Consider the following 72089-nt stretch of genomic DNA (forward strand, 5'->3'; position numbering starts at 1 on the left):
AGTTCTCATTGCTCAGTAGGATGCCACCAAATGACCTGGCAAAGGTGACTAATGAAGGACTATTTGCTGCTTCTCATAACAGAGTGCATTCAGTGAAATAATAAGTCCTCATGTTTAAAGCAACAGAAGGAAGAGCTTTTTCACATTGCACATAACTAAATCTGAGGAACTCCTTGCCAGAGGATGTTTTGGTGGTATAAAAGTGTCAAAACAAATTAATGGAAGAAAGGTGCATCAAATGCTATTAGGCATAGCTGTATGGATGCAATTTCCAGCTCATGAAGTTCCTAACCACCAATGACCCTTTTCTGGGAGTTCCTTTCTGAACTTGGCTGTTAGACTAAGCAAGTGCTGTTGGCCACTCTCAAAGGCAAGCTGTTAGGCTAGAAAGAACTTTGGTCTGATGTCTATGGCTGCTGATATGATACATTCTTATGTCATTATCTCCATTTGATATTTTTATTAAGACACCGTCTCACAAATTCAGTATACAAGCACACAATATGTAAAGATCCTTGCCCAGATATAACGCTTTATAGGCTTTATCTGAAACATAAATCAGTTCAGATGCCAATGTTACAGTGCTCGTATAAAACCAGAAAATAACAATGCTATTGCATTAAAGAAGATGATGTGTAATATTTTATGTAAATAAAATGTAAACCAGAAGTATTACATTATGGAAAACACTGAAATACATACTTCAGGCTCAAGCCTGGGCATTGGTTTTTCCCCCAAGAAAATAAATAAAAAATCTGACATCTTAAAATATTTTTTGTGCGTCGTGTGGAAATTTGTGATCATTTCACAAAAGCTAGTTGTTGAAATGGAAAGAACAGGGGTCACTACTTAGGAACTCAGTATTTTCTATCAGTGAGAGTATTGAAATACCATGGTTCTCCATCTTCAAAGGAAAAACAAAATAACCTTAATTTTACTCAGTGATTTCCATGTTTAATTACTAATTTTTAATAAAGCACTGTATTAGAGAGACGGTTTTGACTTTACTTGTTACTGTTGCCAATGGCGGTATTTTAATGACGATTGCTGAACCATATGACTTCCACTTTCTCATTGCCTCAACATTCAGATGCAGGCTACACTACAAAGATCTGCTCCGAAAAAAAGACATGGGTATCCACGCACCAAAATAATTTGGAGGAGCAGGGCAGCACGTGAAGTCGTTATCAATGTAGTGATGACTAAGACAACAAAAACATACAAGCAAACGACTACTTCTTCAGGGGCCCCGTTCATACTTGAAGGCAGCTGGATTCAGAATGTCCTTGTGCTATTAGTCATGCTATTCACACAGCAGTCATTGCCTGAGCAGTCAGATTAGACAAGAAACTGCATGCTTTGCTTGTGGCTCACATACCTGCTCTATACAGTCAGTTGAAAAGAAGCGATCACACTCCCAGTAGTGTCACAACAGCTGGTTTGCTCGTGCTGTGGACGTGTAAATGCACCCTCAGCCTCAGCAAAGGCAGCAGATGAAGACTTTGACTGCTGACCATGCCCTGCAGCAGTGTATACAAACATCTGGTCATTGTTACCTAAAGCCTGTGTTAGGATTTCTGTAATCACCTTCAAGCATGCTCCATTAATTAGAGTACAGGCTCTAAGGGCTAGAAGGAACAGTACCGGTTTCCTTTCTCTCATCCATCCTTCCTTTCTTCCCTGGAAGAAAGGGGCAGTTAAGGAATTAGCTCTCCTCCCACCACCTGTGAAGGCATTGCCAGCGGCATCCACCCAGCAAAACTCCTGCTACCTCTCCTCTAGCTCCACTGCAGTGAGAGCTGGAAGGAGAGCAGGTCTGTCTGCCTCTCACATGACTTTCAGGTGGAAACAGACAGCCAGAGGAAGAGATATTCTCAAATGATGCTAGAAATAGAGGTGGGACAGGGCACCATACCAGATAGCCAAATCTGGTAGTTCGTTGCTAATTAAAACCAGAAATAAGTGAGTGACTATGTGTGTAAATGCTAACATTGACAAGCAGTGTGTTCTGAGATACGTCTGATGCTAGCCAACGGAGATTTGGATGGCAAAAGCTCATTAAAATGCCCAGCGTTTTCAAACCCACGTGTGAAAAACCTTAAGATGCCTCCTCTAAGCTGCTATCCAGAGTTAGGCAAAGCATGCCAGTGCCATTGCAGGTGCCCGGCTCCAATGCCACTCTCAACACACAGCCGTCCTCAGGCCCATCACCTTCACCGGTTCTTGCCTTCAGCACCGTCTCGTCTGCCCATCCTGCTCAGCTGCTTTCAGGGGGAAGGATCCAGGTGCAGAACTTGTGCAGGCTGTCTGAGATAACACAGTTATCCAGACAACCAGGACATTGCCTGAGCCAAGATGGGAATGTGACTTTCAATGGCATTCTCTTGGCAAGAGTGGAAAAAAACGGAAAGTAAAACTAGGATGAGAGCACTATGCTTCGGGGGTTTACTTGCCTTTGGGTACTGAAAGCAGTAAGACTGGATAACAATACAACATTGCTCAGGGTTTTGACTTTATGGATGTTTTAGTACAATATATTTAAATAGAGATGGTGAGGTTGCTTGACATATATTCCTGGCTCATTTGGGGCTGGTCATGGACTTGAAATATATATATAAAAATATATATAGATGAGAATATTTATCTAAAAAATCCAAATTATCCTATCATGAATGTTGAGCTTTTCAAGCTTATACACATATCTTATCCTTGCTGTTTACTTCTCCAGTTCTTAAGTGGTATGTGTCCTTGCATGCCATCCACCTGTGAAGACAGAACTTCTGCAGCATGCATGAAGTAGCACCACCATTGAGAAAACAGATTATTTGGAGGCAAGATGGGAAATTTTAGCTGCAACTGATATCCAAAGGCCAAATACACATACCTTTGTGTCTTACTAACATTATAGAAATGTGAAATGTCAGTATAGATTTTTCTCTTTAGTTGAGAGAACAAACTGCACAATTGAACTAAATACCCCACATTTTAACAACACTGAAAGTCAGTGAAATTGTTCCTAAAGCCCAGAAAAAAATCTCCTTACCGTGTGCAAACGGCTAGCAAGTCAGCTGAGGGAGGCACACTGGAAGGGTGAAGAAGGGCTCCAGACACAGTTTTATAACTTTGTCCTTTATGCCCAGACATGCTTCTGCTCCCCAACTTGCTTATCTAAAGTCAAACCTGTTGAAAGTGATACCTAACTTTGCACCGTCTAAAGCAAATTCACCTTTAAATCATGTAAGGGTAGGGATTCATGCTTTAGATCGCCAAGCCAAGATTTTCTGGTTAGCTTTTACTTTTTCTTTTAGTGGCTGCTGAAGTTAGATTCTTAACATCATCTTCTTTTGAAGTGATGCTGTGATGCAGTTACCCAACTTGGTTTTCTAATTAGCAGGCCTGATTTTAGCAGCATTAATGTGGTGATGCTTCACATGTTTGAAAGTCATGCCACTTAGATGCTTGGATGTGACTTTACAAGCCTGTTACTTCGTAAGAGCTTCTAAAAATGTCACTTGAAGTTGAGCCTCCACTTGTCACAGAATTGGTCCTGGGTAGCTTCAGATTGCTCCTGTGGCTCCTATAGCTTCTTTCTAGTCTTGCTGCTTTGGCTTTTTTCTCTGTTAAATCTAGGATAATAATTGTTCTTTGTCCCAACGCAGAGGTTCTCTTCTTTACCTGTAAGTAGGATAGCTCATGAGATTTCTAACGTATTTTCAGTTAAACAAAATATATGGTAAAAACAATTTTTCCAAATGAATATTAAGGTTTTACTCTTTAGCCACTGAAAAGCCTGATCTAAACAGTAAAATATAGAACACAAATCAAACATTAGGACTGGGTTTTATTTATCCACATTGGTTTAGTCTCCCTACTATTCCCAAAACCTAGATTTAACTTCCCTTGCATGCACTTCCCTCTTTTTTTGGCCTCTGTGGATATAAGCTTTTGGCATTATTTAAATTCCAGAAATGTAACCAGATACCACTAATTAGCCTTCACATAACACTGCTGATTCAAAAAACTGAAATAAATAATTGAAGAGATAATAATGTTAAAATATTTGCAATTTTAAAATAAATAGTAGATTTTTGTGTTGTTTAATAAGCCATAATGGCTGCAAGATGTTTAGAACCAAGCGTGTATAGATAATTTAACTTAGAGATAAGACAAAAGCCTTTGGAAAGTACTACACACTTTCTGAGGGAAGTAGGGGGATGATGTTCCTGAGATGCCGTTCTTTCTCTTCTCTGCTTCTTTGTACACACCACGTACGTACCCATATACGTACATAGATACAGGGGACATAATATCACCTGAATAATTATAGGCTTGGTTTACAGCATCTGTGTAGTGGATATATCATTTGTTCAGAAACTGTGGTATTATACTGATGTATAAAAATAATTTAAATTGCATCCTCAATTCAGAGTACAAAAAGGAAAGCAGGATTACAAGTGGAGAAGCGCAGTTCTGACTGGTTTAAAGTATCAACTTGAGATTGAAAACTCTTTTTTAAAAATGCGTATCCCTTTTCTGCACTCCGAGCTCCTCAGAAGGGAGACCATGTCAGTATGAGCTATTTAGCAACAAACACAACAGGGCCAGATGCCGAGGGCAGCCTCTGGGCAGTCTCCATGAGCTACTGCAACACACAGGTTCAATCATATGAGCTATGATGTGACTTCAGTTTGATTTTGATGCTCAATCTAATACCAAAAACAGCATTGTCCTTTTATAAAACATACATTTCGTGGCTTCTGATGGATGTTTTGACCAACATTACAGTCTCCTTTATTCTGATAATCTTTCATCGTTTATCTAGCTGCCTATATGTATGTCATAGCTACTGCGAAGACCAACTTTCCAATATCTTTTCATGAGGTAAGATGTTTTCTGAAATCACTCCAGAGGAATACTGGTTTTTCTTCACATATTTTCTTTTAACAAATCTGATTTTTACTTTTTCGTACATTATAAGGCGAGAGATTGATTGGTCTCCAGTGCTTCTGAAGTCAAACAAATAACAGTGTCCTCTTTATTCCTGAATCCATATTGTGAATTTGGTTCTTTGTCTCCAACCCTACATCAGACTATAAACTCGCAGTGGATTATGCCCAGAATCTCCAAAATGCTGACACGACATTGGCACAGCACAGGGAAGTACACCAACTTCATCCATGCCCAAAGCTAGTCAAGCAAGTTAGCAGCTGAGATAGATTTATAAATTAACCGGTCTTCAAATAAAATGGTTAAGCCAATGTATTAGATTAACAAGAAGGAAGTTAATTATACATTGCAAATTATGTTTCACCATCGTGAATATTAAAAAAAAAACCCAGTAATATAAACCATTTATTTTGCACTCATATAATCTTTGTTTACTGTCCAAATGAAACAAGTTTTCTTTTTCCTATTCTATAAGAATGTTTTATATTTTCTTTATTTAGTAAACTAAGGGAAACCAGGCCACCTTACAGGCAGCTTTGTTCTTTCCATGCAGCAACCCAGGTACTAGTAACCTGCAGTGAAGCAGCACACAGATCCTGCCGATGACCTGTCTAACCTTCTCGTACTAAGACCATTTCCTCCCTCGGCCCCACAACAGGTACATCTCTCCTCTGGTTTCAGTTCCCTGCTCCAAGGCTGCTTGTCTTCATACCTAAACATGTCCAAAACAGCAGCTCCAAAATCACCGTCACAGGCTGAAGCTAGTGAAGATATGGATTCATAATGATTTTGTTAATCCCACCAGGAATACTAGATGTTCATCTTTCATTAATGTGAACCATAAGACTCTAGTATTATTATTTTCTGTGATGCATGAGTAAAAACTGTGCAAAAGTTACTCAGTGTCACCTTCCTTTTGTTTGCCTTTGACTTTGAAATGCAAGTTAGGCTAAGCTTTGTCCATGATGGATGCATTTAGAATTTCTCTCTGTGCCAGGAGGCCATTGCTTTCACCTTCCTCCAGCACTCCTGCCTCCTGCTCAGAGGTATGATCCTGGGCCTCTGTTACCCTCTGTGGTGAAAGTGAGATAGGAGCAAGGCACAGTCCCTTCCCTATAAATAGATACTCTTTCACCAGCAACAAAAGCAAATTCTAGTCTGAACAAATACCAGAAGTCTTTTATACACAACTGCAGCTACTGCTTTGGAAGCCCATATGCTACAAGGCCAAGGCCAAGCACCCTTGGATCTTGCGGGAAGGAGTGGGAGACACACTGCATCTGGCGTGTTTTTGAAAACCAGAAAGGCATCACTCAACAGTAAAAGGCAGAAGAGGAAATTAAAGTGGTCATCATCCCCACCTTTAAAGGAATAACTTTTGAGACTGGCCACTGCATACGAACCTTGCCACCTGAGCAAAGATCTCTTTGATCTTTACTGCTCCTGGCTTGCTCCTGCTTTTTTGAGCCTATTTGAGTCTATTATCCTGCCTGCAGTTCTTTCTAGACACTGAAGATAGTCTCAGTAAACTCAATGAGAGAAAAAATAATCTGCTTGTCCTCTTTACCTCTAAGAGGTACCGTGGCAGAAAGTAAGGAAGCTTGGGATGGTTCAGTCATAAGTGAACCTAAACACATACCCACAGACACGTTAGCTCTTCACAGGTCTTCCACCTGTGCCCGTATTGACTGACCATTTTCTCTTGAGGCTCTGAGGGAAAGATTAATTGAGCCTTCTGAATTAACTCTTCCTTCAGGAGATAATAACGGATAAGAGAGGATAACTTTGGGGTTTGAGAGAGACGGGGAGGGCTATGCTCTAAGACTCTCTTGACTTCCCACCACAATACTTGAAGACCTCTGAAGAACTTCACTGTTCAGCACCTGATGTGTTTTCTGATATCACCTCCCAGCTGCTGCCACCATGGGGCTGTGCCAGTGATTTTTCTATTTTATACCAGAAGTCTGTGTTTGTGGCTGCAGACCTGCCTTACACAGAAAACTCAAAGGAGCAGCATGGTTTGCGCATGGGTCTTGGAGAGTTCCTGGGCCATGCAGAGCTAGGAAGTTCTCCTATGCTTGTCATAGAAGAGTGGTGGCAAGAGCAATAATACTGACTTTTGACTGGACAACTCCCTTGTTGTCCAGAGGGAGTCATGACAGTAACTCATGCAGGCAACACTAACTTGCACATAAGCCTAGACCCTACTGCAAACCCTAGTCTCAATGAATTTGGCTTCACCAGGAGATAAAACTCACTAGGCTCTTCATTATAAATGAAAGGAAAATTGTACCTCAGATTGGGAGAATAAGAAGGCAGCCAAGAGATGCTAACTGCTTGAAAAAGTAGCAGGTGACTGTTACCCAGGGCACTTATCAATCTCTTGCTGTTAATTCTAAAGGTTTGACAGAGAAGTCAGGCATCAGTCTCAGAGTGAACAATCTCATGATTGCATTGCTCTAATCATTCTCATTTCCACACACTTTTTTTTTTCTTCCTGACCTTCTACTCCTTGCATCATGTTCAATTTTTCTAGTTTTGCTGCAAGGCTGTCTTTCTGATTATGTTCCTAGGCATGCCCCGCACATCTTCAGCAACTCAGAAAATGTTATCATCACGATTATTATTGTCGTTACTCACAATAACAGTAAACTGAAATTAATAGGCTGCAAAAATCAACTGTTCTGAGGAAACTGAAAGATTGCCTTTAACATTCAATTTCATATCCAGAGAGACGCGTTCATAATACGCTGCATAGTGTGGTTAATCAGGCTGATAACAAGAGATACTACCCATCCTAGCAATTCCTTTTGTTACTCTTTTGGACTGCAATGGATGCTTAGCAGTCTGAAATAATCTTGACAGGAGAAGCCTGTACTCCGTAACAGTTTTATCAGCAACAACAGTGATCCTGCTGGTATCTAAGCGAGATTCCCAAAATATCAAAACATAAAGTATATGACAAAACATAGACCTGTATGTCATAAGCATCGCAAAGTGTGTCTGGGTGCCTCACCTGTCAAGTAATTCCCAGGAGCTCCAGCTCCAGAAATGTGAAATAAGATATATCAGAGGCAAGCGCGTTGCCATATGCCACTTGTAAGATATCTTAAAGCGCAGCAGGTGAGACAGAGTCCTGTCCCTGCTTTGCTGAGGTGTTTCAGACAAGTCACTCCATCTTGCTGTGCCTTGGGCTCCTCATATTAAAATCAGGCAAACGGTGCCGACTTCGTCACTGCTCTGATAGACTTAATGGCATTTCCCATTTGCCTTCTTTCACTGCTACAGAAATTCTCTTTTTCAGCCTTCCATGTAGGTCTGAACACAGCATTTAAATCTACATTCCTGGGTGCTTGCCAGAAAACAGATAGTTTCGTAAAGTCTTAGGCTGGTTTCCTCTTTCAGAACAGAGGTCTGTATTAACTTAGGAATGACAGATCCTCCAGGTAATTGCTGGGGAAACATGCTTCCTTTAATCAAGAAGGTAAGGCTAGAGGAGAAAAGTTTAATTATTTACGTTGTTGGGGTTTTTCGCTTCCCACACAGGAGACTTTCACTCAAGGCTAAGTCTGAGACTGCGGTATTAGGAGGTGTGTTCATGGTTACCTCATGTAGATCCAAGCCCAACTTGGGTGTCCTACCCATCCTCTGCCCCTGGCCTGGCACCCTCAGCTCTTCTTCCCTGCCATCATCTGCTCTGGATGTTTTAAAATAATGCAGGGTTTAAGCCATTTAGGAAATCTGAAAATTATATTCAGCCTCTCACACAATTGAGTGTTCTTTTCTGTTGTGGGTAATATAAAATTGTATAAATATGTATACTTACTTAGGAAGGAAAAACTGTGAAAATATTTAACATAAACTTATAGGAAAAAAAAAAACAAACAAACAAAAAATCCACAAAATATCAGAATGAAACTCCCCCTAAAAATACCAGACTGAAGCAAATCAGCAAAGCAAAGCAAAAAAAAAAAATTAAACTGAAAGATAAAAGTTACTAAAAAAGAAAACTTCACAAGATGTGATCAACTTTATGAAACTGAAGAACTAAAGGGAATACATTAAAAGTGATAAATCTTTTAATTTAAAAATTCTGTTAAGACATCCACATTAGCCTGTTCTGTAACAGTCTAATACAATCATGATGACTTTATGAATAAGTCAGTTCTGGGTTTATCATCCCAGACCATAACATGCTTACTTTTAAAGGCACATTTAGTTTCTTTCATGTGTTTTCCCTGTACAATACAACTCTCGAGTTAAGGTTGTGAGCTTTAGCCTACAGAAACATTAATGTTAGCCGCGTATGAAAATACCCACAACATGCATCTGATTGAGATACCCAGTCTGACTCCCCATTTCCCTGAGTCCTTTAGCATTCCCAATTGGTAACCTCATCATTCATCCCAAAGGGAAGGGGCCTTGGGAGCTGGCTTAGCTCTCAAGGATTATGCTCTCCTTGAGCAAAGCTTTTCAACACTGAAGCGAGTGCTGGAGATGGATTTATGTCAGTAGGAATTTCTTATCCACAACTCAGTTATCTCTCCATCTTCAGTGACCGCCTCCTCCTTCACCTGTGACACAAACAAACCAAAGAAATCACGTAGCTTTTCCTTTTGTAGTCATATCACACCGCAGGATGATACTGATTCTTCAACCCATCTGTAGCAAGAACAAGCTTATGGGTAACTCCAGAATGTGTTAGTTTCATTTTCATGCATTTTGCAAATGACAGATAATGTGTTGGTCAGTTCTGTTCAATGAAGAACAATAATATAGACATGTAATTAACGATCACAGAGCAGTGCTGAAATTTTATCAAGTGAAAAATTTTATCATGTTTTGCCATCTAGATGAGATACAAAAGTTGTATTTAGCCATCTAAACATTAAGATAGTTCCTGTTGAAATTAAATGTACAGCGCAGCACTGTATTATCGTTATTACCGCTTTTACATGTATCTTACACCACTAACTTTTCTGCATGTCTCCCTCTCACTGGACATCTTACAGATTCTGAGAAAAAATCAACTTTTGTGTCTATGAGATCTGGCCACTTTATAGACGAGCTACCCTAGCACATTACCTAAATTGTTCTCAGAATATCAAAATATGGACAGTACCAATTTTTTATTAGAATACACAAATATCCCTAGCTTCTCTGTAATTAAGGTATTTATTATTACTTCATTGTGTCATTCTTTGTTATTTCCTAGTCTTTTTTTTCTAAGTCCTGTGAAGCTTTTTTCTTTGCTCCTGGATATTGCGCACCAGGGGAAATATTAAAAAAGAATGTCTCTCCCGTGTCCTTGAGTATGAAAACAATATAGGCAGGAGGCAAAGAGGCCTTTCTGAGTGTGGAGCACTTTATTTTTAAATTCAGAAAGGCACAGAGTGGGCATTCACCCAGTGAGGACAGCAACTGACCCTCTGCTGAGGGACTTGCTTGTTGCTGAGAGGGCAAAAGCCCTCTCTCCAAGCCCCCACGACAGGAACAGGCATAAATCTTTCTGAGGACTGTGCCAGGAGGGGTTGGGCTGATGATGCAGTCTTGGAGGCTTAAAAGCCTATGCCCCATTCGAAAAAACAACGCAAGAACAATGTTTTAAAACTAATGAGACCACTGCAATAGGAAAAGGGTGCTTTCTGAAGCACTCAAACGTGTTAGTTACCTCACGCAAATGGAATTCATTGGGAATTGTACTGGTAGCTGGCTCTGCAATATCAGCAGGTGACTGACTGAATTTTTAGACACCAAAATATGTTTGAAAAATCTTTCCATGAACACAAAAGCGAAATTTTAATTAACTGCATTATATGCCAATTATATTTTGAATTATACAGCTCTGTTTAATGATCCAAGGCCCTTTCTGCTGCTGTTCCATGAAGCACTTACAGGGGTAAGAGAAAAAACACAAAAATCTTCATACAAAATGTAAATGCAAGAAAAGCTCCAAAAGCACAAAATGACTGTTAGGTGGATGCCGCCAATTCTGTCTTATTACCTCCGGTATTCCCAAAGGGTAATGATCAGTGGTTTAAGATTTCTCCTTCAAGGTAGATCAAACTTTTTCCATCGTTTTTGTTTAGACTAAACTTTTTCTTCTTTTTAAATTATTAATGTGCAAATTAAATTTTTGAAAGTCTAAACATTTGTTTTGAAAACCCATTTGAAATTATGTGACAAGTTTTTGCATTGAATGATTGTTCGTATTTACCTTTTCTGATGAGTCCATATGCACCCTTCTTCATAATGGGGTAGAGGACAGAGAGATACAGTGTAACAGCTGAGGCTTTTGTCTTCATTTTTGCTAGGACTATTATTGTTGTTTGAGGTATTTTATCGTCTTTTGTAGATCAAATTATCTTCTGTTATCATAAAAAATTTGACACAACAAAATGGAGATATTTTGGTCTGTAAAAGAACATGCATGTTTACATTTGCAAGAAATAACTTCTTTCTATCCAGTGGTCCAAATGGAAATTCAGAACTGCTAGGAGCACTTTTGAGTGATACACACTTTCAACCTTTCTTGGTTTCTTATCAACGCTCCTATATAGCTTTCACGTGCAATGATTTCTTGATAATCTAAATATAATTTATCAATCTTCTTTCAAGGATACTCCAAAAATAGTCTACTGACCCAAGCCTCTGAATGTCTGTAGAGAAGTTTGAGAACTACTCATTCTGAGGCTGTGTTTGCCCTTATTCTATCTATTTCCCCTACATAGAAGGTATAGATCTAACTCTGAAACGCCAAAATACTGGCTCACTTCAACCACTGACTATTGCATTAGTAATATGGATACTTTATGTGTTACTGCAATGATGATGACATCAGTATGGTATGGAACGTTAAAAAAAATACAAAAATAGCATTACAAATTCTGAAAAATAAGAAAAAAATAAACCCTCCAAACCAAACATTTGAAAAATGTAGAAGGAAAAACGTTTTAAAATTGGCATCTTTTGGAATATTTGACTAAGCAAAAGTTCTGAAATAAGACACTTTGGTGTCATAAAAGAATATGCATCTTTTATATGCGCAACAAATAACTTTTTATTTTCACTTGATCCAAAAAGCAAATTTCAGATTGTTGAAAATTTCCCAGAAAAGGGAAAATCTACATGTGATCCACTTAACGTTGTGTGTCCCGGTTTGCCTCTGTGACTCGCTGCTGGGCATGTTGAGCTCATACCAAAAGCTGAGTGACAGCAGGGACATGCACCACTGGCTTTGGCAGCCCCAGCCAGCTGCAAGGCAGCAAAGCACCCATGCTAAGCGGCGTGCGGGCATGGCATGCTGCGAAGCTGCTTACCCAGCAGCAGCATGGGGTCTCGTCCCGGGAGGTGCTGAGTAACCTCAGAGGTGCTGAGCCTTCTTTTCCCAGATTGAGTTCAGTCCTGGGAGATGCCCATCACTGTGGTGGGCTCGGCAGGCTCAGGAGCACACCAGTCATATTGCACTTTCAGGGATGAAGCGTGCACCCGCCTCCCAGGTTCAGTGGCAGAGCAGAAGTTCACTCTATCTTTTTCTTTCCCATCACGGGGTGATTCAGGTGTCCCAAGGATGCAAGGAGGGACTTACAACTCCTCTGCTGCAGAACCGAGGGACCTATTGCTGAGCAAAGTGGGGAATCCTCTTTCATTTCTCCGTCCCTTGCATATTTGTTCCTTTGCCATCCAAAATGAGGCCAGAAGTGAGCTGTGCAGCACATCCTCCCTCTCCTGTCCTTTTGAGCAGATCTCCAGTTTCGCTGGCACGGAGCATGGGCGCATCTCCCTCTCCACCGTGTCAGCGAGAGCACAACCCATAGGAAAGGAAAGGTATGGCACAAGGAGGCTTTGCAGCTGGTGAAAGCAGAGACTCATTCCTCTGCTTCAGATATCCTTGTGGTCTAATGAATAAAGCACTACTTTTTTCCTCAAATTAATATGTTACCTCTTTAATGACAAGCCATTCTGCTCTGAGTGCTGCACTTCTGTGAACAATGTGGAAGGAACTGACTTCTTCGCGCCTGGAAGTAAACAAATGGACTTATATTTTAGTTCAAGCTAATCATTTCCCAAAGTCCATATTCTTTACAGTAATATTCATTAAGCTCTTCTATTATACTTAGTGCAAGGAGAAAACTGGTTAATTGCATTCAAAGCAACGATAAGTTACCATTTTAATGATTCCTTATGTTGTGAGTAATTTATAAATCACTCGGTATCTTCTCAGCAAAGCTTGCCTTCTGTTTTTTAAAACGTACCCTTTCGTATCCAACAAAGGGTTTCAGTGCAATAAGAATTAAGGTGTGTCTCTCAGCTTTTACCTGCAAGCAATAATGATGTTGTCAAGCGTTTCAGGTGAGACCAGCCCAGGATTTTGGGGTGGGGAAAGACACTCTGTTATACAGCATCTTCAGTGCTTCCCTCAGAGGGAGGCAGAGACACCGTGAAGGGCTGAGTATAAGGACATCTACCGAGTGTCTTTTTAAATAGACACCAGAGTTGGGGGGGGAGGGGAAAAGGAACAGGCTTGTAACCATAACTCAGTTGGACTTGTATCCGAGAAGTCAGATGCCATGGATTGGCTCCCTCACCGAACGGCTGCTTTTCTGTTCCTTTTATTGGTAAGTCAGATTTTGAAATTATATTTGTAAACTCTGTGATTAGGCCAGTTGAGTCTTCCTCAGAAGACCATTACATTTTACAGTGTCAAGTAGCCCCCCCCCCCAAAAAAAAAAGATCTTGTGAAATTTAGTTTAAAGAATAAATCTGTGCTTATTTTAAACTGCACTTATGAAGGTTCTATACAAATAATTTAGTTTTTCATTAAATGCTGACAAATGTTTCTTTTAATTATGACTTTCTGCAGTCTGTTGATGTTCAATATGTGACTTCCTATGTTTAATGCATGACTTTTCAGGTGAATGTTGTCTGTGGCTACCATTTAAGTAGTCACTGCCATTAATAAAAAAGTTATCATTATAAAAATCCTAATAACTTGATTGGATATTATTTGGTTCTATGTCTTTATTTTTTTTATGAATTGAGGAAATATGAAGAGCAAATCTCTTTTTCTGAATAGGAGAGCAAGTGCTCTTCAGAGCTGGTCAATTCCTATGGCTATATTTAAGAGAAAAACGTGAAATTTATTGCAGACCTTAGCTGAGTAAAAATCAAGACTTGGCCTATTATTTTACATTACAAAGAATTCCTGTCTTGCAGTGCATTAGCGTCTGAGCCGCCATGTGCCGAGCAAGTGAATGCATGATGAAAGTGTTGCGCTTTGGGTTTGTTTTTCTCACTGTAAAAGGAAAGTTGTTGCTATGGTCAAGTGGCATAGTTGTACGATGTGTTCATCAAGGCACGGAAATTATCCAGAAAGGACTTAAAAAAGTTATGGAGGCCCTTCTACTCCTGCAATCTGATTTTTGTGCGGATTATTTTTACTCATCTGTGCTGCTTTTCTAAAATTAGGTAGAGGTTTAAAGCCCTGAATATTGGAAAGAATAGGATTTCTATTACAGTTATGGGCTGCTGTGACTTTCGTTTTACACAATGTATTAGTAAGTGTAAATGTTTGTGAACTTCTTGTTACTAATCCCCCTAGAAATGTTACAGTCAGGGAAAAAGTGCTTGTTGTTATAGGATATGAAATCCTAAAACTTAATTTGAAAAGATGATCCATTAATTTGAGGTGACAGGTCTGCAGTCAGTAAAGTAGAACTAACCAACGCAGGGCAGCTGCCAAGCAAACAACGACAAAACTTGGCAAAAGCAAGTTACGGTTCGGATGAGTTTCTGCTTGTTTAACGCAGCGCAGAGGTCTCCGAGATTGGCACGTTGCACATCACACTCACCCTTCTGGATGTTCGTGTAGCATTAGCGACTATTCATTTTACTCAGTTACCTGGTGATGTGTACTCCTGATCTGTCGAAGTTCAAAAAAAAAAAGTCAACTGTACTGTATCTAATATCTGTCCATTCAAAAGAGATTTTATTGCTTTACTTCTCTCGGCAACTCTGGAGCCGTTTTCATTCTTTCGGTATATTATCATTACAGCTGTGACTGATGGAAGGAAATGCGCTGGGTCAGGAAAATGGAGCAATTGTGAAAACTTGCATTATGTTTTGATGGCTATCAAATATTTGAACTTTTCCTACCCAGAGGAAACAATTGTTGTTCTTGCTGTGCGTTCTTCTGCACAGCAGTGTTCATGGTGGCCTGTACGGTTTAATAGCATCTTTCAGCGCTTTATAGAAAGCTGACAGACAAACTGTACAGATTAAATAAATTATAAATTGTGTGGCCAATTTTAGCGTATTCTGAGAAACAGCCTTGGTTTTCAGCTTGAGTAACCTTTCATGAAAATCATCTGTGTGCTTAGTATATTGTTAATAAGTTGTATCAAATAAAATTGCCGTGGAGTTGTACATATTTTAGTACACTACTACGCTTTCAAAAAAAGAAAACTTACCAACCCTGAAACTAATAATTTTCTATATGCATTTCACCATTGGTGTGACTGATTCTGCAACCCTTGCTCACGTGACTTCAAAGGCGTTATTCTCATGAGTAAGGGAGTTCTGTTTGTGATACTTGCACAGACACGTTTTATGGAAATAACCTGTTTGATCAGGTATGACTCTTCTCCTGCCAGCTATCATGTGACAGCTAATAATTTTAAATTCACCACATCTCATATATGCACTTTTGTCTGGCTACATTTTCCCATGTGTTATCTACGCTTCTTTTTTTTTTCCAGTTGTTGGGCTATGGCTAGACCTCCTACCCATAACTTGGTTGCACATAAAAATATTAAGGGGCCAAATCCTCTCCTTGCATACGCATCCAAAACATCTGCCAGCATATAGCCAGGAACCTGCAGGCTCTTCTGCCAAAGGATTTTGTTGTTGAAATAGAAACTAAAGCAATTCCGCATCCAGGAATTATCACCTAAAATTAGGTTCTTAAATTTGCAGTTTTACATTTTTAAGTAAAAATGGCCCCTAAGCAAATGTGCATTTGCAGCTAGAGTACTCTAAGCCATATTAGAATTGAGGTTTTATTGAGGAGATTTGTTGAGGAGACTTAGCATGACTAATTTGAAAAACCCTAATTTGAATGATAATGACAAACACCCTCTTTGAAATTGCTTTTCTGTTCATTTTTCTAATGGTTAAGCTCAGTTACTGTATGGAAATTCATTATATCTGTATGACTCAGCAGAATAGAAACAATCTCAGTGGAAACTTTCCCAAAGTGGTCAGTTCTTTGAATAAACATATTTTTAAATAAATAAAACTTTGGAATACATTCTTCTGACTGACATGAGCATTGTCACACTTCTGCTGAAATAGCAATGGATTCTTCCATCCTTGGTGCAACACAAAATATTGACATCAGTTGCTAACTCAGGAAGCGATAGAAACACCTGACTTCCCCAGAATTAGAAAACAAAGTGCCAGAAAAATCATCCTGAAAAACTTCCCCTTTAAACTGGAAGAAGTGCATTCATTAGTGACCTAAGAAAATGAAAAGTATAGACAAAAACACATTAATGTTTTGATTTAAAAGTGATTAAATGGCTTCTTTTTAAAATATGAGGGTTTGTCTTATGTTTCAACTCTGCTTATTCCATACGCACTGATTTATATTTTTTTAAAGAGATGCAGAATGAATAAAGAGAAGGGTTCGTTATTTCCACCCTTTACTAGTAAGAGCTTTGGCTGAGTAAGAAAGACGTAAAAGTCCCAAAACGCTGACACAACCAGAGCTACCATGGCACCCTGATGACTCATATAATACGTGTGAGTTCTCAGCACTCCTCCCATCCAGGCCAATAACAATACCGCTGTTGACTTCAAAGAAAGAGAAGCAGATCCAGTATGAATAATGCTGGGAAGATGTTAAAGGCGTGTTCCGTCATTTAGATTTGAGTAGGTGGAGGAGGGAGGATTCCATAATTGCGTATAATATTGCTTGGCAGTCAATTAATGATTAGTTAATTCTTGTTTGTAAATTGCTTTGAAGGTGCAAAGAACCGTACACATCCTATGGGCCTAATTCTGTTGCCAGTTACATCAGAATAAATCCAGAATTACTCCAGTGTATCTCTAAGGCGTCATTTTGGACACAAGGCTCAGTCTCTATATCATTACAATAAAAGACAAGCTTTCAGACATTCCACTGTGCAAATGACAGTCACCATAAACATGTTTCCTGCCTGCACCTCTCCCATCCCAAACCAGAAAGAGCTTGTGCAATGAGCATCTAGCTTCTCTGCAGAGTTTCCATTTTTTCACAGCCTCTTAGAGACCCAAGGTCCTCAGGATGCATCCCACACATTCCAGTGGCTCCAATTGCTTTAATTATTGTTTATCACTTAATCTATGGAAAGTACTGCACTGGGATACTAGTTTAGAAGGGAAATTTGTTCGTTACCTGGAAGTGTGCTGGAGTTAGCTACTAGGAGACAGTACCTCTCTGCTTGAAATAGCACTAGAGAAAAGGTTTGCATCAGAGAGATATTAGGGATAGCCAGCTGGGGTGGGGGGAGTCTTCTAACTGCTGGTGAGAGTGGAGAACTGGAAAACAAACATTAGCTAGGGAGGCAGAGGAGCCTCCACCCCTGGATCAAGTTGGATAGATGTCATTGCAGAATTGTTGAGGTTTAGCTGGTGAAGTAGACAACTTTGGTGTCTGCCTGCCCTCCATTCCTATAACACAGCAGCAACTGAGAGAGACATACCAAATGCAGACATCAAGTTAATCAGATCGATCTTTTCAAATAATACCACAAGCTGTACTAAGGACTCTGGATTCAGAACCATCAAGACTTCTTTCAAGATTTTCCATTAGCAACATGTGGCAGAATGCGTTTTTCCTTAGTTAGCATGGGACAAGTGTGGAAATACAGGGCCTAAATTTACTATCCCCAGCATTACTGAACAAATTCCTGACATTCCCATTATTGCTTCTCAAGAACAAAGGGTGAAACTCCAGTGTAAAATGTATGCTTTTCACTACTTGAAAATAGAACTCCCTATAGGCTGAAATCAAGTGGTTTAGGAATATTCATGTCCTTAAAGAACAGCATTCTTTACAGGCACGATTCCTATTTCAGGGACACTCAACACATTTTTTCAGTTAGGCGTGCTGAGCAGGAGAGTGATGTGGCTGGATATGAGATATTGGTTTCACTGTCAAATAACAGCACAGGCCACAGGATGCGGACAGCAGACAAGATCCTCTAACGTTGCACTGGGAGGTGTACACCCATACTGTTCTGGGTCAAGGCAATTGCTTGCATGCCAGAAGGGATTTCAGCCTAAGGGTGGAGAGGATTTCACTGTACTCACCAAAGGAGTCTCTGCTCTGCTGGTGGGATCAACTGATAAGAAACATTGAATCAGTGCTATTTCTGGTGGACTTCGTCACTCAGAGTCTGTGGTGAGGGTGGAATCTGCCCCTTGTACTCTCCCGTGTTTCTCCAAGCTCCAAGAGGGATTACAAAAGGACAGGCCTCAGCTCCCACTGGATTGAAAAAAACCCGCAGTTTAAATGGAGTCTGATATTGTCCCTTCTCTGAGATGAATAATGGCTGCTCGTGAATTTGAACACCATTCTGCAGCTGAAGATATAAATAGTCACCAAGACATAAAATAGATTAAAGATGCATTGATGCTTCTAGCACAACAAGAAAATACTGTAAAGAATTTCCTGCAAGAGTACCTTTCTTAATCATTTATGTCAATAGCTTGCTCAAAGAAGCAAGAAAAGAAAAGGTTTACTCCATGAATAGTCTGATAAATGTCAAGGCATATGCACAGCAAATGGGCAAATCCACAGTCTAACTTCCCTCATTCAGAAGCAGATTAGGGCAGACATTATGTGTTGAGGTCTCAGGGAATATTCTGGGCAAAATCAGATCATTGCAGACATTGCTTTGTAAACGACAGATGGTGGACCTCTTATGGCATACAGGTAAATAGGGAAAAGGGGGAAGAGAGAGGAAGGAGGGTGAAGCTGCCGTTCATTAATCTGTTGCATGTAAGAGATTGTTTGAACTTGAAGAAAGCCGAAAGAAGTCTGTGCCCTTCTTCCAGCCTTGACAGAACAATGCAATAAATTTGAAGTGAGGAAAGTCCCATGAGGTAAAGCTACCATAGAGAGAAAGTTTATCACAGATTTTATGCAAGTATAACTGACATAAAACCCACCAGATAAAACACGTCAGACAAAAAAAAAAGCCATTGAAGTGGGAAATTATAAGGAAAGTGGAAAATTAATAACTACAGCTGTTAATCACATTTGGTGAGAAAAGAGGAACTCTGCAACACTTTTTGAGTCACCTGGATATTTTATTTCTGCCAATGATGAACGAAGCAACCATCCCTTCCTGTAAATCCCATATTCTTCACCCTTAATCATCTGAAGAGAGCAAAGGCAGGGCCTAAATCCAAAAGAGATGCTCTGAAGAGGTACATTCACCAAGTGAGCTTCATTTTTACACCTTACGTAGGAACAAGGTTAATTAAACTGTGCCTGCTTTTAAGTTGTGTTAATCAAGAAATTAAGGATTCTCTTTTATTTTAATTTTAATTTTAAAGTAATTGCGTATTGCATCTGATCCTGCCACCTTTATTTACTCAAGACTTTGGTTGCACAGCTACACCTCAAATCAAAGCCCACTGCACTCCAGGGAAATCTGCCTCATGACTGCAGTTGGCTTCCCATCTTACATTGAATCTCTTCAACCTCAGTGGGAAGTTTCAAGAAAGCATTTTTGTTCTTTTTGTTTAAACTACATAGTTAAGTATGCCAGATCTACTGTGGATTTTCTAAATCAGAAAAAATAAAGAATAAAGAAAAAATTCTTTAGAATAAATAAATACTCCTTTCCTAGTTTCCTAGACACACTTTTTAATAACAACTCTTGCAACAACTTCTCGCTTCAGCTAAGGTGCTGCAACCTAAAAATCTTTGTGAAAGCTCTATTTTGATGTAGGTATAACTTTGTTAAGGCACATCCGTTCAAACACAAAGTTCTACCTTGAAAGACAGAATTAATTTTTAAGGCGTTAGCTGTCAAGGAATTCAAGTGATGGATATAGAAAAAAAATGAATTGCACAAAGTCATTTATGAAAATCCTGTAGCTACTGCCTAGACAGGCTATTGCAATAGTCTTCAAAAAAAGTGCTGCTCCAGTCCTGCAGTATAGCAATGCATGGCAGTTGGATTTTGCTTACTGCATTTTGTCCTGCATTTTATATGCCAATCTTCTTCTTGTTCTTGCAGGTACTCTTGGATTTCAGCACAGGATTTCATGTAGAGGTAATATACATTTCTTTAGGAGCTGATTTTCTGATCAAATGAAATGCAACCAATGCAAAAATGAAATGGAAAATAATGAACTAAGACATTTCTGAACTTGAAGATTGAAAACATATTTAAATATTTAAAAGTTGCAGGTAATAACCTGCTCACCCTCTCAAAAGAACTTCTCTTGAACCTAAATGAGTGTCTCATACACAGGAATAATTTAAAAGTAAACATGTACAGGCTTAGAGCTTGGGACGCACAGACATATAAAAAAAATATGATCTATAAAAATCCCTTTTCTCCTTATTGTTGGAAATTCTAAATGTGTTAATTTAAAATGGTTGGAGGTTAATGGTCAAATGATACTGGAACTCTATGTCAAAGGTAAAAGAATGGGATGAAAATGGAATGGCAAGATGGAAAACCTTCAGGAGACAAAAACGTGAATGGATCAAATTTGCTGCAGCCTGTAGAGAAGGAGAAGATAATTCTAAGAGGAATCCAATTGCCAAAGTAAGTAGAAAGAAAAAAAAAAAGGTCTTCACTGACAAGTTTTTCTAAAGACAGGCTGATAAAAACAGCCAGATTTAAAAGTGTATTTGTTTAGAGTAGTCAAAGCAAGGAATGTAGAATAAAAGAAAGATAATGCAATATTTTCAGCTCTGCTGAGACAGTCTCATAAGGTGAACCCACGTGGCAGCTGAGAAGTGACCAAAGGCTTCCTAGAACTTTGCCATCAGTCTACTTCCTGGACAACTCCAACCGTAGCCTCTTTGTGTGCAGCATCTGTGTACTAGATTGCCATATTTTTCTTTTCTCTCTCACCCTGAGAAATCCCTGAGCAGAAGTTCAAGGATAGTGCATGACTTCTGTGGGCAACAGAGCAAAGAAGATGTCTTCCTATCCTCTCACCATGACTGTTACCCTTACTGATCTCCAGCCACAGTGTGATAGTCTTGGAAGTTTCTCTCTCTGCTTCCCTGCCAGAAGATTTAAGAGAAATAGAAAACCTGGCCAGCACTTAAGGAGAGATGGATCTCTAGGCTGACTGGTTTGTAGAAGAGCCTTCCATTGGTTCTGTCAGTTGAACCTTGTGATATGTGGTTGAGAAACTGAAATTACATAGAATGTTTTTACAGGAAAAGACATGCAGGTGTCCTCAGTAAACTGGCATAAATTATTGTTATCTATTATTATAGATCCGATCAGATTGTGAAGAAAACCATCCGATCACATACAGCATCTCTGGAGTTGGAATTGATCGTGCCCCCTTTGGAATATTTGTTGTTAACCCGAGAACAGGAGAAATTAATATAACATCAATAGTGGATAGGGAAGTAACCCCAGTATTTGTTGTAAGTACTCCCCTATTTTCCTGACCTTTGTAATGATGGATCCCGGGTGGGGCAGGGAGAGCAGAAGGAGACAAATTCATTTGTTTCAGATTGTTACTTTGCTTACTTCACTTTTGGTTTTAAAACATGTAAATCTCTTTATCCAGATACGTTGCTTTGCTAAACACTCAGTGACGGGTGTAGATTTGGAACCACCTCTTGAACTTCGAGTCAGAGTTCTGGATATAAATGATAACCCTCCTATATTTGCACAAACTGTATTTACAGGATCTATTGAAGAAAGCAGTATGGACAGTAAGTAACTATGTTATGCCTATAACAGTATAGCAAATGAAGCTCACAGAATACAGTTAATAATAAACCTGGGATGCTCATTCTACTTTTTCTTTGGCAGTGACACATATTGGCCAGGGTTACTGCAGAGGAAGGAGCAGCAGATGCTTCTCCAATTGCTATTCCAGCCGGGGCCCAAACTCATTGCCTAAAATTAAGCAGCGATTCTTCCTTCCCCCTTTCCTCCCACTCATGAACACTGAGTGTTCCAGTTTCTAACCATACCATCATGCAAATTTTTTCAGATCTGAAAATTTAAAATAAATCAGTTAATTCCTTCTTATTAAAAAAATTAACATTACACGTACACTTATTTCCTTTAAGGGTATATAAAATATAGTTTTTCCCATTTTTTCTATTTCAAATATTTGCATTTGTAGCCTGAGTATTGCAGTTGCGGTAGAATATTACTAAATAGACCCTTACTTAAAGCACAAAAATGTGGGGTTTTTTTTACCAAAAGTACAGCAATCAACGTTAGACATGCAAATAGCACCGATGCAATGGTGCCTAACACTCATTTTCTACTTTCTAGAAATTCTCATTTAAAGCTGTGGAGATTTCTTACATGAATATCTACAAGCCCAGTACTTACTGCTTTTACATAACCCCTATGGTGACTTAAAGAAGTTCAGTGAAAATCTGCATTACTCCATCTTGCTTTAATTTTAAATGTATTTTCAAATCATTAACCTTCAGTCAGAATCAGTACTACGAAATCAAAATTTTTTATAAATGTCAATGCATAGATAGCATTCTATCATTTTTATACACCAAAATTTAGCATTGTCTTGATGAGTTGTTTGCAGAAACAAAACAGATTTTCTGATTCTTTTTTTTTTTCATTATTATTTTTTATTTTTAGACACACTGGTGATGAAAATAATTGCAACAGATGCAGATGAACCTAATCATTTGAATTCTAAAATTGCCTTCAAGATAGAGAGTCAAGAACCTTCAGGTCCACCCATGTTTATTATGAATAAATATACTGGAGAACTCCATCTTGCAAATTATCTTGACAGAGAGGTAACATTTTCCTTTACAAAGTTAAATAATGCAATGTTGTGGTGTATATGTGTTATGAGAGTGGGTGAAAAAAAAAAGAGAGAAGTAGTGGTTTTTACAAAAACTAAGGGAGAAATGCATTTTTTCTGTGTTACAATCAAATGTCTAAGGCAAATCCCTGCATTAGGAAATAGTAGCGAGATGTGAGTATTTATAATGTTTAACATGTACAAGTGGCCCTTCTAACACACTTATTTCTCTTTCTGTGACAGCAACATAGTAGCTACACTCTTGTTGTGAAGGCCTCAGACCGGGATGGAGCTGCAGATGGAATATCATCCCTTTGTAGCTGTAACGTTAAAGTTATTGATGTCAATGACAACTTCCCAACTCTTGCTCAAAGCTCTGTAAGTTTTTAATACCAAAAGCAACATCACTGTTTTAGAACCCTGTTCAAAATCCCTTACTAGCCTGTAGAGTGTTTTCAGGTTTGAATGCTCCACTGGATTAACGGGGTTGTTTCCTTGAAGTGTGCTCAAAATCCAATCTGCTGCTTGCGTAACGCTTCTGATAAAAGGCACCTGGATTATTTTCGTATTCAGAGAATCCAATCCAGCACTGAATTCTCTGTATTCAGATAAATCCAGTCATTCAGGTGTCCAGACCCGTGCAATACGAAATCACAGAATTGTAGGGGTTGGAAGGGGCCTTTGGAGATCATCTAGTCACAGCCCCCTGCGAAAGCAGGTTCACCTACAGCAGACCGGACAGGAATGCATCCAGGCGGGTTTTGAATCTCTCCAGAGAAGGAGACTCCACAACCTCTCCAGGAAGCCTTTTCCAGTGCTCTGACACCCTCAAAGTAAAGTTGTTTTTCCTCATGTTGAGATGGAACTGCCTGTGTTCCAGCTTGTGTCTGTTGCCCCTTGTCATGTCCCCAGTCACCACTAAGAAAAGCCTGACCCCATCCTCTTGACACCCGCCTTTTAGATATTTATAAGCATTGATGAGATCTCCTCTCAGCCTTCTCTTCTCCAGGCTAAATAAAGCCAGGTCTCTCAGCCTTTCCACATAAGAGAGGTGCTCCAGTCCCTTGATCACCTTTGTAGCCCCCTGCTGGACTCTATCCAGTAGTTCCCTGTCTCTCTTGAACTGGGGAGCCCAGAACTGGACACAGTACTTCAGGTGCAGCCTCACCAGGGCAGAGTAGAGGGGAAGGATGACCTCCCTTGGCCTGCTGACCACACTCTTTTTAATGTACCCCAGGAGACCATTGGCCTTCTTGGCCATAAGGGCACTCTGCTGCCTCATGGTCAACTTGGCTACCAGGATTCCCAGGTCTCTCTCTACAGAGCTGCTTTCCAGCAGGTCAGCCCCTAACCTATACTGGTGCATGGGGTTATTCCTTCCTAGGTGCAGGACCCTACACTCGCCTTTGTTGAATTTCTTTAGGTTCCTCACCACCCAACTTTCAAGCCTGTCTAGGTCTCACTGAACGGCAGCACAGCCTTCTGGTGTGTCAGTCACTCCTCCCAGTTTTGTATCATCAGCAAACTTGCTGAGGGTACATTCTGTCCCCTCATCCAGGTCATTGATGAATATACTGAACAAGACTGGACCCAGTACTGACCCCTGGGGAGCATCGCTAGTCACAGGCCTCCAACTGGACTCTGCACCGCTGATCACAACCCTCTGAGCTCTGCCATTCAGCCAGTTCTCAATCTACCTCACTAACCCACACTTCCTAAGCTTACCTATATGGCCAGATTGCGTACAACCCAGTTGTTGTACGATCTTTTCTTACAGAAAGCACAAATCCATTTCCTCTAAACTGCCTCTGCAAACACTTGAGGTGACACAGGTCTTCAGATCTGGAACTGGAATCTGAGGGCGGTGAGACTCTGGAACAGGTTGCCCAGGGAAGTTGTGGATGCCCCATCCCTGGAAGTGTTCAAAGCCAGGTTGGATGGGGTTTTGAGTAACCTGTTCTAGCGGGAGGTGTCCCTGGCCATGGCAGGGCGATTGGAACTAGATGATCTTTAAGGTCTGTTCCAGCTCTGGCCATGCTATGATTCTATGATAATCACAATTTTCCCAGAACACATGATTTTTATTAAATTGGCATGGATTGGGCAGAACATCCTTCAAAAGAATCCCTACAGTCAGCTGTGTTTTCCTCATGTTATATATTTTAGTGTTTGCTAATAGGTATTTATCTGTCATTCCAGTTTTCAGCAAGTATTTCAGAAAATTCACTCAGTTCAGAACTGCTACGAATACAAGCTCTGGATGCGGATGAAGAGTTTACAGACAATTGGTTAGCAGAGTTTTTCTTTATATCCGGTAATGAAGATAACTGGTTTGAAATTGTTACAGATCGAGCTACAAATCAAGGAATCCTTAGAGTGATTAAGGTATGGATAAATATCATGATTCAACTGTTGAAATAACCATCTTAAAATAGTTTTAATTAATTGTTAACAAAATTAAGCAAGCAGTAAAAACACTGTCACTCAGCGATTTAAAATAGAAAATATGTAAATAAAATTAAATGAACTTTTATTTATTATCTGGTTCTCTGTGCTTTGTCTTTTAGGAATTGAATTACGAATATCTCCAAACTCACTCACTGATTATTGGTGTCAGGAACGTAGCTGCCTTCCACCACTCCGTTGCACATGAGTACCGAATTTCTGGAACACCCCTCACAATAGAAGTAAAAAATGTGATTGAACCACCCAGATTTCAACCATCTTCAGTTGTGTTTTCTGTATCACAAAACACAAGAGTGAATTATGTTGTGGGAACATACACAGCCATCGATGAGGACACTGGAGCTATTGCATCAAATGTTGTGTAAGCTCTCCTCTGCTTAACTCCCTGGATTGAATAATTCTTTGAATTGAGATTTCAATGGGATAAGGAATAGGTATTTTAAAGGGTGCTTTAAAAAACAACTTTGAAAATATTAAGAGATTAGCAATAGAATAATAGCAAGAGAATAGTATATTCTTCAGCCCATTTTTATGATACAATCGCATATATATGCATATATGACCTTCTTTCTTTAGCTTTGTGCAAAGACAAAGAAAATATCATTTTTTTAATAGGCTGTAACTTAAATAAATAAGAACAGACTTTTTTTTCTAACCCAACCTAAGAATATTTTTTCTTGAAATGTTTGCTACAAATAGCATATTTGTTAGCACCTCTAAAAAAAAAAGGAGAAACCCCCAATAATGGGCATTATTATACAATCAGAAGAGGCCACTACCAGCTCATTCAGAAGTAAAAAATATAATTAAAAAAAATTATATTTATTTCTGCTGAAATTAATGATGATTCATGGGACAGTAATTTGCTTTTTAATGTATGTAAAATAAATACATCAATTTTACAAATGTTTGAAAAGTTTTCGTAAAACAGAGAAATATGTTAGCAAATACAACTGTAGGATGTTAGAGGAAGAGCTGTGGATTTAACTACTGATACCAACAAGAGTTCTAGTAAAGGTTTGGAGGGTCCAGAAAGACTTTACTTTTAGACTATGATACCACTTTCAAAATATAATGAACGTCTACAGATTTACTTTATTCCTAATTATTTTTCTGGTCTACGTCTTTTGAAGTCTAAAGGAATTTTCCTTGAACAGGGTGAAACGCAATAGGACCTAGCACAGCCTAAAGAAAAACATTCCGAATTGACAAATATTATTTGCAAAATTAATATTTAATACATATATTCATAACATAATGCTGAGTATTTTTACTTCACCAAATACAGATATAGTATAGGACGTGATCCAGCTGCCTGGTTCAGAATCAATCAAAACACTGGTCAAATCACACTGAACAAAGTTATTAACCGGGAATCAATCTATGTAATCAATGGGCAGTACAAAGCAGAGGTTCTGGCTATCACCAGAGGTAAGAAGAGAGATTAAGTTTTCTGAAACAAAACTCTGCTTTTTCCAGATTTCTCTCAATGTTTTTTTCCTGTTTCTAGTTTTCCCACCTGAACTGCATTATTTATAGTACCAATATTCCCTCCTGACCACAAATACCTTCTTTTTACAGGGGTTCCTCGATATACTGCTACTGGCACCATTGTGCTTTCAATACAAGACACCAACTACAATTGCCCAACTATTAATACTGAATTAAGGAAAGTATGTATGCATTCTCCATCAGTGATTATCACAGCCAAGGGTCTGGATGGTGATTCGTATGGTTTCCCCTTTACGTTCAGCATACATGGTGAACCTCAAACTACATGGATTATCAGATCAATAAATGGTAAATTCATCTACATATTGTAACAGAATAAACCATAGTAATAAGTTTTCAGCTAAGATAACAGATTAGGATAACCTTTTAATAACAAACAAAACAGTTATTAGAATCTATTCTAATCTCACTTAAATTTGATTTTATGCTCATGTGAATCCAAGAAGCTGATCTGGACTTACGTGTGTGTATGTATATATAAATATATATATAAAAATATATACATATATTTAAACATAGGAGAACTAGAATCAGAATTGTTACATGTGTTTTATCAAAAAAATAGAGCAACACAACTGTACTTTACTTGCGTGTAGCTATGATAATCACTTCTATTGATCTAAACCTAATGACGTAAACCAAATGGAGTAATTTGATGCTTTTTTATTTCTATATTATCTAAAAAATTCTAAGCATATGACAAAAATCTCAAATTTATTTATTAGAGTATAAATATTATTTGGCAGTCTTTTATGAGACTCATATGAAAATGGCAAATAAAGATTACAGCTTTTGCAATTTATTGTACAAATTGTACTTCTATTTCTAAGAAAAACATTTCAGTCAGTGCCCAGTGGAGCTTTTCCAGTTTCCTTCACTAGGACATAACAAACTAATGAATTAATCAAATCTCATACATTACTAAATGACAGAATTTCCATAACTTATTGTACACATAGAAGACTATATTAAATTGTAAATATCACAATTACAGCTATTCTTTTCTCCCCTATTTTTCCTAAACAGATGCAAATGTGTAACTTTAAACATTTTAAAACTACTGAAAAACTTTTGAAAAATACATGTAAATTCCTTGTGAGGGAATAAAAATACTGACAAAACTTGCAATTTTTATGTTCACCATTACGCAAATAAAAATCAGGAAAAGCAGCAGTAGATATTAAAAAGTGCATTTGCTCTTTTTATATTTCTCAGGTTAAAAAGTGATGACTAGACTGTTCTGTCTCAGGTTTTCCAAAAGAAAGAAGCAGCATAGATGAATATCATAAATTTCAGTTTTGAATAAGTACTGCAGACACATAAGTAACTGAAGATCTTAGAATGGGAAAACTTAGTTTTCATTCTGTTCTATTAACATTACTCACACAAACTATAGATTTGCACAGTATTTATGGTCAATACTTCAATATAAATATTTTTCCCTTTTTATTTTTCCCAAAGCTTCCTCTGCAGAACTAGTGAGTCAGAACATGGACTTTTACCTTTATAGGATCTATATCAGTGTAAGCGATAACCAAGGCCGACGCTGCTCTAGACCACATATAATTCCTGTGCAAGCTTGTCAGTGTGATAGTCGTAATTACTGCACCAGTGGGGCCACAAAAGTAATTATCATCGGTGGTGGTGGCGGTGGTGGTGGCATTGGTGGCGACGGTGGCGATACTGGAGGCAAGGACGGTGGAGGACCAGGACCAGATGACGGTGATAAGGGTGAGCCTGGGCCTGGAGAAGGAACTGAGGACTACACAGACGGGCAAGTTTACACGAGCGGATACAGTGAAGGTGGTGGAGTATATACTGCAGTCACTGATGATTATTATGGAAATGGAAATTACGGCAGAGATATCCAACCTGCTACCACACTGAGTGGTGCTGCCATTGGCCTGATGTTTCTTGGTGGATTAATATTTGTTTGTAAGTATAAAATTAAGAAAACAATTCTATTAGTTTTCTAAATGTACTTTTTTAATTCTTCTAAAATAAGGTGGTTTTCCTTGTTGGTTGTTAAACTGTTGTCTCCCATGGGACATTTGACAGAGAAAAAATTGGCTTTTAAATTATAATAATTTCAATATATTTAATATTCTACATATTTATATAGAATATAAATATGTCTACATTTATAATAAACATTTCATTTAGAAATAACTATTTCCTTCCTAAGACTTAGGGTTTTTTTTCCTAAGGTGTTATCCAGTTCCTAGACCATCAGACAGGGCAAAAATATTTAGCAGAAGATTCAGAAGATTTTGGGCAAGAGATGTCCCTGTCACTTACAACTTACACCTTGCAATTCGTACTTCTGTTACGTTACTAAAAGAAATGGACAAATATCAGCTCCAAGTTGGGTATGAAAAGATGTAAAGAATAAGCCTACTTTGAACTCAAAGCCAGATTTCAGTTGTAGAACAACAAATTTAATCATCTTAAATTTTGAACGCTTTGGCTATGGCTGCCAATCATTACATCTATTAAAAACAAGTAGCTTTTGAGATAACAGGATCAAAACAGATCACTCATTCATATGTCCTAGTATTTTTGAAGAAATACGAGTTTCAGGATTAAGAATGACTCAAGTTAGACTTTATGCAAGAAATTACTTCTCAGACCACCACAATCAGATGTGATCATCTTTCTTTCATGGCCTGGGCATGAAGCAATCAACATCTAAAATTTCACAATGCAGAAATACTGACTACAAAACCAGAGGAAATAGAATTTTCCCCTGATTTTTTGTGGAGGGGGAATTTGGTTTAGGTTTGGACCTTTGATTACTAGGAATGAACAAACACAAAATTTTGAAGCTGCAAACAGCTGTTTTGTTTCTAGTTCCCAGGTGGTTAATGGTTACAGGACAGACTGCTTTTCTGCCTTTGGAAATCTCCTCTCCTAGTTGGCGGTCCGGAGTAAATCTGCCCTTAGTCATGCTGTGTGAGGTAGCACTTTGTACACTGTGCAGCCCTTTCCCCTCTTCTCCTCAGTTCGATGTTAAGCTGAGACTTTCAGATGCTCTGCTTAGTCTGGTGTAGGCAACTGTCTCCCTCCACTCCCTAGATAATGAGGTTGCTAGCTTAGCCATCTGCGTTAAGGACCTAAAGACAGCCAGAATTAATATCGCAGTGCCTTTCTATGAGCAGTGTTTTCAATGTTGACATTTAAAGCATTCAGCAATTTCCAACACAGTTCTTGAAACAGCTAAGTGCAATACAGCACACTGGGAAACCCAACTCACTCGATGTAATCATTTGTTTGGTGGTGTTTGCCTCTATTTTTTTTTCAAATCAAGCATTATGTATATGCAATGTGAAAAATGCAACTGGAGACTTAGCCAAAGATCACTGTAGCCAGATGGATATCTCTCCACTGATTCTCATATGTCTATTATTACTAATGTGTATTTCTTTTCAATTAAAATATCTGAAGAGACAAATGTATGCTTATATATCAAGAATGAATATCACTGAACGCTATACATAGCAAGACTGGTTCTGTTTGTTTAATTTTCATACGTGCAACTTATATTCATTCAGCTGAGATAGATCAAAGTCTGTTCCCAGGTGTATGGGCATAAATTTGGAGTAACAGCCCTACTCCACACCCACTTTGCTCTGTTATAACTAAAAGTACAAATTATTCAGAATCTCCAAATACATACGTTTCCAAAAGCAGCTAATGATTCCAACAGCCAGACTTTCCGGCTGCTTGGTTTGAAACATTTTAAAAGGCATATTTTCAAAAGTTCTTGAGCACCTGCCCTCTGGGAAAAGCAGCTATTCCTGGGAGGAAGAGATGTCCTAAATCCTGTTTCCTGTTTCTTTCCTGTTAAGTGATTCCAATTTTGATGTCAATGAGTGACTGTTGTGGCTGCGGACCTGGCGCTGCAGGTGGAGTTGGAACTGGATTTGAACCCGTACCTGAATGCACAGAAGGGGCAATTCATCCATGGGGAATAGAAGGTGCCCAGCCTGAAGACAGGGTCAGTACATCCCGTGTTTCTGAAACCCGCAGTAGCTCATATTTACAGAAAAGGCTGCATTAAAAGTGACTGTAGAACTGTGTCATCTTCTAAAAGAAGCCTGGCACTGACAACAACTGCCAGGCAGATATAAGGGGTGATTCTTAATTAACATTTGCAGATGGAGTTTGTGTGTTTTCAGTTGTGTTCAGTTAGCTTGGCCCAACGGTTTGGTGTTACTATCCTTTCAGCTGAAACACAATTACTAGCAAGCTTTTTCAGTGCAAAGTAAGGTAACACAAACCTTTTTCACTGATCACCTTTTATGTTGACAATGAAAAAAACTTGAATGGATTCTTCTCTTTTTTTTTTAATGGGGATGGTAATTAATAGCTATCGTTAACAGTTTAAAACTGCTAATTCCTTAACATGATTCACAAAGTCTTGGTCTTCATATGGGAATTTCAAAGTCACCATTCAAGGAGTCAAAATATTGTTTTCCAGGATGTATCACACATTCTTGCCCCAACAACAGCTGCGGGAGGTGATTTTGGTGAACCCTCTGGTAAGCATATCCTAAAATTTTCTATGTGTGCTGTCATAAAGCTGTCTTTCAGATCTTCATGTCTTCTGATTCAAGGAGAACTTTGGTTTCACAACTATAACCCAACCCTTACAATCTTACACCTGCAGATAGTCAAACTGATGCTTTAGGACTTCCAGTATGAATAAAAGATCTGAGGTTTGAGCCTTTGAGCAGATTCATTTCTACAAATTACATCTATTTTGAAATATCTGCCAAGGCTTTCAAATCTCAGGCAATTTTTCTTTATCATTCCAGATAGTGAATGGAGGGTCTTTTCAAGACACCAGTTTTAGCAGAAATCGATCTTGAGGCCAGAATAAGGAAATTTTCCTTCATAACTCAGTGGTGAGAGGTTCAGTTCTTCCCAGTTTCCAGGCTCTGCTTCCCACAAAGGAGAGTAGGACCTATCAAGTAGGCAGTTAATTGCTGACCTAGTGGACTAGCCTAGACAGAAAGCTGGTACATAGCACAATAAATTTATGCTTCTGAGATAAGGTTCTCCCAGGAATACAATGGCCACAGAGAGTAAGTCAAGGTGTGCAGTGCCACTTTCTCTTTTTCTCCATTCCTCACTTCACAACAGGAAGGAAGGATGCTGGCACAGATCCATTTTCACTAGGTTCTGACAGGAAGAAATTGTCACTCTGCAAGACAGCTTCTCTGATGACAATTGATTATTCCAAAATGTTCTCATCCTTAAGGTAAAATCAGAAGAGAACATTTTGGGGCACATACGTGAATTAAGAAGTTCTGCTGCCATGACAATTGAAAAGTTTAAGACTAACATATGTGATTTCCTTTATTTCCACTGTTCAGTACCATTATGGTGAAAGCCCTTGGTTCAAATTCTATAAACTGAGACTAATGAGATTAAATTAAAAAAAACAATATAATATAGCATATGTTTCTTAATGTAATCATAGTCAAGACTACTGTATGCAACTGGTTTATTATATGACATGCTGATATTTAAGACCACCCATTCCTTGTTATCATATATGAAAAATCTGGAGAAAATAAAATCCTGTAAGTATAACTTTATAATTTATTGTAAAGGTCATTTTCATTCTGCATTATTAACACTCCCTTAACAATCTAACGACTAGAAAATTTGAAAGCAGCTATGAAAGCTATTTCTTTTAGAAATGAGTTTTAGGGAAAACAATTCTAACCCTGATGTGATCATAACTATACATTTATGTATTTGCATAAATATCCATAGGCATTATCTAATTTTTGAATGCAAATGCATGACAGCATTTATGTACACCAGACAGAGGAAGCTCTCCAGTCAATTACACAAGTAAATCATTGATTTTCGAAAGCATATATGCACATGCTGCCTGGCCTCAGGAATAAAATCAAAGTCTTAGATGTCTGCTAGTATGCACTTCATTTTTATTGCAGTTTCAATGTTTGGCACCTGTGCACGGATCTGTGACTTAAACTAGTCTAAAATACCTTTAGAAACTCAATAGTGTCATTGTGCTATTTGTAAAAACAACTGGAAAAATTCTGTGTAAATTTTCACAGAACACAGAAGAATAACTTTTTCTGTTTTCAGACATATATACAAACACATATGGAGGTGGAGGAGTAGTAGCTTCTGGTGTTGAAGAAACTACAGGGGTTGGCTACGGCACTGGTACTGGTTATGGAACAGCTGGAGGAATTTCTGGAACAGGGGAAGTAAAAGGGTCAATCGGAGGAACAATAAAAGAGTATCGAGAAGGAGGGGTGAATATGGCCTTCCTAGACAACTACTTCTCTGAGGTAATTACCTGATCTTCTTTGTGTTGTATCTACGAGCCTACTGTTTGATTCTCCTCCCAAAGTTACATGGTGGGAATCCAAAATAACTTCACTCAAATTGAAACTTCCATGATATAAGACTGGTGTGAGAGCAAAACTGATCATATTAGTAGGAAAAACTACGACACTAGTAGTACTGCTTTTGAGGTGCTGCCACAGTGGATTTGATTGATTGCTCAACAGCCTTTTTGTAAAAGTGGCGGGCACACTGAAGGTATGGGTAGCAAGCAATGAAATTATTTCAGCTTTGTAAGTGACCACAAAATGTATATATTTGCTACCTTTTCCAATGTATAAATAGACAGTAACTTTGTGAAATTGTTCACACCTACTTCCTGTACAACTTGTTTAATGAAGTAACTTTGACCCTTAATGAACTGTGAACACCAGTTCGCTTTCTTCCTTATTTTTATTGCCATTTCTATTCCCTAAAAGACTTGTGAACTGCAAGTGACACAAATATGTAGTTTTTTAATTGGCAACATATTAATTAGCTATGGAGTTTACACGATTAATGGATTAATGGGATACATTTTCATAATTAGCATGAACTGTGAGGCATAAATACTATAACTGTGTATGGCACTAAAATATCAATTAATATATAAGGATTGCTGTATTTCAAAATCTAAACAAGATTCATTGGAGGAGAGGATAGAGCAGTCCTGAAGTCCTGAGCATGGACTTTTCCCAGACCACAATCGTTCTGGCTGGTCTGGGAGCACTGTGTATCAATCGTCCGCAAGCCATAGGCCTCCACAGATTACTCCTCCTACTGACCACCTCAATCTCCAAACCCTCTGCCTCTCCCTCCCAGATCTCCCCTTCTGTCCTTCCCTGCTTTGTCCAACCTCACCCCACACTCACTTTACATTCTCCTCTTTCCTGCCCAATCCCCCTGCACTGACCACCCCACCACCCCCAACTCCAACTCAAATCAGTGATCTCCATCCTGCTCAAAATGGATTCCCCTCTGGGCTCACCAAGCCTTCCCCACTGTGGCCAACCCTCTGTCCTGGCCTCTCCACTGCTCCCCGCGCCATCCTGCTTTGCTCCTCTTCCTACTACTTCATTTGGAATTTGCTGCTCCAAGAGTACATTTGTTCCCCCGTCCCTTTTGTTCTCTCCCTTCATCCCACAGTCAGACCCACTGACAACAGACCAAATTTGAGATGCAAAGTGTTGGCAAAAACAAGAATAAAACATCAATAATGTTTGAATAAAACTTATTTCAAGGTTACAAAAATGTTGATGGTATAATTTGTCCAGTTGATGTCCTGTTTTTCAAGTCAGATGGGTCTTACTGTAGTTAGGGAAACCTTACTGTGGTTTGAGTCTTCATGGTTAAAAACCTGATGAAAAGTCACTCTGCTCTTCCTTTCTCTTTTTTTCTGTGTGTTTTTGCAAACTGCAGAAAGCATTTGTGTATGCAGATGAAGATGAAGGTCGGCCGGCAAATGACTGCCTATTAATATATGATCATGAAGGAGTTGGTACTCCTGTTGGCTCTGTGGGTTGCTGCAGCTTTATTGGAGAAGATACAGACGAAACGTATTTGGATACATTAGGACCAAAATTCAAGACCCTGGCAGAGATCTGCCTGGGCAAAGAGATCGAACCTTTCCCTGATGCCAACCCAACCTGGCCATGTGTTAACATCAACTTTCCCAACCCTGAAAGTGATCTAAACCTCCCGCCACCTGGAACCACCATCGTTGTCAACGGATGTGCACCTATGCCTCCCCCAGTTGGTACTACAACGGTTGTTACTGAAAACACCTACACATCTGGATCAACTATACAGCCCTCAAGGCCGATGCCGGATCCTTTGCTCCATGGTAACATGACGGTGACTGAGACCTACACCTCCGGCTCCCCCTCTCTTTGCGTTGACCCTCTGCGTGCATCCAACGTTGTTGTAACAGAAAGGGTTGTCGGTCCTGCATCTGCCTCTGATTTGCGTGGCATGCTAGATATCCCCGATCTCACAGATGGGTCCAATGTTATCGTCACGGAAAGAGTAATTGCACCTAACTCCCGGCTCCCAACCTCTCTGAGTATTCCCGATTTGGTAGATGGGTCGAATGTGGTGGTGACAGAAAGGGTGTTCAGGCCTGCCTCCGGCATGCCAGGCAGCTTAATAAATATTCCCTCGGAGTTATCAAACACCCACAACGTGGTGGTCACTGAGAGGGTAGTGTCAGGGTCTGGGATGAGCAGCCTGGGAGGGACAAGCCTCGGGGGGACAAATCTGGGGGCCCTGAGCAGCACAGGTCAGATGCTCGGCGCTGACTGTCACCTTGGCCAGGCAATTGGCACAGCGTCCCCCGGCACCTCGCGGAGAAGAGTGACAAAGTACAGCACTGTGCAGTATTCCAGTCAGTAAGGCCTGCGCCAGCACCCCTTCCTGCTGAAATTGCCTTTTGCACCAACACTCGTCAGCTGCCACCCACCAAGAATATTGTTATTATTTATAACTAGGAAATAGCGCTAAAGTTTCAGGGATTCCTACTTTTGTGAGGACCTCTGAAGGGTGCCCCGTTTCAAGGTCAAATGCAGGACTTCGTCAGTGAAGGGAAAGTTGAAGTTAGCTTTAAATTTATTTCTTTTTCTCTACGTAGCACTGCAAGTGTACAAACAGATACAAATGTTTTTGGAGGGAGATCTGGTTACCGAGTGGAGCAGTGAGAGGGGATCCTTGTGTGCAAACAGTATCAGCATCAATTAATGTCATATAAAAAAGAGCTAAGATACTGTATTGTGGAGTGATCTCCCACAATAAGTAGATTTGGGTTACTAGCCCCTCACTGACAAGACAGGAAAAGAATGTAATTAATAATTAGTCAACTCAAGACTAAATAAGCACTTTCAAATGCATCACTTTACTTTGCATGTAATTCAAGGAGCGCTACAAAATGGCACTTTCAATCATTTCTCCCATGACCAGCAATAGTTATAAATAATAATCACATAAACAGAATACATTTTCATCGCCTTCTGAAGTTCTCAGTAAAAGAAACCCTCTGCCACGGCCTGCCATGTTGTTACTCTCACGGTGAGGAACGTGACCAGCAATTCGCCGCAGACAGTGCTGCCACATTGACACTGTCACCCAGGAAGATGTTGGCTTCATCTTTTCTCCATTACCATTACAGCTTTACTTAAATCTGAAAGGACTTCAGTGACAACCAGGAGCTCTTAGGCAGATTTTTGTGCCAAACTATGGCTACCATTTAAGTCTCCAATGTCAGGTTAAATTAAGAGGGCTATAACATACTATGCCAGTTCTTTTTTCTCGTACTGACAAGAAAATAGAGTTTTAGAAGCTTTGTGATGGGGGGAGGCAATAGCAAGTATTGTATAACTGACACTGGTAGCTGAAGTCCTTCATGAAAAGAAAAAAACACTTGGGAGCAATATAAATTTACTAATAAGCAGTGCGGAGAATTGTTATTTCATATGTCAATGTATTTTGCATTGATATTTTGAAAGTTTATTTTAATGTGTTAACTGAAAAAGTCTTTATAACTCTATAAACTTAATTAAATCTGGCTTTTATTTTCCCACAAAAACAGCTCTACTGGACTCTGTTATTCTAATAATACCTTAACATGGCTTAGAATATGATCTGAAGGAGCAAAATACTGAAATATAGTATCTATCTCATTTTACTTCTGTATCATATGTATAATAACCATAGTGTACGCAACATCGCTTCAGTGTAAATACAATAGAGTTATATAGAGGGACTAGCTTTTTTTGCTAGAGCACCAATTCAGCAGTTTTCCCTCAAATTTTGCTTCTTCAGCTTTGATGGATTGGTTAGTGAAAAGTTTAGGAGTTGTCTGTGAACCTCCCACTCTCTAAAACAGAGATGAAACTTTCAGTTGCATATCCAGATTAACTCATCTCAGAAGAACTGGATGACAAATTTCTGAGTCCGATATCAGGAAAAGGCTTTTTAAAAGATGCTTTTGGAAATGTGACTAGATCCACTGCCAAAGACAACCTGCAGTGCCCTCTGAGTCAATGCCACAGCCATTAACACCAGTAAGCCCCAGGAGTCATGACCAAATCCAAGGCTACCTCGAGAAAGGGTCCCTTCCATGGCTTCAAGGTTTTTTCTGAAGCATCTGAGTGTGCTAGATGCTCTCCTCATAATATCTGAAGTACTGATATTTTTACTTCATCCTGTAGCCTTGATTATCCTAAATATCACTAAAATTGCATTGCCTTCAGTGGGATAAGTCTCTCCTATACATTACGTACCAACTCTAAGTATGGTTTCTGGAACCATTCTATGAAGAAGGAAAATAGGTACTAATATATAAAGCTGTATCCTTTTATATCTGGAGGATTTGTGCTGAAATTCACTAAAACGCTGACAAGCTCTCTTTCATTTTGCTAACCACCTATTTACATAAAAAAGCAAATATTTGAAATATGTATGACTCTGGACATTTAGAAAGCCTATGCAATATAGCCAAAGCCCATTAGAGATATTTTTTAATGTAAAAAAAATGAAGTCTTGTGTAAATATTTCCATAATCATCTTATGCAAATCAGATTTTTTTTTCCTAATTGTGCTTCAAAGTAATATCTAGTTTTCAGAAGCACATGTGGAGTACTTTGTGACCCTCTTGAACAGGAATGCTGTGTGATGTATGAGTCTCTAAACTAACTACGGTTTCTTGCATGTTTAGAAATAGAAATGGGAAGAATTAATAGACAAAGTACAGCTTTTGGTTATGTAGTGGTTGTCTACTTCTAGTATTATCTTTTACCAACTTTAGATAAATAAAGATAAATAGCGTATTATTTAATACAATTTCTTGAAAGATTTCTAGCATTTTTTAATGTCAGTGTCTCACATCAAACAGCAATAACAATGTTATCCCTCAGCACTTTTCTAGTGCGTTTCTGAATATTAATTTCTATTGCTGTCTAATTTTTACAAACTTTCTTAGCATTTTTTTCTTAGTGAGATGTGGACATTTTTAGGTTCCTGCAATTGTGGAAGCAAAATGTATCTGAAGGTGTGAACAAATACTTGGTTCATGAAAAATTCTGTGCAAATTCTTTTTCTAGCTTTATTCTTAAAAAATAGCATATAGTTTAATCCTGACTAACAGACATTAGTTTTGTTTCTTTTACTTCTGTTGTAATTTAGAAGCCCACTTGCTGTCTACCTTTAATCGTGTTGTTTAATAATGAAGAATGAATGGGTTTCAGGAAAGAAAGGCAACTTTGAGTAGTGATATTAACCCTGCTCTAAACCGTTCAAGCAAAAAACACTTATTAAAGTGTCAGCAATGTGCAACACCAAGTCTATGGCTTTCTTTTTTTACTTGGGTTTTGTAGGGAAGGATCCTACAATTTTACGCAGGCTCACTGAGATCTTGGCAGCATGAAAAGTATACCGCCATGGAAGAAAATAGAGCCGCAAGTTGAGGGTCTCATTAGATTTCTATCTTGGGAACACTGTCTGAATTCAAACTGCAGGTTTCGATTCTCTTTACGGAGTCCTGATTTTGTGGTAATAAATAAGTTGTGAGCAGCACCTACTACTTGTAATATGAAAAGACCATTCAATTTGAGCAAAAATTAAAAAAAAGTCTATTGTTTTGCTTGAATTAACATAACTGCATAATTCAAATGCTCCTCACTATTGAGTAACCAAATGGATCATTTTCATTCTATTTAAAATATAATTAATCTTACAGTGTTATTGTGTTTTCATAAATAAAAACTTTGGAGATTTGTTTGTAATAATTTCTGAATGGCACTGAAGAAACACAATAAATGATCATTTGAAACATCATGTTTTAAGTAGAGTGGCTCAGGATATTTTTTTTCCTATTACAATGGAAAATATAGTTTCCTTAAAACTGCTGCTTTGTGCAGGATAACTCTAGTTTTAATTTTCTTTCAGAAAAAAAAAAGAAAAAGAAAAAGAAACAAAAGGTGTTGATTTAGAAAGTTAGGGCATCCCAGGATGAAACTTATATATTTCATATATTAAATTGACTAAGATACTTTGTTTTATGTTTTCAAGCAGAAACTTGTGTCAGGTCTCACAAGAATTACAGTACAATTTCCTCAAGCTATCATTCTCTGCGTTGTTCTCTCTCTTTAGACGGCCTTTTCTGTGATATTCTTCTGTCCTGCAACTCTGAGTGCTTCAGAGGAGCTATAGATTAACACTGGAGTACAAGGCACAGAGAATAAAAAGAGCAAAAAAGACTTGAATCACAGTATTTGGTCAGCACAGGCATCACAGGTACATCCATTGCATACAAGTCAAGCTGAGTTGAGCCAAGCAAAAGCACTTTGGTTCTAAAAGTAAAAAGAGTACATTTTGTCATTTCCGAATCAAATTTCTTTCTAATGTTCCAGGCCAGTATTCATGATAATTATGATTTTTGGTACAGAGGTTTTTTTTCAAAAGGGTTTATTTGAATGCAGTAAAATATTGCTTTTAAAAAGAAAATAATATATTTACTTCCAAGTCTAATGTATCATTTTATTATGCCTTAATATTTTGACATCTTTTTTCTCAGTATTTCCTAAGCGTAATCTTTGGCACTCACACATATCTCAGATGATTTAAATATCTTTTCAGGAAGTTAAGTCAGAAAAAAAATCATTGTCCTTCTTCCAATTTATAGCAACGATATTGCTATCAGTCTGATGACACTGCTAAGTCCAGTGCAACAAAGATAATTTATCATTTCTCTTCTGCATATTTAGAACCTGCTTAAGTGGAATAGAGCAAAATTCTGTTAAACAAAACCACCTGTTACGCCCAAGTAACTTTTGTTGAAATCTACAGGAGTGCATGTACAAGTCAAAAATGGATCAATAGACATAAAATTCTTTCCTATTCCAATTGCACTGAAATTTTACAAAAAGGAGAACAATGACAAAATTACAATTGGTGACAATTTTGGATGCACTTCTGTCATATTTTCCTGTCGCAACCAGTCGTTAAACAGCATCTTGTATTTCAGGACACAGCACAACAAGGTATGAAATGTAACAGTCATGAAAAGCCAGTTTAGGAAACAAAAGTGCTTAACTGACATCCATCATGTACCCTGACCTTTGATATTCATCATACACCATTGGGCCTTCCTGCAGATTCAGTTAGTTTAGCTGTTTAGCCTTTTTATTTTTACTATTTTTTAGGAAAGCTCTAAAAAACGCACGAAAATACTTATATTACTTACAGGCTTTTTTCCAACTCATTCATGAAAGATTTGATTCAAGCCAGTCAAAATCTAGGTAAAATAAATAGTAATCTTGTACCTGCGGGCTTTGATCTTACAGTGATGCGGTACCAAAGCTCCGGGCGAGGGTCTGTCCATGTGCCAGTCAATGCAGGCTCAGGTTGTCAGGGAGGCGAATCATCTTGCCACACCGGACCGGGGCTCGAGAGAGAATGCTCTCCCCAGGACTCCTTATAGGACCTCGGTAAGTTGTTTAATTTTTCTGAATTTTCGACAAGTTGCCTTTGAAAAGGGGAATGGCAACTTCATCTCTTCCCCTCAGGAATACGATTATAAATTCGTCAACTTTTGTAAGATGCTCAGGTGTTAAGGTGTTTTGCCAGCAATGTGCCTGTAGCATGCATACACAGGACACTTCTTGAGCATCTGATGCTGAATGTCTATTAAAATGAATGCCATTTGACTGTAAAATCTACTCTAGATCAATTATTTGTATATAAATAGCAAAATAACAGCTATTGGACATGCAAAATATATTAATAATAGCAGGAAAGTAATGCTTTAATGTTGTATCTGGGTATGTAACTCTGACTTTTATCTCCTTGATTTCCTTACTTAATATATTACTGAATAAAAATGACCACGTTAAGCTGTAGGCACACCATGAAGAGGCTTAGAAAGGGACTAGAGAAATTCATGTGTAACAAGTCTATAAATAAACACTAAATAGCCTCGCCTGGGTGACTCCTAGGGGATGGACTGCAAACAACGACCAGGCTTGCACACGCTTTCTAAACGGCATCTCCCATTGCCATTGTCAGAGACAGAATGAAAAGCAATACACCCATTTTTCTTTTAAGTCTTATCAGTTAAGCTCCACCGCCATGCGGGGGGGTGCTTTCAATTTCATTATGCCCAAGTTCAGAGTCTAATCCAAAAATTCAGCAGGAGTATTGCTAGTGACTGCAAATAGCTTTCTTTTTCACCTTTGAAAAGTTGCCTAGTCTCAGTTCTAGGAGATTGTCTGGGATTTACACTTTTTACAGAGGAATCATCTGAAAGCATCTGAAATAAGCAAGTCTTAATGGAAAGTTGTCAATCTTAACACTGATGTTAGCCAACACGGTTTGCACTTTCTTCCGTTCATAGCTCTGTAACCATTAGGAAAAAAATGAATGCAGCCTTTGGGGCATTTGGAATATTTTGCCTTTTGCAATCAAAATCAGAAAATATTTTGATTCCACAGAATGAGAGTGGTCTCAAGGCGGTAGGGATACACATCCTGTAACCATCCCACACAGAAACGCGTGTGTCCATGGCCCGCTCTGACAGAAGTCTCATCAGAGCCAGCTCTTATTTTGCACTGTCACCATTTGTGATTCATAGTGTAACTCTGTAATCGTTCTTATCAATATGATTTTATACTTTAAAAAAGGAAATATTATTAGGGTAAGTGTGTGAAAACTACTTGGTCATCATCCTTAACATTTCATTTATCTAAGGAAATCCCATGTAGAATGGTTGCATTTTAATAGTTGCACAAGCCCACTGGGGAATAAAAACAACAGGTCCAACATATGGCAGCCTTGCAGTACTTCAGATGTGTGCATTTCAGTGTAATATATCACAAGCTGTGCCACGTCACACACCATAAACGTCACAGACAAAATTGTCAGCATAGGTTTCATTGCAAAATTTCCACTGGCTTCATTACACACACTATGAATTAAGAGCTTGCAGAATAAAGTTAGCATATATAATGAAATACCTGAATACAATATGTTCCTATTTCCCTCATACTGAGGTACCATAAAATGTAACTATGTCAAGAGCAGACCTTTCTTCCCCACAAAGGAAACTGCTGCTGATTTTTAACTTCACATTCAATTGAGCTCTCTGTTGAAATCAGTTGTGACTGGATTGACTCACTTGATACTTTAAGCTCCTGAAACTAAAGCTTGTTACTTCCTCAGTTATCCTTAAAATAATTTCCTTGATTAAATTTAGCTAAGATTAAAGCATTTTCACTTGTGACAGGCCTCTGACACTAATATTTGATGACAGGTGTGAGTCGTCTTCACAGCATTACTTCTTTCCTCTTTTGTCATCAGTAAATACTTTTAAAGAGGGCTGGCCATGTGAAACCCCTACAGTATGAACATAAAGAAGAGTGAATCTAGGATTCACAGTAAACCCCACAAGCAATATTTCAAGAGAACAGGGGCTGAGGTGCGAAGTTCATGCAAAATTAGGCAATATGGCAAATTCTTGGCAATATATATTCTTGATTTGATTTGTAGGTGGAAAGAGAAAGAGAAGGTGAAAGAGCATCTAGACCTTCTCCTTGGTGGGTGTGGTGTGAGGGGACGAGAGGGGAAAAGAGAGGAAAAAAAAAGAAAAGCCTCATTCTGGGAAGGGCTTTAGACCTCAGTACCATCCATTCAAGTCATTACAAGAAAAACCAAGCGCGCACAAAGTTATAGGGTCAGATTCTACATCCCCAATCACAAGTGAACAGCACCTGCCTACATCAGCAGCCCCTCTCAGATCACCAGGAGATGCTGAACAGGAAAGCTCAGCGGTTTAAAGGACCGGACCTTGTAGTCCCATCTCATTTCTTTGTGTTTCATTCAGTCAATTTGTCTTTTGTTAATGAAAATGGGAAGAGACGGGACTCAACACAGGGTCAACTCTACTGCTATCTTTCCTGACATCCTAACCCTGAGATTTTCCAGTAATGAGGATTCAACAGCCTCCCAGCTGATACGAGTCCTTTAATTACTACTGGAAATTTCAACTGATAGCTTACTTAAAGCTCCCTTTTTGCAGTTTCTCATCCTCTGTAAATGCAGAGAGGCATAAGCCCTTTTTAATGTACCTTTTAAATATCATGGAATCATAGAATGGTGTGGCTCCAACCCTCTGGGCTTGTGATTCACCCTGACTTACTGAAGTTTCTTGGAATCTGTGAGGACATGGGAAACAAGATTTCCTTTTATATTCAGATTGATCAGTTCATCTTTATTAGTTTGATTTCATGTGATTCCTCCTGAGCACCATTCTCACTTTATAAATCAAAGACTTAGAAAATTTAAGAATATATGTATAGATTGTGTGCTGAGGCTTTTTTGCTTTTCCAGTTAACTTGGAATTATTTTTATTAATATATTATTATTATTTTATTATTAACTACTATAATTGCTTAGCCCAATATGCATTCTCATTTATCCTGCATAAAACTTTTAGAGAACACTAGTAATTTTTTAGTGTAAACACAACTAATTGCACTGTATTCCAAAATCAAACATTTCTTTTGATAGTTTAGCTATGCAAAGTAACTCAATGAAAAGAACAACCCAGCTAACTTCAGAAGAACAAGTAATATAAAAGCCAATTCATAAAGTTCTGTGACAACAGTCGTCTAGGAAATCTTACAAACAATGATAGAACAAATTTCAACTCCATTCATTTTTTCAGCCTTGGGTATTTTGTATCACTTTAATAGATTTCTCTCTCCTAAATATTTTGCTTTTATACGATGAACACCACTGTAGATATATATGAGGTAATGTCCATGTGCAAGGTGAGAGCAGTTGTTTTTGCCAAGGCTTTTCAGGTGGTCTTAGATGGCTCATTGCAGCTGGCATGCACTGAGTTATGTTAGGAATTTTTCTTCCTGGGGGACTGTGACTTGACTTGTGGACTCATGCAACGAATTCAGGGCAGGCATTAGAAGAGCATCAGCTCCAAACCGGTCAGCCTGTAACCTCACTGCAGTGCAGACAAATTACCAGGGCAACTAAAAGCAGAGCCAGAGGTCGAAGTACCCTCTCTGCTATACCATCATTAACATAATTTAATGAGAGGTTTTTGCACTTGGATGGTGTTGTGGGGACTTTCAACTAAGAACATGAGTTAAATGTAGTGAAAACATATCCTAACAAATCAGCCAGCTGCTACGATTATTGATATGACAGACATGCAGTCTCCAACAAGCTAGCCAACACTTGTAAAGAGTGTGTTTTTCAATAAGGTAATCTGTGGTGAAACAACCAAGGGTGAGGTTTGAGTTAGCATTCAGATGTATATGTTGCACACCTATGTAACTTTCAAATAGCCTTTTAAGAAGTAAAGGCCTTTTTAGCTGGTCCTGTTGCGATAGGACAAGGGGTAATGGTTTTAAACTAAAAGAAGGTAGATTCAGTCTAGATATATGGAAGAAATTTTTCACCAGTGAAACACTGGTGCAGGTTGCCCAGAGAGGCAGTAGATGTACCATTCCTGGAAACATTCGAGGTCAGGTTGGATGGAGCTCTGAGAAACCTGATCTAGTTGCAGATGTCCCTGCTTATGGCAGGGAGCTTGGACCAGATGACCTTTAAATGTCCCTTCCAACCCGAACCATTCTATGATTCTATCAAAATTTGAAGGAACTTTCTGTTACCACATCCGGTCCATTGATAACTGGCAACGCAGTACAGGATCTCTTTTATGACTTGACTGAAATCTGCTGAAAAAAACAGCTGAGTTCTTGTCCCTGCATTTCCAACTGAAAACCACCCCAAACCCCGCCAATCTGAGGGTTCACTCTTCTAATTTACAGCCTAAACTTCAAATCAGCTTATATCTGGTTTTGTGCCTGCATTGATCTTCACCATTAAAATGGAGACCTCTTTTTTCGCTAAGCCAATCCCTTCTAAGGTTACATGTTGACTTGGTATAGAGGCATACCCAATAATTTTGAGTATATTAGTTCAGGTTCCTCAATTGTGACAGGAAAAAAACCCACAGAATAATACTCTTTTTCTCCTGAGACAGGGAATGCCACATTCCTGTATCTACGGCCCCTGAAAACATATACTGCACTGCACCATTGCAGCTGATGCTGGACTTGACAAATTACAATAAGAACAGCAGAGATTACTTCTATAGCCCAAGCCGCAACTTATCAAAATAATCTTCCTGTTGAATATAGTTCAGTTGTCCAGCATTGATGAAGATTCATGGACCAAACCAAGGCTAATATTTCTATTTATGCCAAACACAAGTATAAACTGGGAGAGGAGTGGCTGTAGAGCAGCCCTGCAGAAAGGGATCCGGGGGTGCTGGTCAACAGCAGGCTCAATATGAGCCAGCAGTGTGCCCTGGCAGCCAAGAGGGTCAACCCGCATCCTGGGGTGCACCAAACACGGCATGGCCAGCTGGTCAAGAGAGGCGATTATCCTGCTGTATTCAGCGTTGGTGCAGCATCACCTTGAGTACTGTGTGTGCAGTTCTGGGCCTTACAATTTAAGAAGGATGTGAAGGGCTTTGAGTGAGTCCACAGGAGGGCAACAAAGCTGGTGAAAGAGCTGGAAGGCATGGCCCAAGAGGAGCAGCTAAGGACTTCGGGCTTGTCTAGTCGGGAGACAAGGAGACTAAGACATTGCTCATTGCTCTCTACATCTTCCTGAGGAGGGGAAGTGGACAAGGAGGTGCTCGTCTCTTCTCCCTGGTATCCAGCAATAGGACATGTAGGAATGACAAAGCTGCACCAAGGGAGGTTTAGACTGGACATTAGTGACATTTCTTTACCAACAGCATGGTCAAACACTGGAACGGGCTTCCTAGGGAGGTGGTCGATGCCCCAAGCCTGTCAGTGTTTAAGAGGCATTTGGACAATGCCCTTAACAGCATGCCTTAGCTTTTGCTCAGCCCTGGAGTGGTCAGGCAGCTGGACTGGATGATCCTTGTAGGTCCCTTCTAACTGAACTCATCTATTTTGTTCTGTTCTGTTCTGTTCTGTTCTGTCCTATTCTATTCTATTCTATTCTATTCTATTCTATTCTATTCTATTCTATTCTATTCTATTCTATTCTATTCTATTCTGCTCTATTCTACCAGCTGCACAGCAGAGCAATCATTTTTCTGTACCTACCTAAACGCTCTCTGTCATGTAAGTCTTCCCAGAAAGACTGACACGCTACCCTGAAAAAACAGCCTACAGGCAACTTCAGAGCGGCCTTGGTTGCTACGCAGAGGAAAACAACAAAAGAGTTGCTCTGCCACTCCTTGTTTTGTACACATGAAAGACTCTATTTCATGCTGTCGGACAGTAACAAAATGCCTGTGTTAGGGGAAAGGATCTGGTCTGGCTTTTTTACAGCTCTGCCAATCCCACAGCTTGCAGCTCGGCAGGCAGATTCTTTTTTACGGCCGCAACTGGCACCTTGAAAGTTAAACAACCCAGACACACCAGAAAAGAAAAAACAGGCAGGCAGCAAACAGGAGAGTGGATACAGGGGAGAGAGCTGAAGAGGCACAGATAAGGAGGAGAAAGCAGCTGAGTGAGAGAGAGGAGGTAAAACAAAAGAAAGGAGGGGATTTTTCCTGGTGGTTATAAAGGACTAAATAGCTTGAATTTCTTTAAGGAGCGTGACAGTAGGCATGGAGAATCAAAAACACAGTTAACACACACGGGAAAAACAATGTCTCTGTTCTGAGAGTGCCAACTGTTTACTTACAGTATCACAACCTGTCGCTAAGGTACTTCTCTCCTCAGTCCGTTCATTTTTTCACCCCAATGGCCCTGGCCCTGCAAGCCCTTCGAAGCTGTACCCAACACAACCGCTGCGGTCCCAAGAGCTGTCTGGGGGTTAGGAACCCTCTCTGTGATGTGCATATTTTTTCACAGAATATGCATTATCCGTTATTTATTTTGAATAACTAAATGGAATTTTGATATATTCATGCGCAGCCTCAATACACTGCTTTCTACTGGGATCTCCTCCCAAAAGCCCAGTGGCAGCCAGGGCCACAGTGCAGCAAAGAATCTTTAAACAATGCAGAAAAGATTAATGACATTAATTTCAAACAATGTGAAATATTTTCATAATAGCTTCGTATGAATCATAAATGAATTTCAACATTTCCTTACTGAGAACATACACTGGATTTTCCACCTTAACACCATTTGCCAGATACTTTACTTGTCTCATTTGATTGAATCACTTGTCTAAAAGAAGAAACTGTACTTTTCTAGAAAGAAAAAAAAACCCACAGAGATGCAGTAAAGTTACCTTTGCTTTTGTACGAAGCAGAGGTGGATTCTGCTGGTCTGATCTAAAGCATGTCCTTGTCCTCCACCCCAGGGAAGCCAGCAGTTGCCTGGCGCTGGTGTATAAAGCGTTACTCGTCATGAGAAGGGAGTGGTGGGCAGATCTGGGGACAAGGCAAGGTTTCGGGGGAGTCACCCAGGGCTTACACTGGCTTCTCTGTCCCTTATACCGAGGCCACTTGGCATGATCGCAACTCGCTAGAATACTTGTGCTGACAAAAATTATCCCTGAGAGCAAGCACTCTCCTGAGAAAAGCCAGGTTGTCTTAGACGATGATTTATTTGCTGGTAAAAGTTTATCAAGAGAATTCAGACAGACGTTTGTGCTTTGAGAAAAGAGCAACCTATTGCAGCCCTCATACCTTGGAGTGTGCCCCTTCCCTCACCAGGCACCGAAGAAGGGCTCAGATGCTTTTATGGTTTGAAAAACAAATATGACCTTCCTCTTCGTTCCACGGTGTTGTGACTCTGAAGTGCTGCCATCTCCAGTGGGAAAACAAAGATCAAATGCTCCGTGGGTCTTCCCATGCAAACTGATTATGGGAATTGCGGCTTGGTTGTGGGAGGAGGAGGGTTTCGCAACTGCCAGGTTAAAGTGGAGGAAAGGCAAAAAGAAATTGTACTTCACTGGTCAGTGACACAGCTACTAGCCGTGTTAGAAACAAATTGATACTGTTTGAGATTTATTTCAGAACATCAGGCAAATTCTCTCTGTAAATTATGAACAATAGACGTTTCCCATGCAAGGGAACTAAGTAAAAAAAAGCCCCAAACTTTTTTATGATAACTGAGGGTCCTGTAGGATGTGCAGGACATGTAGCCGACCCACATGAAAGTTACAAGCAACATAAGAACAGACATCTAAATTCTGGCAATATAATTTGCAGAACAGCTTCTGTCTCTCTGTGGTTATTGAGCTCTGTGAAGAAGAGATCATTCTACTCATTCCTTCCATAAACAGATAGGTAATTTCAAAGGGAAATCAGTGCTAAGGATTTTTCAAAAGAAACTAAGTTAGATTTTTACTCTATCATATCAGCAATAAAAAATTGGCAAATAGTTATAAATATATATATTTACCAACACTTCATTAACAGTGTGTTGGATGGGCAACCAAAAACTTTTTCAGAATTCCAGGAATTACTAAAGGAGAATTTTTTACTAACATTTTTACTTTTACTGACATTAGCTGTACTAGCTACATCGGATATTAAACTTCTCAAGAAGGGTCTTTTCTTCTTGAGACCCTGAAGAAGATCCTCAGAGGATCTTGGGGTGTATTCTCGTGCAAAGGTACACATTTCTGTTTGGTTACAAAGTGATCAGTCCAGCGCAGTGACTCAGTGACAGAACCAAGAAAGAATACGGAAGCCCTTACTGCCATGCGTTTCATGCATATTGGCTTCTTTGTTTCTGCCTTTTGTTTTCTTTAACTGAGGAAAATTATATTAATGCAAAGGGTATCGGCAAACTGTATATTGTGAAATTCTAAGTAAATAACACAAATAGCTATACATAACTTCAGAATAAAATGTGAGGTAAAACTGTTTCCCTTGTGATCCCCATGTATATTATAATTGTCGCAACTGATGTCAGGTGCAATGTGAAATTATTTATCGTGCACTGTTACAACAGAAACAAGGGGATATAATTTAATTGGAAAGACTCCCATACGGCAGGTTCCCTCGCCGAGCCCCAATAGTGTCACCCACAGTATCCTAACCAGCCGCTTCAGAAATTATTTACGACAATTGAGCATAATCTTAGAAAGATTAATTAGGTAAGTGCCTCAAAGATGAGAGGATGTATGGGAAGTGTATTTAATTGTTTCGCCATCGTGAAGAATCAGTTATGCCTTCGTAAGCATCAATTAATCAGGTGTATCCAGGAGACATCTCTGCCAGATAACGGCAAGAAGGATATGGCTCGGAGCACCTTAAAAAGATTACGGGGAAAGTTAGGGTAAAATAACTCACAATTCTATTTTCCCTTCGAGACTGTATTCCCCCCCCCCCATCAATCTGTAAATTAATCGTTTTGTTGTGGCAGTAGCTTTGCACGCCTCCTACACGTTCCAGCTCGCTTTCCGGAGCGGGGAAGAGGGGAATAAAAACCAAACTTTGAAAGCTCTGGGTGAAATGGCGGCGGTGGGCGCCCCACGGGCCCTCGGCGGGCTCCCGCGGGCGGGGCTCGGCGGGGCGGCGGCCGGGACTCCCAGCCGCGGGCTGGGCTGGGCTGGGCCGGGCCGGGCCGGGGCCAGGGCGGGCCAGGCGCCACCTGCCCCTTCCCTTCTCGGCGCGGCTCCCCGCCCGCCACACTCCACCCACCCGCGGCTACTTTTCCCCCTCTCGGCGGGCCGCCTCCATTTCCCCCGGCGGGAGGCCCGAGGAGGTGACCCCGGTTGAGACGGCGGCCATGTCGAGGGGCGCCACCGCGGCGGGGCGGCTGCTGGTGCTGCTGGTGAGTCCGGGCCCCGACTGAGGGGGGGAGGGTCTCCCGGTACCGGGTGTCGGGGGGAAGGCGCTGCTCGGCCGAGGAGAGCTGAGGGAGCCGCGGATGAGCCCCGCGGAGGAGAGCGGTCCCCGTCGGGGCTGGGCTGCCCGCCCGCCGCCGGCTGCCCCTGGCTGGGGACGGGGGTTCTCCCTTTCCTTGGAAAACAGGTAAAAGCAATCGCCGTCTGCCGCCTGAAAGCGGGTGGACGGAGAAAAACCCGGTAAGAACGGTATCTCGAATGGGTGGGGTTCACATTGCTGCCGGCTTCGTGTTCAACATAGTATCTGTATTAATGAATTGCATTACCTTTTCGAAGGAATAGTGCCAGGAGGGAACGTGGATCGTAAAGTATGATTTAATGGAGATCCTTATTGCCGTAGAGAAGTGATACCAAATTCTCAACAATCCACAACACTCCAGGCTTTCTCTTTCCCTGCCCTCACTCTTTTTTTACTCAACCTTTTTTACATTCAACCTTTAAGACCTTCCACCCTATGAAATACCATTCCAGACTTAAAAGCATGGAGTATTCCAAGACAAACCGAGACCAGAGTGCCAGGTTTGTTTGATTTGGACCGATGCTTTCTAGCCGTTTCGAGAGGTTTTACAGGAAGCTCTCCTTCATATCTGCGGTGTTGCTCTTTAGCTTTTCACCTTTCCAGGCTGGCAAAATGCCTGCGGAAGCCGGGTGGCTGCCGCTGCCGCCGCCCAGACAAAGGCAAGGGTGGAGGCCAGGCCATGGGCTGCGCAGGGGAGCTGCCAAGGAGCCGGACAGGGTTCAGGAATGGCTTGTTGCAGGGTCAGGCTGGCAGGTGCTGTCAATTGTCACCTTGGTCCCCAAGCTTTAGATCCTGCAAAATCAGGTTTGTTGACTGGTGACCTGTTGCCTGAGAACTTTTACTTGTGGGTGGCCATAAATCAGCCAGCAACGGTTAACCCTGTTCTTTGGAGCAAGCTGGGAGTTATGGTTTAGTTGGAAAATGTTTTATCCTTGTTTTGCCCAAAAGAGCAATATAAAACATGCAGAGTGCTACTTGTACAAAAGTTTTCACCAATTCTTTCTGTAATAGCTGAAGCCACGCTGCTGTCTGTTTTGGTGGGCTTGCACTGGCTCAGCATGCTGTTGGCTTTGCGTGAAGAAAAGAGGAAAATTATTTTTCTTAGTCTCAGCTAAAGCTGGGGCAGGGTATGGTCTATTAACTCAGTTCAGTTCCTAAATGCCTCGTTGTCAGATAGAATATTAGAGCAAGTGAAGCTGCTTTATAGTTGGTTACTGTCAGAAGAGAGAGAGGCACTGCTGGGTTTTGCCTTTTTTTGTCTCTTTAGGGTTTTGGTTTGGGTTTTTTCCCCTATCTGGACAAAGCCATTCATGTGGCAGGAAGTGTAGTTGCTTGTTTGAGAGCATCAGATTAGGGTCATTTATATCTTATGACATGTAAGAAAGGCACTAATAACTTCAAAACTTTAAGAAACTACTGAAAAACAAAACCAGTCTAAAAGTAGTGTTTTCCCAAGGTGTCTTCTACCTTGGAAGCATCGAGAACTATAAGTTCTTCCTCTCCCTGTTTTTCCTGGAAGTACCTCTTGATTGTATGCACTCGCTCCCTGCCTGCGGGCTGCATCCCTGTATGGTCATCCCTGGGTACCTGGCAGAGGTCACAGCAGCTTTCCCTATGTCCCTGCCTCCAACCCTTTTCCAGGGATGTCCAGGCATGCCGGATGGTAGTGCACCTGTGGGGTTGGGCTCGACGTGGGCGTGTGTCCAGGACACACACCCAGAGCCGTGGGCCTGCCAGGCGGGCACGGCTGGTGAGGATTATTAGCCTGGGAGGTTTCTCCGTCATTTCTGAAGGGGGTGGACATCACATCTTCAAAAGAGGAAGTCTTAAAACACTTCCTACATTTGAGTGAAAGAAGAGACGACAGAGATGCATGAATCTTACCACGCGAGTAACAAAACTTATTTTTCTCTGAATGTCTTCTCACATTGTACTTCCTTGATGTTTGAGATGTCAGACTCAAACTGGGTATACTGAAATTCAGTCCAAAATACATTAGATCACTATTGTAATGTGAGAGCTGGTAGCAATTGCTTTTCAAAATTCATAGAAACAAGTTAAATTAAAAAAAAAAAAAAAAAAAACCCAAACATGATGCTTAGTTTTAGAAAGAACACAGGTGAGGTAATTCAAAGCAGCCTAGCTTCCATTGCCAGTAACATGCTGAAATACGGTAAAAATATTTATAAGCATCTGTTCATTGATTCAGTAACTTAATATTGTTCAAAAAAAGGCAGGAAAAACCAGCACTATGGTGAGATATGAAAGCAGGCAGGTGAGAAATACATAAGATCTAGTATTGAATTAAATCTATTTAATCCTATTGAATTAAAGGGGTGTATTACTTGGGACACCATACTTCAGAATAAAGTGAATCCACCCAGGAGATACTAGAGGAAAGCAAAAAATGCTGTCTAAATTCAGGAAATCCTTTTTTATAATTCTCGAAGTGAGCTTTCAGAACTGGGAACTGAGAAAAGAAAGTGGGTAAGATGCAGGGTAAGTTTTCAGATGTATGAAGGATAATTGTGAAGAAAAGGGAATTCCACTGTACGATGAGAGCATTATCAGCATGGCAAAGAGGGAGATTTGGTTTGAGGTTAAGAGATCTCAATACAGGTGTTTGAGTTTCTGTTACGGTAAATGGAGATGCAGTGGATGCAGAGTGCACCTATTTGGTTGGATCAAATTGTGCTTTCGAAGCGAATCTCCAGAGTGTGTGAATCTGATCCCTCCTGGGTGAAACTGCGTTGGGAGATGCATCCGTCTGCTCATGGGTGTTTGGTCTGCGGGACCAGGCTAATTCTATTCTGAAAAACCACAAAGCGTGGGTTGTGTAGCGCTGGGTTCTCAGCAGCGACTGCTTTGCTCTGCAGATCCTCTCGTATTGGGTTTACAAACTAGACGTAGCTACAGTCAGTGGAGCCCAGAGAGAAATAGATGTGAGCTGGCTTTGCGGCAAGTTGAACTGTTCTCTGATGTCTTTGTCTGTATTGGCTATATTTCTGTTGATTATAACGGAAGTTTAGGCACTTAGCATTCATTTAGACGTGTAAATTTGCACGCCTTGATCTGAAACTGAATCTTATCCAAACAGCAATATGATCAACTTGCAAAGAGCTAAAAATTAGGATGATAAAACGAGGATAAAAATTATCAAAGACCCATCTGTAAGCCTATCTAGGCACCACCTTAGGTTAGCTAGCGAGGCTGTGGGACCTCCATCACTCATTTTTAAGAACAGGTTAAACAGTTGTCAGGAAGCACGTAGGAGCAACTCATCCTGCCCCAGGGCTGGGAGATGAACTGTTGGATAACCTTGGATGGTCCCTTCAGCCTGCTTCTCTAACTGTGGAAGATCTTCACTTGTCTGTCATCTTGGACAGCAAACTGACTCACAGGAGGTGCAAGGTCCTTTAGTCGCTTCCTGATCCACGTGAACATGGACTTGGGCAAGAGCAGCCTTGTGCTCCCTATACATGGCAGTCACTCCCTTCTTTCCCCTGCCCTCTTGCCTACTCCTGCTACTTTTCTGTAGTCTTTCATTCCATTTCTATTACTTCAGGCCTCAGGTTTTCCACCTCATTTTCTGTAACCATACAGTTTTCTTCTGAAAATGCCTTCTCAGCTCTGTGTCATCAACAGATGTCATCAGTAAATGTCTGGGTTTTGTGCCAAAGCCATGAGCCACATCAAATGACAGGCAGAGCTTTCCTACTCTTATTAAGCTGTTTAATAGAAGGCAGCTCTAGGATACTAAAAAAAAAAGGCGGGGGGGGGGGTGGGTGGAATTAAGAACTCAACACCTTTTGGATATGTGATTTTTCACTTTTTCTTGAAGAAAAAATCATAGAAAACTGCTTTTCTCCTTTCTAAAATATTTGGATCCTTTACAAATTTCCAGTGAAGTGCAGGATCCCTTTATATATTTGTTCCATACCTATTTATGCATCTCATAAATAAAATGGCATTCTTCAACACCTTTTGTAGATATCTTAGAAGTCCCTTAAGGGATTCCCTGTAGACTATAGATTGAAAAATACAAAAGCAGAAGTATTTTTTATTGTTTTAGCAATAAAACAGTGTTTTGAGGCTGCTTTGCTACTAAGCAAACAAAAAGATTTTTACTTTTCTTTATCTTAATGACTGACGTAATTTTCTCCACCTTCTTGATATGCATCTCAGTGACAGACCTGCTTATTCTTGAACTTCAGATGCTTTTGTTTATACTGCGGTTGTCAGGTTTCCAATACAAGGAAACTTCTGACCTTGTGCCTCTTAGTTCCATTCAGTATTGAGACAGAAACACTTTCCCTTCAGTTTACCAGTAATAACAAACAAGGATGTTCACGATGGCATCTTGACAACTATTCACCTTCCAAAAGGGTTGCAGCTTCTGTTGGAAAACCTTGACTGTTGTTGGAAAACCAAAATTCCCCTGCCACTCTTGCTGGTACAATCTCATTAATCATAAAAATAAATTTTAAAAATCCATCTAACTAATAAATAAAATTAAGAATCTTTATGAAAACAACTTGGTCTAAGGTGTAAGATCCTGTAGCCCTCACAACGCATGTCCATTAGGGAATTTAGTGCTTGCTGATTTTTGTCTTCAGAATATACACGTTTCAAAAATTGCCATTTGAAAGACAGTTTTGTTGTGCAAGTCGAAACAGCAGTCTGCTGCATTGCTCAACATCGTCCACCTCATTGTTGTATTGTGTGGGAAAGAGATAACATCTTTTTTTTCTTTTAAAAAAAAAAAAAAGCTGTCATCGATACAGCAATCAAGGCTGAGTCAGAGGTATGAATAGGGAGAGCCCAGTCAGCAGTCTAGAAGAGAGTCAAAGAGCATATAAAGAAATACTCCCTGATTTATTTCAGTAGGAAATCACCTTTTCTGTGCCTGCTTTCCCTTAGGCATTGGTGTATTAAAAAAAAAAAAAAAAAAATCACTTAAGATGCAACAGGTAGGTAGATGTAATAGTTCTGAGAACAATAAAAGTATTCTCTTCTCTGTCTATACAAAGCTCAAAAGCTCTATTTGTTGGTTTCACATGTTGTAATAACCTACTTCTTGTTACTGTTTTTTTTCCCAATGCGTACGTTGTTGCACTGTTTGAGGGTTTTTGTTACCTGCGGAGTCTTTGGTGCCTGGAGAGTGGGTGTGAACACAGGGTCTCTGGTAATTTGGCTGAGGCTCCAGTTGCTTCCAGCTGGGATGAGGCACCTAACTGAGGTGTTTAAGGGCGTGTGTAACTGTCCCGGGCTATGCTGGTGCATGAAGAGGTGGGCAGTCCCAATGCTGGATGTTGGCATGTAAGGTTTTGTCAGAGCAAGCATGGTTTGCTTGTTGGCATGCATGTGTCTCAGCCTTTTGTAAGTAAGGTATGCATGTATGCCATTTATCCTCCCAGCAAGGCGCTAAGTAAAGAGCTGCTTCTGCCCTGTACACTTCAGCAGATGTTTTGAATAGTCCTTGCTTTTAAACGTTATTTAACCTTTTTTATTCTCGTGTTGTGGTTGGTAACCCACCACAGCCTGCATAATGCATGATTTAGCCAGAAGAGGGAGCTTCTCCAGGATGCTGCTGGCAACCGAGACTTACCTTCAATCAATGGAAAAATCCTATTGTTTCGGAATACTGAAGCATTATTCAGCACTAAAAAAATGGTTGTTTAAAAATGACAATAAAGTCGTCATATATTGGGGAAAAAATGATTAATTGCTTATTATGTGTTTCCTGCTGGGAGAAAATTGCAAAACTATATAATTATAGTGTGTATCTTTTATGTGAATGGTTATGGGTAAATTTTTCAGAAGCTGTTATGGGTAAACAGTAAATATTAATTGATAGAGGTCAGATGCCCTCTTCCTTATGTCTTTGCCCTTCTTATGGGGAAGGTTATGTCAGTTAGATTTTAGTACTGCTGAAATGACAGAAAATTAATAATGATTATTGTAAATTCCATTGCAGATCTGTTTGAATTATGGAAATGGACTCTACGTGAAGGTAGGAAATAATGTAAAACAACTTTTCTTTATCAGTGCCTGAAGAAGGGTTCTCTGAGCAAAGAGCAAGCGTCAAAGGCGTGCTTTACATCAGTGGATAAATACCTTGTTTTACCGTTTTCTGAAACGTGAAAGCTGAGTAATGAATAATGAAATGAAAGATGAAGTGAATAGATTCCTACATCCATCAAACTGAGTGATGCTCAACTTTGAGAAACTTCTTCTAAAATATTAATCTTGTAGATATGTTTTGTTGTTGGTTTTTTTTTTTTAATTCTCTGTGAATGAAATCAACTGCTATTTTATGGGAGATGTTAATTGTGGAAACATTTCCAGATGTTAAGCTAGAAGCCAGGAGACACAGTAGGGACCAAGCCGGACAGAAGGATGAAGGGTCTCATGCAGAGCGAGAACAAGGGGTGGTTGAGCAAGAATGGTAGAGACAGTGGATGGGTTGATTAGAGGCCTCCTGCTTCATGTGTTGAGTTTCAGAGAGAAGGTTGAGTATGAGGCAGTGTTGGTGGGATGGCTAACAGGGTAACATGGCAAAAATAGTGGTGCTGTCTTACTGTCTTGATGAAAAGACTGGTGTAGTTTTCCTCTTCAAACAGCTTGAGGAATGTATAGCTCTTAGATTGTGGCTTGGAAAGTTAACACTGCTCCATGATTCCAAAGTTACTAGCTACTGAAAGAGCAGAAGTGATGCAGAAGTCTGGTCTACAACAGCAATATAGCATACATATGAAATGGCTAAATATAGTGCTGACATCCAGCCTTCTTTTTTCACAGGTTTATAATCGAAATGGCAGGAGTGGTGTGCTGGCTCACCCCAACAGCCTGTTCAGGCAGAAGCGAGAATGGACGGTCCCTCCAGCTTTCATTCGGGAAGAGGAGGATAATTCCTATAAGAATCCAATCGCTAGAGTAAGCCCAGACAAGAGAAAAATACAGAATTCACATTAAAATAGAGATGAAAATGTAAAATAAGGATGTGGCTGCCCTAAATGCATGCACAAACATTTCTTGAATTTTAAAGGGCTATTGAATGTCGGTTGAAGATTGAACAGATATCCTTCTGTTTCCTTCCTTCAGCAGATGGGTTGCTCTTGCAGACTGATTTGCCTCAGTCTTTCACCTTTACCCAGCCACCAGTTTTCATAAAATTGTTGTGAATGCAGTATCTTTGAGTTTTTTCACTCCACCACCCCTAGGCAGCTGTGGTTGAACTTGGCAAGCTGGTCCCAAAACCGCTGGTGGTGATTGGGCAGAAGGGTGTACATGAAGCATGATTATGTATGCCTACTTTTTTTAGGAAACAGAGCTAAAAATAACCAAGGTGCTATCCTTTGTGCAAGAATTACATGCATTTGGTTCAGCACTGGTGTTGAAACCTGAATTCACCACACCTGTCACTTCAGCCTATAAAGTAACTGTAGATGATAGCAGGCTGTTACCGTCTGGTGATGTTGGCGTAACACACGTATTTTTCCAGATGTTTCACATATTTGCTGACAGCAGAGGAAGGGTATGATTTCTAGTCTATGCAGCCTCTTCTACCTGTTCCTCTCCAGGTCTGACCTTTTTTCCTGCACCTTGTCACTTCCTCAGTCCTGGTCACACTCGCTTGCTTAGGTCTAATCTCCCTTAAAAAGTTGTCATATTTTATTTCCAGGCTTTACTCAATTAACTTCAACCTCTCCCACTCAACTCGTTCCAGACTCTCCCCCCCCACCCCTTGGTCTTTCTCCGCGTTTTATTTACCCCCGTGTGTTTGATCAGCCAGCTTCCTTCTCCTTCCCTCACTCCAGCTTTTCACCTTGTCGCAGTGGTTCTCCAGCCTTTCCTTGCATTTGTATCCTATCCCACTGTCTTCCTCCAAGCATTCCCAATTTTCTTCTCCCACGGACCTCTCCACTCCACAGATCCCAACTGTTGCACTGCCCGTTGTGTTACTTACCTCCCTGCAGCAGATCCTCAAACAGAACATGCAGGTTTTCCTGCATTCCTGTCAACATCTCCATGCTCAAAGGAGTGCGGGAAAATACTTTTAATATTTCTTTTTGTTTGTTAATTACAAAAATAGTAAAAATATTTTCTATGCATTTTTAAAATGTGGTTTTATTTACCAAACGCTATTCAATCTGTTATATTCCTGCTAGATACATTCTGATCTTGAAGCTGCAGGGGTAGTGGTAACTTATACTATATCTGGTCAAGGAGTAACAGAACCCCCTTATGGATTATTTGTTATCAATGGAAGGACTGGAGACCTGAACATAACAGGAAGGGTTGACAGAGAAAAGACTCCAATGCTACTTGTAAGTTGAATCATAACTTTTTCCTTATAGGTGCCCTCCTATCCATTTTTTATTTTGTTCAAATGTGTTTGCCTCAATTAGTTTTAATCCAGTTTCTGGGTATTGGTGTGTGTATGTATGCTTATATTTATAAGTATATTATATATGTTTTATGTATATTATATGTGCTTATAAATATCTTATATTTTGTTATATTTATTATTTATATTTCTGTATATTTCTATTTTGCATATGCATTTATATATATATAACAGTCACTCATTGTATTTGCTTGTTGTTTCTCTCTGTATTATTTCAGCTCAGAGGTCATGCACTAGATAAGTCTGGAGCAAAAGTGGAAGAACCAATAGACCTCCCAATTAAAATTGTGGATATAAATGACAATTCTCCGGTGTTTTCACATGAAGTTTTTGTTGGTTCAATTGAAGAATTAAGTGAAACAGGTAACATTATTTTTAATTTTTTTTTTCATTTAGCTTTTCCCCACACGTGCGAGGGCACAAGTGAATATACTCTTTGCAGGAGCATATCTGCAGCATTCTCTTGCTTGCATAGGCCAGGTTACCCATGTGTGAATGCAAATTTTTATTCAGGGCTAAGTTGTGTGGTGTGATGAAGGGAAAGCAGCCACATAAAGGCAACGGAGGACAACACTTCCTCTATGGAACTTACTGACCATCTGCTTCAGTTGAGGTATTGAGTTCCTTCAGCTCTCTTTCAAGTCAGTAGCAGCCATATGGTTAATGGCTTCTTTGCCTGAATTCCAGCTAATGTTCAAACTTGGGCACTGGGTGCTCAGGTACACCCCTTTCCAGAGGACAAAATCCTGTGCCGTGAGTTATAAGGGGGTTGCACCATGAGGACCACCATGGATTTTGAGTGAAGCTGTTGGAGGGCGTCAATACAGAGCAATTATTTTAATAACGCTCAAGTAGAGGAGTTAGTAGTGCTCCCTTTGGAATAATGTTGCAAGGGAAATGCAGCTTGTTGTTCAAAAACTTTTTCTTTCTTCTCTGTATGATACTTACAGTTTTCTGTCAGAATTTTTGAGCGAATTCAGCCTGCTCTGTGATTCTGGTGCATTGAATTCTATGAGTTACAGGTGTGCAGATACAATCTTTTTGTTTGCTAGAGGATATACTGTTAACAAGTAGTTGGATCTTAGGAGTTCTTATTCAGCTCTGTTCATTTAAAAAAAAAAAAAAAAAAAAACACAAGAGCATCAAAAAATTGTGCGGTGCATCTGACAACAGTCTCTTAGTTTGTGACATTACATGCAGTAAAAATACCTGGCAGTGCATGGCAGTGTAAACATACTATATTTTGTTTGCTTTTTTCCAGGTACAATTGTAATGAGGATAAATGCAACAGATGCAGATGAGCCAAATAACCTAAATTCCAAAATTGCTTTCAGGATCGTTTCCCAGAGCCCTAGTGCTGCATTCAGTATGGATAAGGATACTGGCGAGGTTCGAGTAGCAAAAATAAACCTTGACAGAGAGGTAAAAAAAAAACCCTCCCGTTTTTTATCTGTTAACAGTGGTCTTCTGATGCTGGTTGTGTCACTTTCAGCTCTACCTGCCGTGCTGGAGAGCTCGCCCTCTTCCTTCCCCTCCCTTAGGATTAAAGCCTTGTCTGGTTGATGTGTGTTTTTCAGGAACTGGGGGAGCGGGGTGTGGTGGGATCAAGGCTGTGTTCCCCCTGTCACCTTTCTAGCACAGCACCAGCTGTTGCTTTCAGTCCCTCCCATGCAGCCAGGGCAGCAGTTACATGAAGTGAGGGATCATTTCTCTGTGCTGGAGAGCATGTGGCAAAGGCAGCCCAGATCACCATCTGCGAAGCTGCTGACTGCATCTAGATTTTTGTAGCCTGCTGCGCAAATCACAATGCAAAAAGTTAGGATGGGTGCTGCTGTGAAACAGCTTTGAAAGCCACGGATTACTAGCAACTTTACCTGTGCTTGCATGAATTTTCCCTGGCCAGCAGATGGTGATCTGGATGTTAGCTCTGTGGCTGAGGGCAACACCTCTGCCTCTAGCCCTGTCCTGACATGCAGGTGTTGCTGGTCCTGTTCCCTGTTTATGGCCACTGAAAGTTTTTGATTTGCCATGTAAGTACAGTCTAACTCTGTCGGGGAGATGCAAAAGTCCCAAATCCTTTTCAAAGCCTCAGTTCTACTCGGAGCCAGTCAAGGTAGCTGTGTGTGAAATTTACTACTAGCTAAAGAGAAAAGAAGTTATAATTGACCACAAGAGGGATTACCAAAATGTAATAGAGATAATACAGCAAAGAAAGAAAATTTAGCCCAGTTCAAACACTTTTTTCTTACCATGGCAGACACAAAGTAGTTATTCATTGGTGGTGGAAGCAAAAGACCGTGATGGTGAATTAGGTGGGAATGCTGCAACATGTTCTTTAGAAATCAAGATTTTGGATGTCAATGACAATCTGCCGGTGGTTGAAAGCAGTTCAGTAAGTACATTTATCACAATATTTGGCATATTCCTACACCTGCCAGTATTCTTTTGCTTAATACAAGGTTGTGCAAACTTTCTTGCACTGGTGAAATGAGGTAAATCATGATATCTTTTTAAAGAAGGGTATTTTTTGATTGCAGTTTGAAGGAAGCATTGAAGAAAACAGAGCAAATGTGGAAATTCTGCGAATAAAAGTGTTTGACAAAGATGAACAGTTTTCTGATAACTGGCTGGCAAACTTTTCATTTGTTTCTGGTAATGAAGATGGGTTTTTTCGTATAGTAACAGATAACCAAACAAATGAAGGCATTTTGACTCTTGTGAAGGTTAGTATATTATTTAGAGTCCTTCTTAAAATATTAGAATAATTTATGCCTTTTAAGTTGACATACAAATTATTTATATTCATCAGTATGTAAACTGTAAATTTACATGGTGGACACTTTTCCTTTGGTGTATTCAATAATTCTGTGCAAAATAACTTTGTCCAGGTTTGACATTTACATTCTGTGTGATCTCAAATATATCTAGTGGGGCAGAAGTCCCCAGACTTTCCTTGTCATTGGGCAACAGTGTTAACATATTTGCTGCAAACTTTCCCATATTTTTGCTCTCCTTGCTGGTCTCAGTTTAAATTTCTTTATTTCCCATGGCCACAGATAACATTGCAGGCAACACCTACTCCATGAGCCATGGGCTACAGACTATTTCAAAACTGTAAAAATATTTCCATAAATTGAGATTCCTATCTTATGAATGTCACTCTCCTTTAGTCCACAAGAACTGATGATGCATAGTGCCCTAAGTATCTTTTTTTTTTTCTCTTGCTTTGGTTTCCTTATCTGAAAACTGCTAACTGTAAAAAATTGATAAGCATTATTAAGTAAATGAATTGGTCTTAAAATAAAATTGGGCCAAGTAATACTGAGCACTGATTCACTAAAAGTAAAGGCAGAATATATGGGTAGGGCTGATTGCCACCTACCTTAAATTAGTTTAAATTCAGTACTATGAAGACATATATATGGTGCCATCCATTAAAAATAAGAAGAGTAATCTTCCTTACTCTTAAAGTATTGAAGCATTATGTATTGAGAGTAACATGTTAACCAACAGTTCTTCTTTGCACTGGAGCATCCTTATTATTTAAATAAGGATGCTACAGTATTATTTAAATATTAAATCTATGAATATTCTCTAGATACAGATTCTGTCAAATTTTGAGTGATTTTTTTTTTTTAATTACTCTAGGAACTGGATTATGAACAAATGCAAAGCCTAAACTTGGGTATTGTTGTTACAAACAAAGCAGAGTTCCACAAGTCAATTAAATACAGTTATAAAGCACAAACAATTCCAATCAAAATTAAAGTGATTAATGTGCGGGAAGGTCCTGTATTCCCCGGAGGCACAAAAATTATTGAAGCAAGTGAGAAACTGCAGATAAAACAGGTTATTGGACAGTATCAAGCCTATGATGAAGACACTGGAAAAACAGCAGAGCGCATTAAGTAAGAATCTTTTTATAACATCATAACTGAATAAGTCAGAAATCACATCTTACTGTAAAAATGTGTATACTGAACTGAAATACTCAGAGGCACATAGTTCACACCTAAAACAACCTCATCATCTCCAATATTCTATTATGCAGAAAATAGCAGACTTGCAAATCCTACTTGTTTGGTCATATGCGGCGAGACGTGAGTGTTTGTGCTGACATTGTCTCTGCTTGCACACTGTCATGCCTGTCTACTTTTGAGAGTAGACTTACTCGTCTGACTTCATCATCTGCAGAAACATCTATCAATTGGACAGAAAGGGTGTAAAGTAGATAACGTCTGCATGTGCGTATGTGTGTTTAGCTTTTGAATCCTAGCTCTTCAGCTAAAATGTTGTTGATCCACCACCGTGGCTTTTACAAATGGTGCATACCAACAGAGGTCCATACCCAGTGGTGGACCCCTCTCCCCGACACCTGTAATACAGTCTTTCCTGTGTGGCTGCTGCTCAGCTTTGGCTGGGAGCAGGGATGGAGGGGAAGAGGACGATGACTGGCAGCACAGCTCCCTCTCCTGCTCCAGTCTAGCTCCCCAAGTCTGTTTTTAATAATGCTTCACCCCTCAGTCCTGGCTCTAGAGCGAAAAGCAAGTTTGAACATTCAGGTTGGGTTTATAATGCTAGGTTTATAGCTGAAACCACTTCCAATGGCAGGAGCGTCAGACCTAGGGATTTGGCCTCTGCTTTAAATGAAGAGTAAACATACTGTCAAGCTGCTTTTTCTGCTAATGGTTGTTTTCCTCATTATAAATGTGTACGTCTTGATATGTAATTTTAATCAGATACGTGAAAGGAAGAGACCCAGCAAACTGGATCACAATAGACTCAGTCACAGGTGAAATCCGACTTGCCAAAAACCTCGATTACGAATCGGCTCACGTAGTAAACGGTACCTACACTATCACCATGTTGGGCGTAACTACTGGTAAGTTGAGAGGGTTTTGTTTTCATGCTAATCGGTTTGTTTAGGGTTTAGTCTGCCTTTCTGCAGCTATACTTGGTATAACCTCCCTGTCTTTAACTGCCTAAAAGTTAGTGCCGTTTCCCATAGGCTCTGTATTTGGAGGAGAGACGCAGGCAACTCATTGAAATAGGATGAACCTTGGAATGGGTTCCCAAGGTGCCCGTTTCTCTTCTTTGACTAGATGGAGGTGAAGTTTTTGTAAAGGTTTTGCAAAGACCAAGTCTGATGTGAGCATCCCTTATCAAGGTGGAAATTGCCAGTATCTCAGTATGCTAATTGACAGACTTCAGAATCCTGAGTTTTCTTGAATGCTAAGCAGGAAAGACTCCTTGAACTTCTTGTCTATCCAATTAGAATTCTCCTTTTATAATCTGTGTATGTGTTACTGTGTAACCATACACAGGAAATGTTATTTTTTTAAGTTAAAATAGTAAACCAGCTTGCCTTCAGAAGAACTTTGTTAATACGTTTATTAACATTAGGAATGAAATACTGCTTCCATAAGCTCCAAGGAGAGCTCTTTTAACTTATTTCAGCAATGTTTGTGTTTTGGAAAACATTAAGTTTTTTTATTTTAAGACAAAATTTTTTCATTTTTCAAATTAATTTAACTTGTCATGTTTTAAAATCTTAGATTTTCCTAAGAAAACGGTCACTGGCACAGTCGTTATTCAAGTTAAAGATGAGAATGATAACTGCCCAGTTATTGTGAACCCTGTGCAGACTGTGTGTTCAGATGCAAAATTAGTTGATATTACAGCCAATGATCTGGATGGTTACCCAAACAGTGATCCCTTCAGCTTTACTGTTATTGATGAGCCAGAAGGAACAGCGAAAAAATGGATGATTGCATCCAGAAATGGTAAGAAAATATGTTTTTAATTACTTTCAGTTCTTTGGAGTCCTAGCGCTGTAATTTGTTGATTTCAGTCAAACTGACAGTTTGGCTGATCCAGACCAAAAAACTCATATATATGGAGTCAGGCATGAAGACACACCACTCACATTCTGCTCCCTTCTCTCTAATGGCTGTAAAAGCATAGTCGTGTCTTCTGGAGCCTGTCGCTTTCCCTCAGTTGTACCATCTTTTCCTAGCTTGATGACCTGTATGTGGTGACCAGGATTCCATGGGTAATGCTGGGATCAAGCCATTCTCATCTTCCCACAACAAGCATGCAGTAATGGAGGATGCTTTTTGTTAAAACTGAGTTTGGAGATGCGGTTGTGTTATTGGCTTCAGTTGCTCTAATTTACAAATAAATAAATAAATAAATCTGTCTGCACAGCGGACCTTGAAGAGGGGAAATTCAGTGTAGCCTGTCTAAGATTGTCCGGCACAGTAGGAACAAAAATAGGTCAGAAATCATAAATAATTTTAATGAGTATTTAAAAATGAGATGAGCATTATCTTCTTATGTTTCTGTTCATATAAGCTGGGGAAGTGCTTGAAGGAAATGCTTCTGGTAGAGGCATTAGATTGAAGGTAGATCTGGTAGATTGAAGGCACCAGTAAACACTTTTTCTTCTCAGACAAAATATTCTGTCCTCCGTCATCCTGCAGCAAAGCGTTCAGCAGAGTCTTCCTAATGGCCAGGATTAGGACCAAGAAGGAATCTTCTTAGTTTTCCTTGCCCTGCTTGCAGCTAGACTAGCAGTAATTGTAGAGATCACAGCTTTTCCAAATAGGGTGGCCTTCCCCAGCTGGAAATGTCATCTGAGCATCTCTTGCCTAGCTTTGTCCTTGACACGACATGGCCACAGGAGCAGGTGGTATGTTGGCTCCTCAGTCTCTGCCTGTGGTCTACAACAGATTAATCTCCTAAAGACTGAAGATGGTGAATTCGGCCTTTGGCTATCTGGATGACATGAAGGTTAATGTTGTATAGGTGATTGGGCTGTCTTCCATGATAAGTCTCTGCTGGTGTGAAACTCTTCACAGTTATCTGAGGCTGCAAGTGAGCATGGCTGCTTTGTTACCAGCATGAATTAATTGATAAAAGTAATGCTGGAGCAGCAGGTAATTAAACTTAATTCCATTGCATTGGCTGGACTTAACTGGAGGGGGCTTGTTGGGAGCCTGTGAAGTTTTAATTTCCCTTAGTTTACAGGAGTCAACTTTATCTCCACTCATTTCATGTTTGTCTCTTCTTTTTCTTTAACCTCCCGCTTCTGCCTCAGGCACCAGTGTACAGCTGGTACCACAAAACCTGAAGCTGGGCAGAACTGAAGTTCCCATCCTAATAAAGGATTACCAAGGGTTCAGCTGTGCTCAGCCACAGTCTCTGCAACTGACTGTTTGTAAGTGTGCGGATGACGGTGTATGCAGAGAGAAAATTACCGGCGCTAACTCAGTGGGTCTGGGACCAGGAGCAGTTGCACTGATCATCTTGGCATTTTTACTTTTGCTGCGTAAGTGATTGTTTCATATTATCTCAGAAGCACAGTAACTATGGTCTGCAAGGCATCAGGAAAGAAACAGTCCGGTTCCCAGGTTTTATCATCCTGATATATTCTGTGTAAACTCGTGGTCTGTGTGAAGTCATGGCAGATCCCCAACTAATTTTGGTAACATTAGCATTTCACCCTCAAAGGATTTCAAGCTGTGCATTTTAAAATTAATATGCACAACTTTAATATTTGTTTATGGCGCTGTAAATAACAGGTGGGGAAGTGGTAAGGAATCCTTTCGGTCCTTCCCACGCCTCCCCATGTGAACCCTAACTCCTCCCACTCAAACCGCAGCGCGGTCTCCACGCTCTTCTCCCTCACTGCAGACCCAGGTCTTGGTGCCTTGCTCTGAGCAGCACATGACGTTGTTCTTTGATAAGACAAAATAGAAACTTGAAAATAAGAGAAGAATGGTTGTAGTCAGGGCATGGCCATGTGTGCCAGTGCTGCATTTAAATAGCAATAGTTTATTGCTTGTACTAGTAGCAGTCTAGCTACAAAGTTCATGCCACGTGAATACACTCTGTTCCTGAAACTGTATTGTTTTGAGTTCCCCAGGCAACGCTCTAGACATGTCACAGGAGTGGTGAGGTGGAATTTACACGATGCCATGTCGTTACCTAGTAGTAAAAGAACAGGAAGGGTTAGAAATGCTGAGATAGTATGGTGATATTTAGGGCTTGGTTTTGATATATGAGACCTTTGATAGAAGTGTACCTATATATGTGGTATATGCATGGTCATCTGCAGGATTGAGGCCCTGACAGGTTAATTGTCAGTTTACTGTCTAGGAAACCATCCTGGCCTATGTTTCTAGGAAATACCTTTAATATTTGGGAGTGTATTCAGTCTTTATCAACTCTTATGCTGATCACTAGGTCACTAAAGATACATTTCGATATGAGAGCTGACCACACTTGGATACTGGCTGTTAGCATGCTTTGACACTAATCATCATATAGTTAATGGCAAACTCATACTTTCCTGTAGTTCTTCCGCTGTTACTGCTGCTGTGTCCGTGCGGCTCAGGAGCGAAGGGATTTGCTGCGATACCAGACTACAGCGAAGCGATGTTGCGTCAGTGGAACAGCGAAGGGGCAGCTCCCGAGGAGAAGGCACGTATCCCTAATAGCATTCACTTTTCATTTCTATCCAAGTGTTCAGTTGGGCACTTGGCATCTCTTCCACATTACGGCTGGTGTTTCAGGGCTGTGAAACAACACACAAACATTAATTAAAATTAACCCTGTGAGGCTCAGTGAAGGATTAATGGAAGGTGAATTCCACCTGCAGCTCTAGAAACACCAGCCATCATGTTTTAAGTCCCAAAGTAAGGGGAAGAAATCAAGCAAATGTTGATGCTATCTGAGTAGGAGATAGGAGTGTGGGGAAAGCATTGATGCTGTAAAGAGTGAAGCATTTGCATTTGCAAGCCTGGAATGTTCTGTGCCCCTTTGGGAGCATGGTAAAGCAGCAACATAATAGATTATAAAGTTTAGCTTCTAGTTTAAAGTTTTAGGTTGCATTTTAAATTACTTCCCTGTGTGTTTGCTGCCTGAAAGTAAATTCTTTTTTTTTTTTTTTTTTTTTTTTTAAAAAAGCAGAAAAAATTGCAAATCTGTAGGGGAAACAGTGAATGTGAAGACAAGTTTGCCCTTTCTTGTTATGCTACAAAACCCAGGGTTTTGGTTTTTTTGTTTTTTTTTTTTAAAAAAAGAAAGGGCATCACACTGGCATGCTTTTGCATAATAACAAGAAAACGGAAGTAAAGTAAAAGACTTTGATATAGGGCCAATGCTTACACCAAATTCTTGATAAAAGACAATTAACAGGGAAGCCAGACTGTTAGAAAAGAAGAAAGGGCCAGGCAGCACCATAGAAGCAGCAGGCAGCGCACACTCGCCAACTTTGTATCTGGGGAAAGCTGGACAGAGTCTGTCTTGGAATAGCTGAGCTCCCTGGAGTTTTGCAAGCCCTTTTTTTGGTAGTGGTTTGGGGTTTTTTTGGTGGTGGGTTTTTTTTTTTTTCCCCCGCTTTGTCCCAACCCGTTCAGCTTCAAGAAAACAATGATCTATAGAAACATTTCCATGATCCTCCTTGGGAACACAGTTGTGGAAGCTGCACCCTGTTTCAGGAGGCTGTTTGCAGCAACATGTATTAAGTGCGAATTCAAACAAGTCATAAGACAGCACACTCCCAGGTCCCACCCAGCCCCGCTGCTGGTTTGGTGAGTTCAGTGTGCTAGACAGCGCAGCTTTCATGTCACATCGTAATTTGTGTTATTCATGTAGCCAGTGCTAAGCCTCATCCCATCCACTGCAATCGGGAACTTGAGAGGAGCAGCCAGTGGAGCAGGAGCAGCAGCAGCAGGAGCGGCAACAGCAGCAGCAGCAGCAGCAGGAATGAGTGGAGAGGAAACTGCGGCAGGAGGAGGCAGCTCGGCCTCTCACGTAGGAGAGCATCGCAACACGATTATCAGGGAAAGGTGGGAAGAGCAAAGACATCTCCTTTCTGGTGCTGAATATGGAGCCATGGCAGCTGGAGTGGCTGGAGGCATGGCGGGTGTAGAAGGCAAGACAGTGGTGGCTGGAGGAGGAGTCGCAGTGGGAGCAGCAGGAGCCATGAATGAAGAGTTTTTAAGAGACTACTTCAATGATGTAAGCATATGACCCGCGAATAACAGTATTTTGATATTTACACTTAGCGTTGTGAAATGCTATTCATGTTACTACAAACACAGATGGGCAGATGCGTATATATGAGCAGTCCTGATACAATGGCCAGTGTTGTGTGCATGTGGAGTTGAGGGCATTAAGGATTTTTGGATTAGGCTCATGTGTAGGACTTGGAGCATCACAATGCTCTGTCTTGTACCACTGGGTGCTTACAAGGTCTCCCACAATGAGACCCTTCTCTCGAAGGAGGTACTTGGGAATGGGATCCAGAATATTCAGCAATGACCAGGGAGCCACTTGCCCAGGAAGAAGCCATGAGAAAGACTGCGTGATATAAATCTCAGGGATTTAAGCACATTAAACTGGCCTGAAGGGAGGTACCTATGACTCATCATGAGTCACAGCTACAGACTTTGTGATGGAGCAGGTTTGTGAAAGATAAGCCATAGATGTCAAACGGTAGAGGGTGGGTCTGCATTTTCAAAGTAGCTGATGAAATAAGCGGTGCTGGACTTGTCTCTTCGCCCAATAGCCTGGGTAAAGAGCTGCTTATCAGAAGTGTGAGGCACATGTTGCAATCCCCTTTCTGATTTTTTTTTTTTTTTTTTTTTTTGCTGACCTAACCATTGACTAATAAGCTATTCCTACCCATTGCAGCTATTCCTCTTTGCATAATGCACATCATTAGTCTGTATGCTGGTGAGCTCCTTATAGCGGAATTTTCACTTCCATATGGCAGAGAGTTACGGATTGTCCATTACCCGTACAAATAAAACATCTTCACGCCCTACAGCTGGCAGATGATGGGGTTCTGCAGGGGAGTAGCTGTACAGCTTTGAATCACCACCGCAGGCCAGGGAAGGATTTGAGCTTAAGACACTTGTATGTCTCCTGAGTACTTTAACTACTGCTCTTCTGTGTGAACAGATGTAACAGTAGCAATTCTACTGTCCTTCTGCTCTTTGCGCTTCCTAATATTAAAGACATACTTTAAGCATAGCTGCCTGCTGAAGTCCTGCAGGAGGGCTTTGTAAAGTCATACTAGAGTAACCTTTGCAACTTCTGAGAGGCCAGACTATCTCAGATTATAGGAAGGGAAAACAAACAAACAAACAAAAAAACCCAACACAGACAAGTAACCAAACAACATAGTTTCAGATGTGTGCTAATTTTTGTAGAAGCATTTCAGGTAATGTGCCTACTTCCAGGATCAAATGCAGATAAACATACAGAGTCAATTTGGGTCTGGATATATACCACACTACACAGCTGCCTGAGCTAATATGCGCTCCAGAACTTCAAATGTGGCAGAAAAGTGGTTCTGAGCACAAGCCATCAACCGTATTAGGTAAAGCTGGTTCAGCAGGCCCGGAGGATTCGTCTGTCTTCACTGCTGGAACTGGAGCTGGTACAAGCATGTACACAGATACTTGTGCTGGCACTGGCAGCAGCTCCATTGCAGGTGCTGCTTTCAAACTGAGCTGGTTCCGGAAGCACAGTAGTCAGATGCCGTGAGCCTTCCTTGTTGCAAAGTGGCCTGCATACAGCCTAAAAATTTATATACTGGACTATGTTCCCATACTTATCAAGCCGTTTAACTTGGTGATTTGTTTGCTGTTGGGCTCCTTGGGTGTGATCCTGCAGGTTATGCTAGTGAAAAGGGCTGCGGCAGGTGATGACATGTCAGCATGTGCTCATTAAACGTATGTTTAAATGTTAGGGTACTCTCGGGCATGGTTTTGGCACTCTCCCACAAATGCCTAGTTACAGTTGAAGGCCATTCAGTTGAACCCCAAAATAGAAGCAATCTGATTGTAAGGATGGAGCAGTATCACAAATGGCACAGTTCCTGGTAGGAGTAGTAGCAGGTGGTGACAGTAGTCAACGTTTTCAATTTAATTTCATGTTTTTCTTCTCATCAAGTGTGCTGTCGAGTTCAGACTAAACTCAAAAAAGCAAAAAGCACTTTTAGGTACTGCCCTTGGTTAGTTGATGGTTTCTGTGGGTTCAGTTAAGGTTTTTTTTTTTTTCATTTTGACCTTTTTGACCAAGTGTTCCTTATTTTCAGATTCATTAAGTTTAGAGCTGACATTAATGAAATGTTGCTTGCTTTTTTTGTTTTCTGTCTGTAGAAAGCTGTCTCTTTTGCGGGTGAAGATGAAGCCCAAGCTGCAAACGACTGTCTCCTGGTTTATTCCCAGGGAGAGTCAGGCTCTCCCCACGGCTCCATCGGCTGCTGCAGCTTTATTGAGGGTGATCTTGACGACCACTTTCTTGATGATTTAGGAGACAAATTTAAGACTCTAGCAGAAATATGCATAGGGAGACACATCAGCATGAAAGACAGTAGCTCCAGAAATGAATTGGGTTTTGGTCTTAATGAAGCAAAGTCGCGGTTCTTAGATGAGCAAAATGTTTCCAGCTCGGAACAAGCCTTTGCCTCGGGCAGCTGCTTCCAGCCCACCTCAACGGTGCACGTGGGTGGTGGCGCAGGAGAAGCCACTATGTCCAAGGAGGTGATCACGGAAACAACCTTTGCATCCCACTCTGGGCAGCGTGACACCCAGCACCTTCCCACAGCCCGTGCAGAGACTAATTTCACCATGACAGAAACATCTTACTCAGCGGGGGCTCCTGCCTGCTCGACAGCTGTCTTTCTAGACCCCCAGTTTAAGGAGAACATAGTGGTGACAGAGAGAGTGCTGGCACCTGCGTCAAGCTTGCAGGGGATGGTGGAAGTCCCCGATTTGCCACACAGAAGTAACGTGGTGGTTACGGAGAGGATGGTGAAGTCGGAGGGCACTGGAGCAGGAGCCCTGATGGTTCAGGATCTCCCCGACTCCCAGTACGTCGTGGTGAGGGAGCGGGAGAGAGTGCTTGTGCCTGCTGCAGAGCAGGGCTCTCTCAGCTCCCCCACTTTGGCAGAGGGGCACAACGTGGTGGTGAACGAAAGGGTGGTGACAGCCTCGGGGATGCAGAGCAGAGCCGAACAGGCAGTGAGTGCCGGCTCGAGAAGGCAAGAGCATGTGTTGATCGCAGACTCCGTGCTTAACCAGGCAGGCTCCATCTTAGAGGGGCCGCCTCCTGCCAGCACCACACTGAGCAAGTCTTCCAGGGTCACCAAGTACAGCACGGTGCAGTACACTTGCTCATAGCCTGGCTCCTTGCAGGGGTGACTGTGTCTGGCACCCTTGTGTCTGCATGTGTCTCGCCTCGGGCTTGTTCTTGAGACATGAATTTGCTGGAGCTTTCAGAATGACATGGACTCGCTTGTGGTAGTTTTTATAAATATGTATTGTGACCACGGAGTGAGTAAGGAAGTCTGCTGCAGTTCTTACATAACATTGGCAGCGATGCTTTTGAAGTGGAAAGCTGTGGGAAATACATTCATTTTTGTTCCTTGTTTGCTGTTTTTGT

The 72089-nt window shown here is 40.3% G+C and overlaps 2 protein-coding genes across 3 annotated transcripts in view; both read left to right on the forward strand.

Annotated features, from left to right (window-relative positions):
• The first annotated feature begins 13517 nt into the window (after positions 1-13517).
• On the forward strand, positions 13518-35784 carry LOC134510756 (desmoglein-4-like). Its single transcript, XM_063323989.1, has 16 exons — positions 13518-13565; positions 20241-20276; positions 20649-20777; positions 21464-21619; positions 21766-21913; positions 22818-22981; positions 23233-23367; positions 25189-25374; positions 25557-25816; positions 26744-26886; positions 27037-27255; positions 28429-28902; positions 30816-30964; positions 31448-31508; positions 33094-33302; positions 34756-35784. Exons 1-16 carry the CDS (start codon positions 13518-13520, stop codon positions 35725-35727), a joined length of 3489 nt encoding a protein of 1162 aa, XP_063180059.1. The 3' UTR covers positions 35728-35784.
• Positions 35785-49876: 14092 nt separating this feature from the next.
• DSG2 (desmoglein 2) overlaps positions 49877-72089 on the forward strand; it is a 23764-nt gene continuing 1551 nt past the window's right edge. The window contains exons 1-15 of one of the 2 annotated variants that reach the window (XM_063326771.1): positions 49877-50126; positions 56196-56231; positions 57020-57154; positions 58390-58548; positions 58847-58991; positions 59890-60050; positions 60886-61020; positions 61166-61351; positions 62277-62536; positions 63368-63510; positions 64184-64411; positions 65728-65958; positions 66988-67116; positions 68293-68654; positions 70805-72089. The exon at positions 70805-72089 is cut by the window's right edge and continues 1551 nt beyond it. In XM_063326771.1, coding sequence (XP_063182841.1) covers positions 50082-50126; positions 56196-56231; positions 57020-57154; positions 58390-58548; positions 58847-58991; positions 59890-60050; positions 60886-61020; positions 61166-61351; positions 62277-62536; positions 63368-63510; positions 64184-64411; positions 65728-65958; positions 66988-67116; positions 68293-68654; positions 70805-71827 — 3378 coding nt within the window. In that variant the 5' untranslated portion in view covers positions 49877-50081 and the 3' untranslated portion in view covers positions 71828-72089. Of the gene's footprint in view, positions 50127-55386; positions 55458-56195; positions 56232-57019; positions 57155-58389; positions 58549-58846; positions 58992-59889; positions 60051-60885; positions 61021-61165; positions 61352-62276; positions 62537-63367; positions 63511-64183; positions 64412-65727; positions 65959-66987; positions 67117-68292; positions 68655-70804 lie in introns of those variants that run through there. The other variant, XM_063326772.1, reaches the window with a different exon arrangement.

Source organism: Chroicocephalus ridibundus, chromosome 2 (genome assembly GCF_963924245.1).
Source record: "Chroicocephalus ridibundus chromosome 2, bChrRid1.1, whole genome shotgun sequence".
NCBI classification, from domain to species: domain Eukaryota; kingdom Metazoa; phylum Chordata; class Aves; order Charadriiformes; family Laridae; genus Chroicocephalus; species Chroicocephalus ridibundus.

What these genes read in the sequence shown, in the direction of transcription:
- LOC134510756 (XM_063323989.1), top strand. Translation starts at nt 13,518, where the DNA reads ATGGATTGGCTCCCTCACCGAACGGCTGCTTTTCTGTTCCTTTTATTG. An exon ending in GCACAGGATTTCATGTAGAG is followed by an intron (nt 20,277 to 20,648) that starts GTAATATACATT and finishes TCTATGTCAAAG; the next exon opens with GTAAAAGAATGGGATGAAAA. An exon ending in AAGTAACCCCAGTATTTGTT is followed by an intron (nt 21,620 to 21,765) that starts GTAAGTACTCCC and finishes CTCTTTATCCAG; the next exon opens with ATACGTTGCTTTGCTAAACA.